This window comes from Hemiscyllium ocellatum, unplaced genomic scaffold, assembly GCF_020745735.1.
Source record: "Hemiscyllium ocellatum isolate sHemOce1 unplaced genomic scaffold, sHemOce1.pat.X.cur. scaffold_1458_pat_ctg1, whole genome shotgun sequence".
Classification (NCBI taxonomy): domain Eukaryota; kingdom Metazoa; phylum Chordata; class Chondrichthyes; order Orectolobiformes; family Hemiscylliidae; genus Hemiscyllium; species Hemiscyllium ocellatum.
The window spans coordinates 15,979-88,067 of NW_026867781.1; the positions used below are offsets into that span (position 1 = coordinate 15,979).

The window sequence follows — 72,089 nt, forward strand, 5'->3', positions numbered from 1 at the left end:
TTTCACCAATCACAGTCTCGATTAGATTACCTTTCCCTTCCGGTGTCTCCGGGACGGAAACGAAGGAAATTGGAGAAATTCAATAACATATGACATCAAAATTCATCGGAACGATTTTCCCATTCGCCAGAAAGCCAAGTAACGATGAATCGACTCACCGCAGGACTTTGTTTCACAACAGCGATGAAATAGCAGTCTCCATTCGGTTCCAGTAAAATCTCAACATGCTTGGAACATAAAGCAACAGTAGAGCTGTTCTGCAATTTTCCACGCGGAGGCAAACACGATCAAGACAGCATAGACAATTTGGCACTTTCCCACTACACATTTAATTCCCCGGGAAGCAAATCAAATTTTTTGTGAACAGAAGTACAGCGGGAATGGAAACGGCATTTTAACAAGCTGTGCCGTTGCAAGTGAACAGGAGAAAGGGCAGGGGTGGGATTCGAACCCACGCCCCTGTCGAGACTGGAGCCTTAATCCAGCGCCTTAGACCGCTCGGCCACACTACCAGCTGCGCTGCCGCCCCATTTTCTTGCATTTCCAATTGAGCTCCTGCATGACAACAGATGGAAAGTCACGTGAAATGGGTTCCATGATTCCTCTCCGACTCGCACGGCTGCTTGGATGTGCCGGCTACAATATCAATTTCGCAACAAATAATGATAGCTCATCAATCCGGATAAAAATCAATGGTAAGCAGAGGCTATCTTCTCAGACTCTTTTCAGCTACAAATGTATCTGTGAGTGCGTGAGCAAACATGTTCGCTTATGATTTGGTCAAATAACCATGAACTGCTTGACATTACTGCAATTTCGATTCTTACTTTGCTAAATGATTTCACCCATTGCTCGAAACAGGACAACTTTCAAGTTTACACGGAACATGAAACACACCGGACTACAGGGAAAATGCACAAAGCTGAGCAGGCCGTGTTCCACATCATACCGTGCAGCATAGTTTCAGTCACTGTGTCTGTTTTGCAGAATAAGAGTCCCAAAGAATGTTCTCCAGCCTAAAAGCGGAGGTAGCATTACAATCCGAGAACGACAGATCACAGTGTGAGGATGCTCTGACCTCGGGGCCAGTTCGAGATGCCACTTTCCTTGCCTTTTACCTAAACCGTGCAATTGGCTGCAGGGATGTTCACACCTGGACATGAGCCACATCGATACAACTGAGTTGGAAACCTGCGTGGGAATCGACGAGAAGCGACTCAATAAATCTTGCTAAATTCCATGGTGCTTATTAGAAATGCAGTTTCTGTTCACCTCAATTTAAAAGGCAGTTTTTGAACATAGTAACTGAAATCAAAAGCTAATTATCTCACCCCACCCCCCACTCCGGGAGAGGTGCTAACTGCACTTGATTGCTTTTTGTTCTCGATGTGAAGAGCTCTCACGCCTGAGTCACCTTCACGCCTCTTGTTGCTGAGTGACTCAAAAGAAGGAGTTTCACCAGAGCTGCAACTGCCTCACTTTCCCAGTCGCTCTCCCCGTTGACATTTTCCTGCTCATCAGTGATTTAAAGAAAAGCAAAAGGATGCGATGTTATTCTGCAGCCTCTTTGTCGATTCCTCCGTTTAAATTCCAACATGGCTTAGATCTCGGGGCGCACCTTAATACTAGCTTTGAAAGCACAGGTCCAGAGCTTCCTCTGAGAGTGCAATTTCTTTCATTGCTGTTGCTGATTGAATGAGCCGCTAACGTGCGAACTGCTCCAAAACATGATTCAGGACCTCTGGTGCCAATTCTCGCACTTTGAATAACGACAGACAGCTTCCAAATGAGGCCTTTCAGATACGACTTTGGGGTACATTTGGCAGACAGAATAGTTCAGGAATCCGTGGTGCACTGTGACACCAGCGCATCACCTTCTTCCCTGTCTTTGAACCGGGCCGCCTCAGCAAGGAATGCAAATGCAGTATTGCTCTTCGTGGAAGGATCGGTAAGTACACTCTCCAACTGAATGGCACATGATCAGAAGCAGTTTGTAGAATATCTTTACAATGCTCTGCACAGTAATCAAATGGAAATGCATTGCATTTCACTACGAGAGCAGATTTGTTCAAGCAAATTCGAAGGCAGGTTTGCAGATGGGAAAGCAAGCAGGAAAGCTCCGTTCTTGTCCATGTAAAAGGCTGCAGATGAAGAACAAAACAGTTTCGACCGCGGGAACCTATCTTGCGGAAGGTGAACGTGCTGATCACTATGCTACAGAAACAAGCCCACAGCCGCCCCGCTGCAGCTCAGTGGTATCCGACACTGAAAGTTGAAGACATTCTACCTTTCACCTTTCTGTTTCCAAATGCTCGTTGTTTCATGGGAGTTGTTTAATTTTGGCTGTGTGGTATGCATGGACGAGATACACCGAAGTATCTGTTTTCACCCGGTGTAGCCCAATAACGTTGTGTTGCTTACACCAGCTTTAAAAGGATAGCTTTTTAGCCGAGATGGCCGTCGCAGTCTGTGGCACAATCTTTAGTCTGTTCGACTGCTCACTGGAAAGGTAGTATTGTGAAACACTGCAGAAACGAAGGACTTCCTTACTTTTGCTCCGACTGACCATACTCTGTGAAATTTTCCCAGATTCTCAGTTGAGGAGTTTTTGCAGCTGGAAATTATCTCAGAAAGCTTGTTAATTCGTAATGTATTGAACGAATCGCAAAACAGAAAACATTTGACACGCAACACAAACAAAACTGGCAAACCAAATGCATTTTCAGATACAGTGAGCATGAATGCTAAATGTGAGACACTCCGAGGGCATGAGCCATGAAGTAATCTCACAACTAACATCAGGGCAATTCCAAACCACTCTTTCAATGATACTTGAGCCTCAGTGCACCACCATATCACAGACAATGCTGAAAAGAGAGAAAGAAAGAACATAATAAGAATAGGCCACAAAAAGTGAATTTCACCAATCACAGTCTCGATTAGATTACCTTTCCCTTCCGGTGTCTCCGGGACGGAAACGAAGGAAATTGGAGAAATTCAATAACATATGACATCAAAATTCATCGGAACGATTTTCCCATTCGCCAGAAAGCCAAGTAACGATGAATCGACTCACCGCAGGACTTTGTTTCACAACAGCGATGAAATAGCAGTCTCCATTCGGTTCCAGTAAAATCTCAACATGCTTGGAACATAAAGCAACAGTAGAGCTGTTCTGCAATTTTCCACGCGGGAGGCGAACACGATCAAGACAGCATAGACAATTTGGCACTTTCCCACTACACATTTAATTCCCCGGGAAGCAAATCAAATTTTTTTGTGAACAGAAGTACAGCGGGAATGGAAACGGCATTTTAACAAGCTGTGCCGTTGCAAGTGAACAGGAGAAAGGGCAGGGGTGGGATTCGAACCCACGCCCCTGTCGAGACTGGAGCCTTAATCCAGCGCCTTAGACCGCTCGGCCACACTACCAGCTGCGCTGCCGCCCCATTTTCTTGCATTTCCAATTGAGCTCCTGCATGACAACAGATGGAAAGTCACGTGAAATGGGTTCCATGATTCCTCTCCGACTCGCACGGCTGCTTGGATGTGCCGGCTACAATATCAATTTCGCAACAAATAATGATAGCTCATCAATCCGGATAAAAATCAATGGTAAGCAGAGGCTATCTTCTCAGACTCTTTTCAGCTACAAATGTATCTGTGAGTGCGTGAGCAAACATGTTCGCTTATGATTTGGTCAAATAACCATGAACTGCTTGACATTACTGCAATTTCGATTCTTACTTTGCTAAATGATTTCACCCATTGCTCGAAACAGGACAACTTTCAAGTTTACACGGAACATGAAACACACCGGACTACAGGGAAAATGCACAAAGCTGAGCAGGCCGTGTTCCACATCATACCGTGCAGCATAGTTTCAGTCACTGTGTCTGTTTTGCAGAATAAGAGTCCCAAAGAATGTTCTCCAGCCTAAAAGCGGAGGTAGCATTACAATCCGAGAACGACAGATCACAGTGTGAGGATGCTCTGACCTCGGGGCCAGTTCGAGATGCCACTTTCCTTGCCTTTTACCTAAACCGTGCAATTGGCTGCAGGGATGTTCACACCTGGACATGAGCCACATCGATACAACTGAGTTGGAAACCTGCGTGGGAATCGACGAGAAGCGACTCAATAAATCTTGCTAAATTCCATGGTGCTTATTAGAAATGCAGTTTCTGTTCACCTCAATTTAAAAGGCAGTTTTTGAACATAGTAACTGAAATCAAAAGCTAATTATCTCACCCCACCCCCACTCCGGGAGAGGTGCTAACTGCACTTGATTGCTTTTTGTTCTCGATGTGAAGAGCTCTCACGCCTGAGTCACCTTCACGCCTCTTGTTGCTGAGTGACTCCAAAAGAAGGAGTTTCACCAGAGCTGCAACTGCCTCACTTTCCCAGTCGCTCTCCCCGTTGACATTTTCCTGCTCATCAGTGATTTAAAGAAAAGCAAAAGGATGCGATGTTATTCTGCAGCCTCTTTGTCGATTCCTCCGTTTAAATTCCAACATGGCTTAGATCTCGGGGCGCACCTTAATACTAGCTTTGAAAGCACAGGTCCAGAGCTTCCTCTGAGAGTGCAATTTCTTTCATTGCTGTTGCTGATTGAATGAGCCGCTAACGTGCGAACTGCTCCAAAACATGATTCAGGACCTCTGGTGCCAATTCTCGCACTTTGAATAACGACAGACAGCTTTCAAATGAGGCCTTTCAGATACGACTTTGGGTACATTTGGCAGACAGAATAGTTCAGGAATCCGTGGTGCACTGTGACACCAGCGCATCACCTTCTTCCCTGTCTTTGAACCGGGCCGCCTCAGCAAGGAATGCAAATGCAGTATTGCTCTTCGTGGAAGGATCGGTAAGTACACTCTCCAACTGAATGGCACATGATCAGAAGCAGTTTGTAGAATATCTTTACAATGCTCTGCACAGTAATCAAATGGAAATGCATTGCATTTCACTACGAGAGCAGATTTGTTCAAGCAAATTCGAAGGCAGGTTTGCAGATGGGAAAGCAAGCAGGAAAGCTCCGTTCTTGTCCATGTAAAAGGCTGCAGATGAAGAACAAAACAGTTTCGACCGCGGGAACCTATCTTGCGGAAGGTGAACGTGCTGATCACTATGCTACAGAAACAAGCCCACAGCCGCCCCGCTGCAGCTCAGTGGTATCCGACACTGAAAGTTGAAGACATTCTACCTTTCACCTTTCTGTTTCCAAATGCTCGTTGTTTCATGGGAGTTGTTTAATTTTGGCTGTGTGGTATGCATGGACGAGATACACCGAAGTATCTGTTTTCACCCGGTGTAGCCCAATAACGTTGTGTTGCTTACACCAGCTTTAAAAGGATAGCTTTTTAGCCGAGATGGCCGTCGCAGTCTGTGGCACAATCTTTAGTCTGTTCGACTGCTCACTGGAAAGGTAGTATTGTGAAACACTGCAGAAACGAAGGACTTCCTTACTTTTGCTCCGACTGACCATACTCTGTGAAATTTTCCCAGATTCTCAGTTGAGGAGTTTTTGCAGCTGGAAATTATCTCAGAAAGCCTGTTAATTCGTAATGTATTGAACGAATCGCAAAACAGAAAACATTTGACACGCAACACAAACAAAACTGGCAAACCAAATGCATTTTCAGATACAGTGAGCATGAATGCTAAATGTGAGACACTCCGAGGGCATGAGCCATGAAGTAATCTCACAACTAACATCAGGGCAATTCCAAACCACTCTTTCAATGATACTTGAGCCTCAGTGCACCACCATATCACAGACAATGCTGAAAAGAGAGAAAGAAAGAACATAATAAGAATAGGCCACAAAAAGTGAATTTCACCAATCACAGTCTCGATTAGATTACCTTTCCCTTCCGGTGTCTCCGGGACGGAAACGAAGGAAATTGGAGAAATTCAATAACATATGACATCAAAATTCATCGGAACGATTTTCCCATTCGCCAGAAAGCCAAGTAACGATGAATCGACTCACCGCAGGACTTTGTTTCACAACAGCGATGAAATAGCAGTCTCCATTCGGTTCCAGTAAAATCTCAACATGCTTGGAACATAAAGCAACAGTAGAGCGGTTCTGCAATTTTCCACGCGGAGGCAAACACGATCAAGACAGCATAGACAATTTGGCACTTTCCCACTACACATTTAATTCCCCGGGAAGCAAATCAAATTTTTTTGTGAACAGAAGTACAGCGGGAATGGAAACGGCATTTTAACAAGCTGTGCCGTTGCAAGTGAACAGGAGAAAGGGCAGGGGTGGGATTCGAACCCACGCCCCTGTCGAGACTGGAGCCTTAATCCAGCGCCTTAGACCGCTCGGCCACACTACCAGCTGCGCTGCCGCCCCATTTTCTTGCATTTCCAATTGAGCTCCTGCATGACAACAGATGGAAAGTCACGTGAAATGGGTTCCATGATTCCTCTCCGACTCGCACGGCTGCTTGGATGTGCCGGCTACAATATCAATTTCGCAACAAATAATGATAGCTCATCAATCCGGATAAAAATCAATGGTAAGCAGAGGCTATCTTCTCAGACTCTTTTCAGCTACAAATGTATCTGTGAGTGCGTGAGCAAACATGTTCGCTTATGATTTGGTCAAATAACCATGAACTGCTTGACATTACTGCAATTTCGATTCTTACTTTGCTAAATGATTTCACCCATTGCTCGAAACAGGACAACTTTCAAGTTTACACGGAACATGAAACACACCGGACTACAGGGAAAATGCACAAAGCTGAGCAGGCCGTGTTCCACATCATACCGTGCAGCATAGTTTCAGTCACTGTGTCTGTTTTGCAGAATAAGAGTCCCAAAGAATGTTCTCCAGCCTAAAAGCGGAGGTAGCATTACAATCCGAGAACGACAGATCACAGTGTGAGGATGCTCTGACCTCGGGGCCAGTTCGAGATGCCACTTTCCTTGCCTTTTACCTAAACCGTGCAATTGGCTGCAGGGATGTTCACACCTGGACATGAGCCACATCGATACAACTGAGTTGGAAACCTGCGTGGGAATCGACGAGAAGCGACTCAATAAATCTTTTTAAATTCCATGGTGCTTATTAGAAATGCAGTTTCTGTTCACCTCAATTTAAAAGGCAGTTTTTGAACATAGTAACTGAAATCAAAAGCTAATTATCTCACCCCACCCCCCACTCCGGGAGAGGTGCTAACTGCACTTGATTGCTTTTTGTTCTCGATGTGAAGAGCTCTCACGCCTGAGTCACCTTCACGCCTCTTGTTGCTGAGTGACTCCAAAAGAAGGAGTTTCACCAGAGCTGCAACTGCCTCACTTTCCCAGTCGCTCTCCCCGTTGACATTTTCCTGCTCATCAGTGATTTAAAGAAAAGCAAAAGGATGCGATGTTATTCTGCAGCCTCTTTGTCGATTCCTCCGTTTAAATTCCAACATGGCTTAGATCTCGGGGCGCACCTTAATACTAGCTTTGAAAGCACAGGTCCAGAGCTTCCTCTGAGAGTGCAATTTCTTTCATTGCTGTTGCTGATTGAATGAGCCGCTAACGTGCGAACTGCTCCAAAACATGATTCAGGACCTCTGGTGCCAATTCTCGCACTTTGAATAACGACAGACAGCTTCCAAATGAGGCCTTTCAGATACGACTTTGGGGTACATTTGGCAGACAGAATAGTTCAGGAATCCGTGGTGCACTGTGACACCAGCGCATCACCTTCTTCCCTGTCTTTGAACCGGGCCGCCTCAGCAAGGAATGCAAATGCAGTATTGCTCTTCGTGGAAGGATCGGTAAGTACACTCTCCAACTGAATGGCACATGATCAGAAGCAGTTTGTAGAATATCTTTACAATGCTCTGCACAGTAATCAAATGGAAATGCATTGCATTTCACTACGAGAGCAGATTTGTTCAAGCAAATTCGAAGGCAGGTTTGCAGATGGGAAAGCAAGCAGGAAAGCTCCGTTCTTGTCCATGTAAAAGGCTGCAGATGAAGAACAAAACAGTTTCGACCGCGGGAACCTATCTTGCGGAAGGTGAACGTGCTGATCACTATGCTACAGAAACAAGCCCACAGCCGCCCCGCTGCAGCTCAGTGGTATCCGACACTGAAAGTTGAAGACATTCTACCTTTCACCTTTCTGTTTCCAAATGCTCGTTGTTTCATGGGAGTTGTTTAATTTTGGCTGTGTGGTATGCATGGACGAGATACACCGAAGTATCTGTTTTCACCCGGTGTAGCCCAATAACGTTGTGTTGCTTACACCAGCTTTAAAAGGATAGCTTTTTAGCCGAGATGGCCGTCGCAGTCTGTGGCACAATCTTTAGTCTGTTCGACTGCTCACTGGAAAGGTAGTATTGTGAAACACTGCAGAAACGAAGGACTTCCTTACTTTTGCTCCGACTGACCATACTCTGTGAAATTTTCCCAGATTCTCAGTTGAGGAGTTTTTGCAGCTGGAAATTATCTCAGAAAGCCTGTTAATTCGTAATGTATTGAACGAATCGCAAAACAGAAAACATTTGACACGCAACACAAACAAAACTGGCAAACCAAATGCATTTTCAGATACAGTGAGCATGAATGCTAAATGTGAGACACTCCGAGGGCATGAGCCATAAAGTAATCTCACAACTAACATCAGGGCAATTCCAAACTACTCTTTCAATGATACTTGAGCCTCAGTGCACCACCATATCACAGACAATGCTGAAAAGAGAGAAAGAAAGAACATAATAAGAATAGGCCACAAAAAGTGAATTTCACCAATCACAGTCTCGATTAGATTACCTTTCCCTTCCGGTGTCTCCGGGACGGAAACGAAGGAAATTGGAGAAATTCAATAACATATGACATCAAAATTCATCGGAACGATTTTCCCATTCGCCAGAAAGCCAAGTAACGATGAATCGACTCACCGCAGGACTTTGTTTCACAACAGCGATGAAATAGCAGTCTCCATTCGGTTCCAGTAAAATCTCAACATGCTTGGAACATAAAGCAACAGTAGAGCGGTTCTGCAATTTTCCACGCGGGAGGCGAACACGATCAAGACAGCATAGACAATTTGGCACTTTCCCACTACACATTTAATTCCCCGGGAAGCAAATCAAATTTTTTTGTGAACAGAAGTACAGCGGGAATGGAAACGGCATTTTAACAAGCTGTGTCGTTGCAACTGAACAGTAGAAATGGCAGTGGTGGGATTCGAACCCACGCCCCTGTCGAGACTGGAGCCTTAATCCAGCGCCTTAGACCGCTCGGCCACACTACCAGCTGCGCTGCAGCCCCATTTTCTTGCATTTCCAATTGAGCTCCTGCATGACAACAGATGGAAAGTCACGTGAAATGGGTTCCATGATTCCTCTCCGACTCGCACGGCTGCTTGGATGTGCCGGCTACAATATCAATTTCGCAACAAATAATGATAGCTCATCAATCCGGATAAAAATCAATGGTAAGCAGAGGCTATCTTCTCAGACTCTTTTCAGCTACAAATGTATCTGTGAGTGCGTGAGCAAACATGTTCGCTTATGATTTGGTCAAATAACCATGAACTGCTTGACATTACTGCAATTTCGATTCTTACTTTGCTAAATGATTTCACCCATTGCTCGAAACAGGACAACTTTCAAGTTTACACGGAACATGAAACACACCGGACTACAGGGAAAATGCACAAAGCTGAGCAGGCCGTGTTCCACATCATACCGTGCAGCATAGTTTCAGTCACTGTGTCTGTTTTGCAGAATAAGAGTCCCAAAGAATGTTCTCCAGCCTAAAAGCGGAGGTAGCATTACAATCCGAGAACGACAGATCACAGTGTGAGGATGCTCTGACCTCGGGGCCAGTTCGAGATGCCACTTTCCTTGCCTTTTACCTAAACCGTGCAATTGGCTGCAGGGATGTTCACACCTGGACATGAGCCACATCGATACAACTGAGTTGGAAACCTGCGTGGGAATCGACGAGAAGCGACTCAATAAATCTTTTTAAATTCCATGGTGCTTATTAGAAATGCAGTTTCTGTTCACCTCAATTTAAAAGGCAGTTTTTGAACATAGTAACTGAAATCAAAAGCTAATTATCTCACCCCACCCCCCACTCCGGGAGAGGTGCTAACTGCACTTGATTGCTTTTTGTTCTCGATGTGAAGAGCTCTCACGCCTGAGTCACCTTCACGCCTCTTGTTGCTGAGTGACTCCAAAAGAAGGAGTTTCACCAGAGCTGCAACTGCCTCACTTTCCCAGTCGCTCTCCCCGTTGACATTTTCCTGCTCATCAGTGATTTAAAGAAAAGCAAAAGGATGCGATGTTATTCTGCAGCCTCTTTGTCGATTCCTCCGTTTAAATTCCAACATGGCTTAGATCTCGGGGCGCACCTTAATACTAGCTTTGAAAGCACAGGTCCAGAGCTTCCTCTGAGAGTGCAATTTCTTTCATTGCTGTTGCTGATTGAATGAGCCGCTAACGTGCGAACTGCTCCAAAACATGATTCAGGACCTCTGGTGCCAATTCTCGCACTTTGAATAACGACAGACAGCTTCCAAATGAGGCCTTTCAGATACGACTTTGGGGTACATTTGGCAGACAGAATAGTTCAGGAATCCGTGGTGCACTGTGACACCAGCGCATCACCTTCTTCCCTGTCTTTGAACCGGGCCGCCTCAGCAAGGAATGCAAATGCAGTATTGCTCTTCGTGGAAGGATCGGTAAGTACACTCTCCAACTGAATGGCACATGATCAGAAGCAGTTTGTAGAATATCTTTACAATGCTCTGCACAGTAATCAAATGGAAATGCATTGCATTTCACTACGAGAGCAGATTTGTTCAAGCAAATTCGAAGGCAGGTTTGCAGATGGGAAAGCAAGCAGGAAAGCTCCGTTCTTGTCCATGTAAAAGGCTGCAGATGAAGAACAAAACAGTTTCGACCGCGGGAACCTATCTTGCGGAAGGTGAACGTGCTGATCACTATGCTACAGAAACAAGCCCACAGCCGCCCCGCTGCAGCTCAGTGGTATCCGACACTGAAAGTTGAAGACATTCTACCTTTCACCTTTCTGTTTCCAAATGCTCGTTGTTTCATGGGAGTTGTTTAATTTTGGCTGTGTGGTATGCATGGACGAGATACACCGAAGTATCTGTTTTCACCCGGTGTAGCCCAATAACGTTGTGTTGCTTACACCAGCTTTAAAAGGATAGCTTTTTAGCCGAGATGGCCGTCGCAGTCTGTGGCACAATCTTTAGTCTGTTCGACTGCTCACTGGAAAGGTAGTATTGTGAAACACTGCAGAAACGAAGGACTTCCTTACTTTTGCTCCGACTGACCATACTCTGTGAAATTTTCCCAGATTCTCAGTTGAGGAGTTTTTGCAGCTGGAAATTATCTCAGAAAGCCTGTTAATTCGTAATGTATTGAACGAATCGCAAAACAGAAAACATTTGACACGCAACACAAACAAAACTGGCAAACCAAATGCATTTTCAGATACAGTGAGCATGAATGCTAAATGTGAGACACTCCGAGGGCATGAGCCATGAAGTAATCTCACAACTAACATCAGGGCAATTCCAAACTACTCTTTCAATGATACTTGAGCCTCAGTGCACCACCATATCACAGACAATGCTGAAAAGAGAGAAAGAAAGAACATAATAAGAATAGGCCACAAAAAGTGAATTTCACCAATCACAGTCTCGATTAGATTACCTTTCCCTTCCGGAGTCTCCGGGACGGAAACGAAGGAAATTGGAGAAATTCAATAACATATGACATCAAAATTCATCGGAACGATTTTCCCATTCGCCAGAAAGCCAAGTAACGATGAATCGACTCACCGCAGGACTTTGTTTCACAACAGCGATGAAATAGCAGTCTCCATTCGGTTCCAGTAAAATCTCAACATGCTTGGAACATAAAGCAACAGTAGAGCTGTTCTGCAATTTTCCACGCGGAGGCAAACACGATCAAGACAGCATAGACAATTTGGCACTTTCCCACTACACATTTAATTCCCCGGGAAGCAAATCAAATTTTTTGTGAACAGAAGTACAGCGGGAATGGAAACGGCATTTTAACAAGCTGTGTCGTTGCAACTGAACAGTTGAAATGGCAGTGGTGGGATTCGAACCCACGCCCCTGTCGAGACAGGAGCCTTAATCCAGCGCCTTAGACCGCTCGGCCACACTACCAGCTGCGCTACAACCGCATTTTCTTGCATTTCCAAATGAGCTCCTGCATGACAACAGATGGAAAGTCACGTGAAATGGGTTCCATGATTCCTCTCCGACTCGCACGGCTGCTTGGATGTGCCGGCTACAATATCAATTTCGCAACAAATAATGATAGCTCATCAATCCGGATAAAAATCAATGGTAAGCTGAGGCTATCTTCTCAGACTCTTTTCAGCTACAAATGTATCTGTGAGTGCGTGAGCAAACATGTTCGCTTATGATTTGGTCAAATAACCATGAACTGCTTGACATTACTGCAATTTCGATTCTTACTTTGCTAAATGATTTCACCCATTGCTCGAAACAGGACAACTTTCACGTTTACACGGAACATGAAACACACCGGACAAGAGATACTTGAGCCTCAGTGCACCACCATATCCAGACAATGCTGAAAAGAGAGAAAGAAAGAACATAACACGTTGTGTTGCTTACACCAGCTTTAAAGGATAGCTTTTTAGCCGAAATGGCCGTCGCAGTCTGTGGCACAATCTTTAGTCTGTTCGACAGCTCACTGGAAAGGTAGTATTGTGAAACACTGCAGAAACGAAGGACTTCCTTACTTTTGCTCCGACTGACCATACTCTGGGAAATTTTCCCAGATTCTCAGTTGAGGAGTTTTTGCAGCTGGAAATTATCTCAGAAAGCTTGTTAATTCGTAATGTATTGAACGAATCGCAAAACAGAAACATTTGACACGCAACACAAACAAAACTGGCAAACCAAATGCATTTTCAGATACAGTGAGCATGAATGCTAAATGTGAGACACTCCGAGGGCATGAGCCATAAAGTAATCTCACAACTAACATCAGGGCAATTCCAAACTACTCTTTCAATGATACTTGAGCCTCAGTGCACCACCATATCACAGACAATGCTGAAAAGAGAGAAAGAAAGAACATAATAAGAATAGGCCACAAAAAGTGAATTTCACCAATCACAGTCTCGATTAGATTACCTTTCCCTTCCGGTGTCTCCGGGACGGAAACGAAGGAAATTGGAGAAATTCAATAACATATGACAACAAAATTCATCGGAACGATTTTCCATTCGCCAGAAAGCCAAGTAACGATGAATCGACTCACCGCAGGACTTTGTTTCACAACAGCGATGAAATAGCAGTCTCCATTCGGTTCCAGTAAAATCTCAACATGCTTGGAACATAAAGCAACAGTAGAGCTGTTCTGCAATTTTCCACGCGGGAAGCGAACACGATCAAGACAGCATAGACAATTTGGCACTTTCCCACTACACATTTAATTCCCCGGGAAGCAACTCAAATTTTTTTGTGAACAGAAGTACAGCGGGAATGGAAACGGCATTTTAACAAGCTGTGTCGTTGCAACTGAACAGTAGAAACGGCAGTGGTGGGATTCGAACCCACGCCCCTGTCGAGACTGGAGCCTTAATCCAGTGCCTTAGACCGCTCGGCCACACTACCAGCTGCGCTGCAGCGCCATTTTCTTGCATTTCCAATTGAGCTCCTGCATGACAACAGATGGAAAGTCACGTGAAATGGGTTCCATGATCCCTCTCCGACTCGCACGGCTGCTTGGATGTGCCGGCTACAATATCAATTTCGCAACAAATAATGATAGCTCATCAATCCGGATAAAAATCAAGGTAAGCTGAGGCTATCTTCTCAGACTCTTTTCAGCTACAAATGTATCTGTGAGTGCGTGAGCAAACATGTTCGCTTATGATTTGGTCAAATAACCATGAACTGCTTGACATTACTGCAATTTCGATTCTTACTTTGCTAAATGATTTCACCCATTGCACGAAACAGGACAACTTTCACGTTTACACGGAACATGAAACACACCGGACAAGAGATATTGAGCCTCAGTGCACCACATATCACAGACAATGCTGAAAAGAGAGAAAGAAAGAACATAACACGTTGTGTTGCTTACACCAGCTTTAAAAGGATAGCTTTTTAGCCGAGATGGCCGTCGCAGTCTGTGGCACAATCTTTAGTCTTTTCGACTGCTCACTGGAAAGGTAGTATTGTGAAACACTGCAGAAACGAAGGACTTCCTTACTTTTGCTCCGACTGACCATACTCTGTGAAATTTTCCCAGATTCTCAGTTGAGGAGTTTTTGCAGCTGGAAATTATCTCAGAAAGCCTGTTAATTCGTAATGTATTGAACGAATCGCAAAACAGAAAACATTTGACACGCAACACAAACAAAACTGGCAAACCAAATGCATTTTCAGATACAGTGAGCATGAATGCTAAATGTGAGACACTCCGAGGGCATGAGCCATAAAGTAATCTCACAACTAACATCAGGGCAATTCCAAACTACTCTTTCAATGATACTTGAGCCTCAGTGCACCACCATATCACAGACAATGCTGAAAAGAGAGAAAGAAAGAACATAATAAGAATAGGCCACAAAAAGTGAATTTCACCAATCACAGTCTCGATTAGATTACCTTTCCCTTCCGGTGTCTCCGGGACGGAAACGAAGGAAATTGGAGAAATTCAATAACATATGACATCAAAATTCATCGGAACGATTTTCCCATTCGCCAGAAAGCCAAGTAACGATGAATCGACTCACCGCAGGACTTTGTTTCACAACAGCGATGAAATAGCAGTCTCCATTCGGTTCCAGTAAAATCTCAACATGCTTGGAACATAAAGCAACAGTAGAGCTGTTCTGCAATTTTCCACGCGGGAGGCGAACACGATCAAGACAGCATAGACAATTTGGCACTTTCCCACTACACATTTAATTCCCCGGGAAGCAAATCAAATTTTTTTGTGAACAGAAGTACAGCGGGAATGGAAACGGCATTTTAACAAGCTGTGTCGTTGCAACTGAACAGTAGAAATGGCAGTGGTGGGATTCGAACCCACGCCCCTGTCGAGACTGGAGCCTTAATCCAGCGCCTTAGACCGCTCGGCCACACTACCAGCTGCGCTGCAGCCCCATTTTCTTGCATTTCCAATTGAGCTCCTGCATGACAACAGATGGAAAGTCACGTGAAATGGGTTCCATGATTCCTCTCCGACTCGCACGGCTGCTTGGATGTGCCGGCTACAATATCAATTTCGCAACAAATAATGATAGCTCATCAATCCGGATAAAAATCAATGGTAAGCTGAGGCTATCTTCTCAGACTCTTTTCAGCTACAAATGTATCTGTGAGTGCGTGAGCAAACATGTTCGCTTATGATTTGGTCAAATAACCATGAACTGCTTGACATTACTGCAATTTCGATTCTTACTTTGCTAAATGATTTCACCCATTGCTCGAAACAGGACAACTTTCACGTTTACACGGAACATGAAACACACCGGACTACAGGGAAAATGCACAAAGCTGAGCAGGCCGTGTTCCACATCATACCGTGCAGCATAGTTTCAGTCACTGTGTCTGTTTTGCAGAATAAGAGTCCCAAAGAATGTTCTCCAGCCTAAAAGCGGAGGTAGCATTACAATCCGAGAACGACAGATCACAGTGTGAGGATGCTCTGACCTCGGGGCCAGTTCGAGATGCCACTTTCCTTGCCTTTTACCTAAACCGTGCAATTGGCTGCAGGGATGTTCACACCTGGACATGAGCCACATCGATACAACTGAGTTGGAAACCTGCGTGGGAATCGACGAGAAGCGACTCAATAAATCTTGCTAAATTCCATGGTGCTTATTAGAAATGCAGTTTCTGTTCACCTCAATTTAAAAGGCAGTTTTTGAACATAGTAACTGAAATCAAAAGCTAATTATCTCACCCCACCCCCCACTCCGGGAGAGGTGCTAACTGCACTTGATTGCTTTTTGTTCTCGATGTGAAGAGCTCTCACGCCTGAGTCACCTTCACGCCTCTTGTTGCTGAGTGACTCCAAAAGAAGGAGTTTCACCAGAGCTGCAACTGCCTCACTTTCCCAGTCGCTCTCCCCGTTGACATTTTCCTGCTCATCAGTGATTTAAAGAAAAGCAAAAGGATGCGATGTTATTCTGCAGCCTCTTTGTCGATTCCTCCGTTTAAATTCCAACATGGCTTAGATCTCGGGGCGCACCTTAATACTAGCTTTGAAAGCACAGGTCCAGAGCTTCCTCTGAGAGTGCAATTTCTTTCATTGCTGTTGCTGATTGAATGAGTCGCTAACGTGCGAACTGCTCCAAAACATGATTCAGGACCTCTGGTGCCAATTCTCGCACTTTGAATAACGACAGACAGCTTCCAAATGAGGCCTTTCAGATACGACTTTGGGGTACATTTGGCAGACAGAATAGTTCAGGAATCCGTGGTGCACTGTGACACCAGCGCATCACCTTCTTCCCTGTCTTTGAACCGGGCCGCCTCAGCAAGGAATGCAAATGCAGTATTGCTCTTCGTGGAAGGATCGGTAAGTACACTCTCCAACTGAATGGCACATGATCAGAAGCAGTTTGTAGAATATCTTTACAATGCTCTGCACAGTAATCAAATGGAAATGCATTGCATTTCACTACGAGAGCAGATTTGTTCAAGCAAATTCGAAGGCAGGTTTGCAGATGGGAAAGCAAGCAGGAAAGCTCCGTTCTTGTCCATGTAAAAGGCTGCAGATGAAGAACAAAACAGTTTCGACCGCGGGAACCTATCTTGCGGAAGGTGAACGTGCTGATCACTATGCTACAGAAACAAGCCCACAGCCGCCCCGCTGCAGCTCAGTGGTATCCGACACTGAAAGTTGAAGACATTCTACCTTTCACCTTTCTGTTTCCAAATGCTCGTTGTTTCATGGGAGTTGTTTAATTTTGGCTGTGTGGTATGCATGGACGAGATACACCGAAGTATCTGTTTTCACCCGGTGTAGCCCAATAACGTTGTGTTGCTTACACCAGCTTTAAAAGGATAACTTTTTAGCCGAGATGGCCGTCGCAGTCTGTGGCACAATCTTTAGTCTGTTCGACTGCTCACTGGAAAGGTAGTATTGTGAAATACTGCAGAAACGAAGGACTTCCTTACTTTTGCTCCGACTGACCATACTCTGTGACATTTTCCCAGATTCTCAGTTGAGGAGTTTTTGCAGCTGGAAATTATCTCAGAAAGCCTGTTAATTCGTAATGTATTGAACGAATCGCAAAACAGAAAACATTTGACACGCAACACAAACAAAACTGGCAAACCAAATGCATTTTCAGATACAGTGAGCATGAATGCTAAATGTGAGACACTCCGAGGGCATGAGCCATAAAGTAATCTCACAACTAACATCAGGGCAATTCCAAACTACTCTTTCAATGATACTTGAGCCTCAGTGCACCACCATATCACAGACAATGCTGAAAAGAGAGAAAGAAAGAACATAATAAGAATAGGCCACAAAAAGTGAATTTCACCAATCACAGTCTCGATTAGATTACCTTTCCCTTCCGGTGTCTCCGGGACGGAAACGAAGGAAATTGGAGAAATTCAATAACATATGACATCAAAATTCATCGGAACGATTTTCCCATTCGCCAGAAAGCCAAGTAACGATGAATCGACTCACCGCAGGACTTTGTTTCACAACAGCGATGAAATAGCAGTCTCCATTCGGTTCCAGTAAAATCTCAACATGCTTGGAACATAAAGCAACAGTAGAGCTGTTCTGAAATTTTCCACGCGGGAGGCGAACACGATCAAGACAGCATAGACAATTTGGCACTTTCCCACTACACGTTTAATTCCCCGGGAAGCAAATCAAATTTTTATGTGAACAGAAGTACAGCGGGAATGGAAACGGCATTTTAACAAGCTGTGTCGTTGCAACTGAACAGTAGAAATGGCAGTGGTGGGATTCGAACCCACGCCCCTGTTGAGACTGGGGCCTTAATCCAGCGCCTTAGACCGCTCGGCCACACTACCAGCTGCGCTGCAGCCCCATTTTCTTGCATTTCCAATTGAGCTCCTGCATGACAACAGATGGAAAGTCACGTGAAATGGGTTCCATGATCCCTCTCCGACTCGCACGGCTGCTTGGATGTGCCGGCTACAATATCAATTTCGCAACAAATAATGATAGCTCATCAATCCGGATAAAAATCAATGGTAAGCTGAGGCTATCTTCTCAGACTCTTTTCAGCTACAAATGTATCTGTGAGTGCGTGAGCAAACATGTTCGCTTATGATTTGGTCAAATAACCATGAACTGCTTGACATTACTGCAATTTCGATTCTTACTTTGCTAAATGATTTCACCCATTGCTCGAAACAGGACAACTTTCAAGTTTACACGGAACATGAAACACACCGGACTACAGGGAAAATGCACAAAGCTGAGCAGGCCGTGTTCCACATCATACCGTACAGCATAGTTTCAGTCACTGTGTCTGTTTTGCAGAATAAGAGTCCCAAAGAATGTTCTCCAGCCTAAAAGCGGAGGTAGCATTACAATCCGAGAACGACAGATCACAGTGTGAGGATGCTCTGACCTCGGGGCCAGTTCGAGATGCCACTTTCCTTGCCTTTTACCTAAACCGTGCAATTGGCTGCAGGGATGTTCACACCTGGACATGAGCCACATCGATACAACTGAGTTGGAAACCTGCGTGGGAATCGACGAGAAGCGACTCAATAAATCTTGCTAAATTCCATGGTGCTTATTAGAAATGCAGTTTCTGTTCACCTCAATTTAAAAGGCAGTTTTTGAACATAGTAACTGAAATCAAAAGCTAATTATCTCACCCCACCCCCCACTCCGGGAGAGGTGCTAACTGCACTTGATTGCTTTTTGTTCTCGATGTGAAGAGCTCTCACGCCTGAGTCACCTTCACGCCTCTTGTTGCTGAGTGACTCCAAAAGAAGGAGTTTCACCAGAGCTGCAACTGCCTCACTTTCCCAGTCGCTCTCCCCGTTGACATTTTCCTGCTCATCAGTGATTTAAAGAAAAGCAAAAGGATGCGATGTTATTCTGCAGCCTCTTTGTCGATTCCTCCGTTTAAATTCCAACATGGCTTAGATCTCGGGGCGCACCTTAATACTAGCTTTGAAAGCACAGGTCCAGAGCTTCCTCTGAGAGTGCAATTTCTTTCATTGCTGTTGCTGATTGAATGAGCCGCTAACGTGCGAACTGCTCCAAAACATGATTCAGGACCTCTGGTGCCAATTCTCGCACTTTGAATAACGACAGACAGCTTTCAAATGAGGCCTTTCAGATACGACTTTGGGGTACATTTGGCAGACAGAATAGTTCAGGAATCCGTGGTGCACTGTGACACCAGCGCATCACCTTCTTCCCTGTCTTTGAACCGGGCCGCCTCAGCAAGGAATGCAAATGCAGTATTGCTCTTCGTGGAAGGATCGGTAAGTACACTCTCCAACTGAATGGCACATGATCAGAAGCAGTTTGTAGAATATCTTTACAATGCTCTGCACAGTAATCAAATGGAAATGCATTGCATTTCACTACGAGAGCAGATTTGTTCAAGCAAATTCGAAGGCAGGTTTGCAGATGGGAAAGCAAGCAGGAAAGCTCCGTTCTTGTCCATGTAAAAGGCTGCAGATGAAGAACAAAACAGTTTCGACCGCGGGAACCTATCTTGCGGAAGGTGAACGTGCTGATCACTATGCTACAGAAACAAGCCCACAGCCGCCCCGCTGCAGCTCAGTGGTATCCGACACTGAAAGTTGAAGACATTCTACCTTTCACCTTTCTGTTTCCAAATGCTCGTTGTTTCATGGGAGTTGTTTAATTTTGGCTGTGTGGTATGCATGGACGAGATACACCGAAGTATCTGTTTTCACCCGGTGTAGCCCAATAACGTTGTGTTGCTTACACCAGCTTTAAAAGGATAGCTTTTTAGCCGAGATGGCCGTCGCAGTCTGTGGCACAATCTTTAGTCTGTTCGACTGCTCACTGGAAAGGTAGTATTGTGAAACACTGCAGAAACGAAGGACTTCCTTACTTTTGCTCCGACTGACCATACTCTGGGAAATTTTCCCAGATTCTCAGTTGAGGAGTTTTTGCAGCTGGAAATTATCTCAGAAAGCTTGTTAATTCGTAATGTATTGAACGAATCGCAAAACAGAAAACATTTGACACGCAACACAAACAAAACTGGCAAACCAAATGCATTTTCAGATACAGTGAGCATGAATGCTAAATGTGAGACACTCCGAGGGCATGAGCCATGAAGTAATCTCACAACTAACATCAGGGCAATTCCAAACTACTCTTTCAATGATACTTGAGCCTCAGTGCACCACCATATCACAGACAATGCTGAAAAGAGAGAAAGAAAGAACATAATAAGAATAGGCCACAAAAAGTGAATTTCACCAATCACAGTCTCGATTAGATTACCTTTCCCTTCCGGTGTCTCCGGGACGGAAACGAAGGAAATTGGAGAAATTCAATAACATATGACATCAAAATTCATCGGAACGATTTTCCCATTCGCCAGAAAGCCAAGTAACGATGAATCGACTCACCGCAGGACTTTGTTTCACAACAGCGATGAAATAGCAGTCTCCATTCGGTTCCAGTAAAATCTCAACATGCTTGGAACATAAAGCAACAGTAGAGCTGTTCTGCAATTTTCCACGCGGAGGCAAACACGATCAAGACAGCATAGACAATTTGGCACTTTCCCACTACACATTTAATTCCCCGGGAAGCAAATCAAATTTTTTAGTGAACAGAAGTACAGCGGGAACGGAAACGGCATTTTAACAAGCTGCGTCGTTGCAACTGAGCAGTTGAAATGGCAGTGGTGGTATTCGAACCCACGCCCCGGTCGAGACAGGAGCCTCAATCCAGCGCCTTAGACCGCTCGGCCACACTACCAGCTGCGCTACAACCGCATTTTCTTGCATTTCCAATTGAGCTCCTGCATGACAACAGATGGAAAGTCACGTGAAATGGGTTCCATGATTCCTCTCCGACTCGCACGGCTGCTTGGATGTGCCGGCTACAATATCAATTTCGCAACAAATAATGATAGCTCATCAATCCGGATAAAAATCAATGGTAAGCTGAGGCTATCTTCTCAGACTCTTTTCAGCTACAAATGTATCTGTGAGTGCGTGAGCAAACATGTTCGCTTATGATTTGGTCAAATAACCATGAACTGCTTGACATTACTGCAATTTCGATTCTTACTTTGCTAAATGATTTCACCCATTGCTCGAAACAGGACAACTTTCACGTTTACACGGAACATGAAACACACCGGACAAGAGATACTTGAGCCTCAGTGCACCACCATATCACAGACAATGCTGAAAAGAGAGAAAGAAAGAACATAACACGTTGTGTTGCTTACACCAGCTTTAAAAGGATAGCTTTTTAGCCGAGATGGCCGTCGCAGTCTGTGGCACAATCTTTAGTCTGTTCGACTGCTCACTGGAAAGGTAGTATTGTGAAACACTGCAGAAACGAAGGACTTCCTTACTTTTGCTCCGACTGACCATACTCTGGGAAATTTTCCCAGATTCTCAGTTGAGGAGTTTTTGCAGCTGGAAATTATCTCAGAAAGCTTGTTAATTCGTAATGTATTGAACGAATCGCAAAACAGAAAACATTTGACACGCAACACAAACAAAACTGGCAAACCAAATGCATTTTCAGATACAGTGAGCATGAATGCTAAATGTGAGACACTCCGAGGGCATGAGCCATAAAGTAATCTCACAACTAACATCAGGGCAATTCCAAACTACTCTTTCAATGATACTTGAGCCTCAGTGCACCACCATATCACAGACAATGCTGAAAAGAGAGAAAGAAAGAACATAATAAGAATAGGCCACAAAAAGTGAATTTCACCAATCACAGTCTCGATTAGATTACCTTTCCCTTCCGGTGTCTCCGGGACGGAAACGAAGGAAATTGGAGAAATTCAATAACATATGACAACAAAATTCATCGGAACGATTTTCCCATTCGCCAGAAAGCCAAGTAACGATGAATCGACTCACCGCAGGACTTTGTTTCACAACAGCGATGAAATAGCAGTCTCCATTCGGTTCCAGTAAAATCTCAACATGCTTGGAACATAAAGCAACAGTAGAGCTGTTCTGCAATTTTCCACGCGGGAAGCGAACACGATCAAGACAGCATAGACAATTTGGCACTTTCCCACTACACATTTAATTCCCCGGGAAGCAAATCAAATTTTTTTGTGAACAGAAGTACAGCGGGAATGGAAACGGCATTTTAACAAGCTGTGTCGTTGCAACTGAACAGTAGAAACGGCAGTGGTGGGATTCGAACCCACGCCCCTGTCGAGACTGGAGCCTTAATCCAGTGCCTTAGACCGCTCGGCCACACTACCAGCTGCGCTGCAGCGCCATTTTCTTGCATTTCCAATTGAGCTCCTGCATGACAACAGATGGAAAGTCACGTGAAATGGGTTCCATGATCCCTCTCCGACTCGCACGGCTGCTTGGATGTGCCGGCTACAATATCAATTTCGCAACAAATAATGATAGCTCATCAATCCGGATAAAAATCAATGGTAAGCTGAGGCTATCTTCTCAGACTCTTTTCAGCTACAAATGTATCTGTGAGTGCGTGAGCAAACATGTTCGCTTATGATTTGGTCAAATAACCATGAACTGCTTGACATTACTGCAATTTCGATTCTTACTTTGCTAAATGATTTCACCCATTGCACGAAACAGGACAACTTTCACGTTTACACGGAACATGAAACACACCGGACAAGAGATATTGAGCCTCAGTGCACCACCATATCACAGACAATGCTGAAAAGAGAGAAAGAAAGAACATAACACGTTGTGTTGCTTACACCAGCTTTAAAAGGATAGCTTTTTAGCCGAAATGGCCGTCGCAGTCTGTGGCACAATCTTTAGTCTTTTCGACTGCTCACTGGAAAGGTAGTATTGTGAAACACTGCAGAAACGAAGGACTTCCTTACTTTTGCTCCGACTGACCATACTCTGTGAAATTTTCCCAGATTCTCAGTTGAGGAGTTTTTGCAGCTGGAAATTATCTCAGAAAGCCTGTTAATTCGTAATGTATTGAACGAATCGCAAAACAGAAAACATTTGACACGCAACACAAACAAAACTGGCAAACCAAATGCATTTTCAGATACAGTGAGCATGAATGCTAAATGTGAGACACTCCGAGGGCATGAGCCATAAAGTAATCTCACAACTAACATCAGGGCAATTCCAAACTACTCTTTCAATGATACTTGAGCCTCAGTGCACCACCATATCACAGACAATGCTGAAAAGAGAGAAAGAAAGAACATAATAAGAATAGGCCACAAAAAGTGAATTTCACCAATCACAGTCTCGATTAGATTACCTTTCCCTTCCGGTATCTCCGGGACGGAAACGAAGGAAATTGGAGAAATTCAATAGCATATGACATCAAAATTCATCGGAACGATTTTCCCATTCGCCAGAAAGCCAAGTAACGATGAATCGACTCACCGCAGGACTTTGTTTCACAACAGCGATGAAATAGCAGTCTCCATTCGGTTCCAGTAAAATCTCAACATGCTTGGAACATAAAGCAACAGTAGAGCTGTTCTGCAATTTTCCACGCGGGAGGCGAACACGATCAAGACAGCATAGACAATTTGGCACTTTCCCACTACACATTTAATTCCCCGGGAAGCAAATCAAATTTTTTTGTGAACAGAAGTACAGCGGGAACGGAAACGGCATTTTAACAAGCTGTGTCGTTGCAACTGAACAGTAGAAATGGCAGTGGTGGGATTCGAACCCACGCCCCTGTTGAGACTGGAGCCTTAATCCAGCGCCTTAGACCGCTCGGCCACACTACCAGCTGCGCTGCAGCGCCATTTTCTTGCATTTCCAATTGAGCTCCTGCATGACAACAGATGGAAAGTCACGTGAAATGGGTTCCATGATCCCTCTCCGACTCGCACGGCTGCTTGGATGTGCCGGCTACAATATCAATTTCGCAACAAATAATGATAGCTCATCAATCCGGATAAAAATCAATGGTAAGCTGAGGCTATCTTCTCAGACTCTTTTCAGCTACAAATGTATCTGTGAGTGCGTGAGCAAACATGTTCGCTTATGATTTGGTCAAATAACCATGAACTGCTTGACATTACTGCAATTTCGATTCTTACTTTGCTAAATGATTTCACCCATTGCTCGAAACAGGACAACTTTCACGTTTACACGGAACATGAAACACACCGGACTACAGGGAAAATGCACAAAGCTGAGCAGGCCGTGTTCCACATCATACCGTGCAGCATAGTTTCAGTCACTGTGTCTGTTTTGCAGAATAAGAGTCCCAAAGAATGTTCTCCAGCCTAAAAGCGGAGGTAGCATTACAATCCGAGAACGACAGATCACAGTGTGAGGATGCTCTGACCTCGGGGCCAGTTCGAGATGCCACTTTCCTTGCCTTTTACCTAAACCGTGCAATTGGCTGCAGGGATGTTCACACCTGGACATGAGCCACATCGATACAACTGAGTTGGAAACCTGCGTGGGAATCGACGAGAAGCGACTCAATAAATCTTGCTAAATTCCATGGTGCTTATTAGAAATGCAGTTTCTGTTCACCTCAATTTAAAAGGCAGTTTTTGAACATAGTAACTGAAATCAAAAGCTAATTATCTCACCCCACCCCCACTCCGGGAGAGGTGCTAACTGCACTTGATTGCTTTTTGTTCTCGATGTGAAGAGCTCTCACGCCTGAGTCACCTTCACGCCTCTTGTTGCTGAGTGACTCCAAAAGAAGGAGTTTCACCAGAGCTGCAACTGCCTCACTTTCCCAGTCGCTCTCCCCGTTGACATTTTCCTGCTCATCAGTGATTTAAAGAAAAGCAAAAGGATGCGATGTTATTCTGCAGCCTCTTTGTCGATTCCTCCGTTTAAATTCCAACATGGCTTAGATCTCGGGGCGCACCTTAATACTAGCTTTGAAAGCACAGGTCCAGAGCTTCCTCTGAGAGTGCAATTTCTTTCATTGCTGTTGCTGATTGAATGAGTCGCTAACGTGCGAACTGCTCCAAAACATGATTCAGGACCTCTGGTGCCAATTCTCGCACTTTGAATAACGACAGACAGCTTCCAAATGAGGCCTTTCAGATACGACTTTGGGGTACATTTGGCAGACAGAATAGTTCAGGAATCCGTGGTGCACTGTGACACCAGCGCATCACCTTCTTCCCTGTCTTTGAACCGGGCCGCCTCAGCAAGGAATGCAAATGCAGTATTGCTCTTCGTGGAAGGATCGGTAAGTACACTCTCCAACTGAATGGCACATGATCAGAAGCAGTTTGTAGAATATCTTTACAATGCTCTGCACAGTAATCAAATGGAAATGCATTGCATTTCACTACGAGAGCAGATTTGTTCAAGCAAATTCGAAGGCAGGTTTGCAGATGGGAAAGCAAGCAGGAAAGCTCCGTTCTTGTCCATGTAAAAGGCTGCAGATGAAGAACAAAACAGTTTCGACCGCGGGAACCTATCTTGCGGAAGGTGAACGTGCTGATCACTATGCTACAGAAACAAGCCCACAGCCGCCCCGCTGCAGCTCAGTGGTATCCGACACTGAAAGTTGAAGACATTCTACCTTTCACCTTTCTGTTTCCAAATGCTCGTTGTTTCATGGGAGTTGTTTAATTTTGGCTGTGTGGTATGCATGGACGAGATACACCGAAGTATCTGTTTTCACCCGGTGTAGCCCAATAACGTTGTGTTGCTTACACCAGCTTTAAAAGGATAACTTTTTAGCCGAGATGGCCGTCGCAGTCTGTGGCACAATCTTTAGTCTGTTCGACTGCTCACTGGAAAGGTAGTATTGTGAAATACTGCAGAAACGAAGGACTTCCTTACTTTTGCTCCGACTGACCATACTCTGTGACATTTTCCCAGATTCTCAGTTGAGGAGTTTTTGCAGCTGGAAATTATCTCAGAAAGCCTGTTAATTCGTAATGTATTGAACGAATCGCAAAACAGAAAACATTTGACACGCAACACAAACAAAACTGGCAAACCAAATGCATTTTCAGATACAGTGAGCATGAATGCTAAATGTGAGACACTCCGAGGGCATGAGCCATAAAGTAATCTCACAACTAACATCAGGGCAATTCCAAACTACTCTTTCAATGATACTTGAGCCTCAGTGCACCACCATATCACAGACAATGCTGAAAAGAGAGAAAGAAAGAACATAATAAGAATAGGCCACAAAAAGTGAATTTCACCAATCACAGTCTCGATTAGATTACCTTTCCCTTCCGGTGTCTCCGGGACGGAAACGAAGGAAATTGGAGAAATTCAATAACATATGACATCAAAATTCATCGGAACGATTTTCCCATTCGCCAGAAAGCCAAGTAACGATGAATCGACTCACCGCAGGACTTTGTTTCACAACAGCGATGAAATAGCAGTCTCCATTCGGTTCCAGTAAAATCTCAACATGCTTGGAACATAAAGCAACAGTAGAGCTGTTCTGAAATTTTCCACGCGGGAGGCGAACACGATCAAGACAGCATAGACAATTTGGCACTTTCCCACTACACGTTTAATTCCCCGGGAAGCAAATCAAATTTTTATGTGAACAGAAGTACAGCGGGAATGGAAACGGCATTTTAACAAGCTGTGTCGTTGCAACTGAACAGTAGAAATGGCAGTGGTGGGATTCGAACCCACGCCCCTGTTGAGACTGGGGCCTTAATCCAGCGCCTTAGACCGCTCGGCCACACTACCAGCTGCGCTGCAGCCCCATTTTCTTGCATTTCCAATTGAGCTCCTGCATGACAACAGATGGAAAGTCACGTGAAATGGGTTCCATGATCCCTCTCCGACTCGCACGGCTGCTTGGATGTGCCGGCTACAATATCAATTTCGCAACAAATAATGATAGCTCATCAATCCGGATAAAAATCAATGGTAAGCTGAGGCTATCTTCTCAGACTCTTTTCAGCTACAAATGTATCTGTGAGTGCGTGAGCAAACATGTTCGCTTATGATTTGGTCAAATAACCATGAACTGCTTGACATTACTGCAATTTCGATTCTTACTTTGCTAAATGATTTCACCCATTGCTCGAAACAGGACAACTTTCAAGTTTACACGGAACATGAAACACACCGGACTACAGGGAAAATGCACAAAGCTGAGCAGGCCGTGTTCCACATCATACCGTACAGCATAGTTTCAGTCACTGTGTCTGTTTTGCAGAATAAGAGTCCCAAAGAATGTTCTCCAGCCTAAAAGCGGAGGTAGCATTACAATCCGAGAACGACAGATCACAGTGTGAGGATGCTCTGACCTCGGGGCCAGTTCGAGATGCCACTTTCCTTGCCTTTTACCTAAACCGTGCAATTGGCTGCAGGGATGTTCACACCTGGACATGAGCCACATCGATACAACTGAGTTGGAAACCTGCGTGGGAATCGACGAGAAGCGACTCAATAAATCTTGCTAAATTCCATGGTGCTTATTAGAAATGCAGTTTCTGTTCACCTCAATTTAAAAGGCAGTTTTTGAACATAGTAACTGAAATCAAAAGCTAATTATCTCACCCCACCCCCCACTCCGGGAGAGGTGCTAACTGCACTTGATTGCTTTTTGTTCTCGATGTGAAGAGCTCTCACGCCTGAGTCACCTTCACGCCTCTTGTTGCTGAGTGACTCCAAAAGAAGGAGTTTCACCAGAGCTGCAACTGCCTCACTTTCCCAGTCGCTCTCCCCGTTGACATTTTCCTGCTCATCAGTGATTTAAAGAAAAGCAAAAGGATGCGATGTTATTCTGCAGCCTCTTTGTCGATTCCTCCGTTTAAATTCCAACATGGCTTAGATCTCGGGGCGCACCTTAATACTAGCTTTGAAAGCACAGGTCCAGAGCTTCCTCTGAGAGTGCAATTTCTTTCATTGCTGTTGCTGATTGAATGAGCCGCTAACGTGCGAACTGCTCCAAAACATGATTCAGGACCTCTGGTGCCAATTCTCGCACTTTGAATAACGACAGACAGCTTTCAAATGAGGCCTTTCAGATACGACTTTGGGGTACATTTGGCAGACAGAATAGTTCAGGAATCCGTGGTGCACTGTGACACCAGCGCATCACCTTCTTCCCTGTCTTTGAACCGGGCCGCCTCAGCAAGGAATGCAAATGCAGTATTGCTCTTCGTGGAAGGATCGGTAAGTACACTCTCCAACTGAATGGCACATGATCAGAAGCAGTTTGTAGAATATCTTTACAATGCTCTGCACAGTAATCAAATGGAAATGCATTGCATTTCACTACGAGAGCAGATTTGTTCAAGCAAATTCGAAGGCAGGTTTGCAGATGGGAAAGCAAGCAGGAAAGCTCCGTTCTTGTCCATGTAAAAGGCTGCAGATGAAGAACAAAACAGTTTCGACCGCGGGAACCTATCTTGCAGAAGGTGAACGTGCTGATCACTATGCTACAGAAACAAGCCCACAGCCGCCCCGCTGCAGCTCAGTGGTATCCGACACTGAAAGTTGAAGACATTCTACCTTTCACCTTTCTGTTTCCAAATGCTCGTTGTTTCATGGGAGTTGTTTAATTTTGGCTGTGTGGTATGCATGGACGAGATACACCGAAGTATCTGTTTTCACCCGGTGTAGCCCAATAACGTTGTGTTGCTTACACCAGCTTTAAAAGGATAGCTTTTTAGCCGAGATGGCCGTCGCAGTCTGTGGCACAATCTTTAGTCTGTTCGACTGCTCACTGGAAAGGTAGTATTGTGAAACACTGCAGAAACGAAGGACTTCCTTACTTTTGCTCCGACTGACCATACTCTGGGAAATTTTCCCAGATTCTCAGTTGAGGAGTTTTTGCAGCTGGAAATTATCTCAGAAAGCTTGTTAATTCGTAATGTATTGAACGAATCGCAAAACAGAAAACATTTGACACGCAACACAAACAAAACTGGCAAACCAAATGCATTTTCAGATACAGTGAGCATGAATGCTAAATGTGAGACACTCCGAGGGCATGAGCCATGAAGTAATCTCACAACTAACATCAGGGCAATTCCAAACTACTCTTTCAATGATACTTGAGCCTCAGTGCACCACCATATCACAGACAATGCTGAAAAGAGAGAAAGAAAGAACATAATAAGAATAGGCCACAAAAAGTGAATTTCACCAATCACAGTCTCGATTAGATTACCTTTCCCTTCCGGTGTCTCCGGGACGGAAACGAAGGAAATTGGAGAAATTCAATAACATATGACATCAAAATTCATCGGAACGATTTTCCCATTCGCCAGAAAGCCAAGTAACGATGAATCGACTCACCGCAGGACTTTGTTTCACAACAGCGATGAAATAGCAGTCTCCATTCGGTTCCAGTAAAATCTCAACATGCTTGGAACATAAAGCAACAGTAGAGCTGTTCTGCAATTTTCCACGCGGAGGCAAACACGATCAAGACAGCATAGACAATTTGGCACTTTCCCACTACACATTTAATTCCCCGGGAAGCAAATCAAATTTTTTAGTGAACAGAAGTACAGCGGGAACGGAAACGGCATTTTAACAAGCTGCGTCGTTGCAACTGAGCAGTTGAAATGGCAGTGGTGGTATTCGAACCCACGCCCCGGTCGAGACAGGAGCCTCAATCCAGCGCCTTAGACCGCTCGGCCACACTACCAGCTGCGCTACAACCGCATTTTCTTGCATTTCCAATTGAGCTCCTGCATGACAACAGATGGAAAGTCACGTGAAATGGGTTCCATGATTCCTCTCCGACTCGCACGGCTGCTTGGATGTGCCGGCTACAATATCAATTTCGCAACAAATAATGATAGCTCATCAATCCGGATAAAAATCAATGGTAAGCTGAGGCTATCTTCTCAGACTCTTTTCAGCTACAAATGTATCTGTGAGTGCGTGAGCAAACATGTTCGCTTATGATTTGGTCAAATAACCATGAACTGCTTGACATTACTGCAATTTCGATTCTTACTTTGCTAAATGATTTCACCCATTGCTCGAAACAGGACAACTTTCACGTTTACACGGAACATGAAACACACCGGACAAGAGATACTTGAGCCTCAGTGCACCACCATATCACAGACAATGCTGAAAAGAGAGAAAGAAAGAACATAACACGTTGTGTTGCTTACACCAGCTTTAAAAGGATAGCTTTTTAGCCGAGATGGCCGTCGCAGTCTGTGGCACAATCTTTAGTCTGTTCGACTGCTCACTGGAAAGGTAGTATTGTGAAACACTGCAGAAACGAAGGACTTCCTTACTTTTGCTCCGACTGACCATACTCTGGGAAATTTTCCCAGATTCTCAGTTGAGGAGTTTTTGCAGCTGGAAATTATCTCAGAAAGCTTGTTAATTCGTAATGTATTGAACGAATCGCAAAACAGAAAACATTTGACACGCAACACAAACAAAACTGGCAAACCAAATGCATTTTCAGATACAGTGAGCATGAATGCTAAATGTGAGACACTCCGAGGGCATGAGCCATAAAGTAATCTCACAACTAACATCAGGGCAATTCCAAACTACTCTTTCAATGATACTTGAGCCTCAGTGCACCACCATATCACAGACAATGCTGAAAAGAGAGAAAGAAAGAACATAATAAGAATAGGCCACAAAAAGTGAATTTCACCAATCACAGTCTCGATTAGATTACCTTTCCCTTCCGGTGTCTCCGGGACGGAAACGAAGGAAATTGGAGAAATTCAATAACATATGACAACAAAATTCATCGGAACGATTTTCCCATTCGCCAGAAAGCCAAGTAACGATGAATCGACTCACCGCAGGACTTTGTTTCACAACAGCGATGAAATAGCAGTCTCCATTCGGTTCCAGTAAAATCTCAACATGCTTGGAACATAAAGCAACAGTAGAGCTGTTCTGCAATTTTCCACGCGGGAAGCGAACACGATCAAGACAGCATAGACAATTTGGCACTTTCCCACTACACATTTAATTCCCCGGGAAGCAAATCAAATTTTTTTGTGAACAGAAGTACAGCGGGAATGGAAACGGCATTTTAACAAGCTGTGTCGTTGCAACTGAACAGTAGAAATGGCAGTGGTGGGATTCGAACCCACGCCCCTGTCGAGACTGGAGCCTTAATCCAGTGCCTTAGACCGCTCGGCCACACTACCAGCTGCGCTGCAGCGCCATTTTCTTGCATTTCCAATTGAGCTCCTGCATGACAACAGATGGAAAGTCACGTGAAATGGGTTCCATGATCCCTCTCCGACTCGCACGGCTGCTTGGATGTGCCGGCTACAATATCAATTTCGCAACAAATAATGATAGCTCATCAATCCGGATAAAAATCAATGGTAAGCTGAGGCTATCTTCTCAGACTCTTTTCAGCTACAAATGTATCTGTGAGTGCGTGAGCAAACATGTTCGCTTATGATTTGGTCAAATAACCATGAACTGCTTGACATTACTGCAATTTCGATTCTTACTTTGCTAAATGATTTCACCCATTGCACGAAACAGGACAACTTTCACGTTTACACGGAACATGAAACACACCGGACAAGAGATATTGAGCCTCAGTGCACCACCATATCACAGACAATGCTGAAAAGAGAGAAAGAAAGAACATAACACGTTGTGTTGCTTACACCAGCTTTAAAAGGATAGCTTTTTAGCCGAAATGGCCGTCGCAGTCTGTGGCACAATCTTTAGTCTGTTCGACTGCTCACTGGAAAGGTAGTATTGTGAAACACTGCAGAAACGAAGGACTTCCTTACTTTGCTCCGACTGACCATACTCTGTGAAATTTTCCCAGATTCTCAGTTGAGGAGTTTTTGCAGCTGGAAATTATCTCAGAAAGCCTGTTAATTCGTAATGTATTGAACGAATCGCAAAACAGAAAACATTTGACACGCAACACAAACAAAACTGGCAAACCAAATGCATTTTCAGATACAGTGAGCATGAATGCTAAATGTGAGACACTCCGAGGGCATGAGCCATAAAGTAATCTCACAACTAACATCAGGGCAATTCCAAACTACTCTTTCAATGATACTTGAGCCTCAGTGCACCACCATATCACAGACAATGCTGAAAAGAGAGAAAGAAAGAACATAATAAGAATAGGCCACAAAAAGTGAATTTCACCAATCACAGTCTCGATTAGATTACCTTTCCCTTCCGGTGTCTCCGGGACGGAAACGAAGGAAATTGGAGAAATTCAATAACATATGACATCAAAATTCATCGGAACGATTTTCCCATTCGCCAGAAAGCCAAGTAACGATGAATCGACTCACCGCAGGACTTTGTTTCACAACAGCGATGAAATAGCAGTCTCCATTCGGTTCCAGTAAAATCTCAACATGCTTGGAACATAAAGCAACAGTAGAGCTGTTCTGCAATTTTCCACGCGGAGGCAAACACGATCAAGACAGCATAGACAATTTGGCACTTTCCCACTACACATTTAATTCCCCGGGAAGCAAATCAAATTTTTATGTGAACAGAAGTACAGCGGGAATGGAAACGTCATTTTAACAAGCTGCGTCGTTGCAACTGAGCAGTTGAAATGGCAGTGGTGGTATTCGAACCCACGCCCCGGTCGAGACAGGAGCCTTAATCCAGCGCCTTAGACCGCTCGGCCACACTACCAGCTGCGCTACAACCGCATTTTCTTGCATTTCCAAATGAGCTCCTGCATGACAACAGATGGAAAGTCACGTGAAATGGGTTCCATGATTCCTCTCCGACTCGCACGGCTGCTTGGATGTGCCGGCTACAATATCAATTTCGCAACAAATAATGATAGCTCATCAATCCGGATAAAAATCAATGGTAAGCTGAGGCTATCTTCTCAGACTCTTTTCAGCTACAAATGTATCTGTGAGTGCGTGAGCAAACATGTTCGCTTATGATTTGGTCAAATAACCATGAACTGCTTGACATTACTGCAATTTCGATTCTTACTTTGCTAAATGATTTCACCCATTGCTCGAAACAGGACAACTTTCACGTTTACACGGAACATGAAACACACCGGACAAGAGATACTTGAGCCTCAGTGCACCACCATATCACAGACAATGCTGAAAAGAGAGAAAGAAAGAACATAACACGTTGTGTTGCTTACACCAGCTTTAAAAGGATAGCTTTTTAGCCGAGATGGCCGTCGCAGTCTGTGGCACAATCTTTAGTCTGTTCGACTGCTCACTGGAAAGGTAGTATTGTGAAACACTGCAGAAACGAAGGACTTCCTTACTTTTGCTCCGACTGACCATACTCTGGGAAATTTTCCCAGATTCTCAGTTGAGGAGTTTTTGCAGCTGGAAATTATCTCAGAAAGCTTGTTAATTCGTAATGTATTGAACGAATCGCAAAACAGAAAACATTTGACACGCAACACAAACAAAACTGGCAAACCAAATGCATTTTCAGATACAGTGAGCATGAATGCTAAATGTGAGACACTCCGAGGGCATGAGCCATAAAGTAATCTCACAACTAACATCAGGGCAATTCCAAACTACTCTTTCAATGATACTTGAGCCTCAGTGCACCACCATATCACAGACAATGCTGAAAAGAGAGAAAGAAAGAACATAATAAGAATAGGCCACAAAAAGTGAATTTCACCAATCACAGTCTCGATTAGATTACCTTTCCCTTCCGGTGTCTCCGGGACGGAAACGAAGGAAATTGGAGAAATTCAATAACATATGACAACAAAATTCATCGGAACGATTTTCCCATTCGCCAGAAAGCCAAGTAACGATGAATCGACTCACCGCAGGACTTTGTTTCACAACAGCGATGAAATAGCAGTCTCCATTCGGTTCCAGTAAAATCTCAACATGCTTGGAACATAAAGCAACAGTAGAGCTGTTCTGCAATTTTCCACGCGGGAAGCGAACACGATCAAGACAGCATAGACAATTTGGCACTTTCCCACTACACATTTAATTCCCCGGGAAGCAAATCAAATTTTTTTGTGAACAGAAGTACAGCGGGAATGGAAACGGCATTTTAACAAGCTGTGTCGTTGCAACTGAACAGTAGAAATGGCAGTGGTGGTATTCGAACCCACGCCCCTGTTGAGACTGGAGCCTTAATCCAGCGCCTTAGACCGCTCGGCCACACTACCAGCTGCGCTGCAGCCCCATTTTCTTGCATTTCCAATTGAGCTCCTGCATGACAACAGATGGAAAGTCACGTGAAATGGGTTCCATGATCCCTCTCCGACTCGCACGGCTGCTTGGATGTGCCGGCTACAATATCAATTTCGCAACAAATAATGATAGCTCATCAATCCGGATAAAAATCAATGGTAAGCTGAGGCTATCTTCTCAGACTCTTTTCAGCTACAAATGTATCTGTGAGTGCGTGAGCAAACATGTTCGCTTATGATTTGGTCAAATAATCATGAACTGCTTGACATTACTGCAATTTCGATTCTTACTTTGCTAAATGATTTCACCCATTGCTCGAAACAGGACAACTTTCACGTTTACACGGAACATGAAACACACCGGACTACAGGGAAAATGCACAAAGCTGAGCAGGCCGTGTTCCACATCATACCGTGCAGCATAGTTTCAGTCACTGTGTCTGTTTTGCAGAATAAGAGTCCCAAAGAATGTTCTCCAGCCTAAAAGCGGAGGTAGCATTACAATCCGAGAACGACAGATCACAGTGTGAGGATGCTCTGACCTCGGGGCCAGTTCGAGATGCCACTTTCCTTGCCTTTTACCTAAACCGTGCAATTGGCTGCAGGGATGTTCACACCTGGACATGAGCCACATCGATACAACTGAGTTGGAAACCTGCGTGGGAATCGACGAGAAGCGACTCAATAAATCTTGCTAAATTCCATGGTGCTTATTAGAAATGCAGTTTCTGTTCACCTCAATTTAAAAGGCAGTTTTTGAACATAGTAACTGAAATCAAAAGCTAATTATCTCACCCCACCCCCCACTCCGGGAGAGGTGCTAACTGCACTTGATTGCTTTTTGTTCTCGATGTGAAGAGCTCTCACGCCTGAGTCACCTTCACGCCTCTTGTTGCTGAGTGACTCCAAAAGAAGGAGTTTCACCAGAGCTGCAACTGCCTCACTTTCCCAGTCGCTCTCCCCGTTGACATTTTCCTGCTCATCAGTGATTTAAAGAAAACCAAAAGGATGCGATGTTATTCTGCAGCCTCTTTGTCGATTCCTCCGTTTAAATTCCAACATGGCTTAGATCTCGGGGCGCACCTTAATACTAGCTTTGAAAGCACAGGTCCAGAGCTTCCTCTGAGAGTGCAATTTCTTTCATTGCTGTTGCTGATTGAATGAGTCGCTAACGTGCGAACTGCTCCAAAACATGATTCAGGACCTCTGGTGCCAATTCTCGCACTTTGAATAACGACAGACAGCTTCCAAATGAGGCCTTTCAGATACGACTTTGGGGTACATTTGGCAGACAGAATAGTTCAGGAATCCGTGGTGCACTGTGACACCAGCGCATCACCTTCTTCCCTGTCTTTGAACCGGGCCGCCTCAGCAAGGAATGCAAATGCAGTATTGCTCTTCGTGGAAGGATCGGTAAGTACACTCTCCAACTGAATGGCACATGATCAGAAGCAGTTTGTAGAATATCTTTACAATGCTCTGCACAGTAATCAAATGGAAATGCATTGCATTTCACTACGAGAGCAGATTTGTTCAAGCAAATTCGAAGGCAGGTTTGCAGATGGGAAAGCAAGCAGGAAAGCTCCGTTCTTGTCCATGCAAAAGGCTGCAGATGAAGAACAAAACAGTTTCGACCGCGGGAACCTATCTTGCGGAAGGTGAACGTGCTGATCAATATGCTACAGAAACAAGCCCACAGCCGCCCCGCTGCAGCTCAGTGGTATCCGACACTGAAAGTTGAAGACATTCTACCTTTCACCTTTCTGTTTCCAAATGCTCGTTGTTTCGTGGGAGTTGTTTAATTTTGGCTGTGTGGTATGCATGGACGAGATACACCGAAGTATCTGTTTTCACCCGGTGTAGCCCAATAACGTTGTGTTGTTTACACCAGCTTTAAAAGGATAACTTTTTAGCCGAGATGGCCGTCGCAGTCTGTGGCACAATCTTTAGTCTGTTCGACTGCTCACTGGAAAGGTAGTATTGTGAAATACTGCAGAAACGAAGGACTTCCTTACTTTTGCTCCGACTGACCATACTCTGTGAAATTTTCCCAGATTCTCAGTTGAGGAGTTTTTGCAGCTGGAAATTATCTCAGAAAGCCTGTTAATTCGTAATGTATTGAACGAATCGCAAAACAGAAAACATTTGACACGCAACACAAACAAAACTGGCAAACCAAATGCATTTTCAGATACAGTGAGCATGAATGCTAAATGTGAGACACTCCGAGGGCATGAGCCATAAAGTAATCTCACAACTAACATCAGGGCAATTCCAAACTACTCTTTCAATGATACTTGAGCCTCAGTGCACCACCATATCACAGACAATGCTGAAAAGAGAGAAAGAAAGAACATAATAAGAATAGGCCACAAAAAGTGAATTTCACCAATCACAGTCTCGATTAGATTACCTTTCCCTTCCGGTGTCTCCGGGACGGAAACGAAGGAAATTGGAGAAATTCAATAACATATGACATCAAAATTCATCGGAACGATTTTCCCATTCGCCAGAAAGCCAAGTAACGATGAATCGACTCACCGCAGGACTTTGTTTCACAACAGCGATGAAATAGCAGTCTCCATTCGGTTCCAGTAAAATCTCAACATGCTTGGAACATAAAGCAACAGTAGAGCGGTTCTGCAATTTTCCACGCGGGAGGCGAACACGATCAAGACAGCATAGACAATTTGGCACTTTCCCACTACACATTTAATTCCCCGGGAAGCAAATCAAATTTTTTTGTGAACAGAAGTACAGCGGGAATGGAAACGGCATTTTAACCAGCGATGTCGTTGCAACTGAACAGTAGAAATGGCAGTGGTGGGATTCGAACCCACGCCCCTGTCGAGACGGGAGCCTTAATCCAGCGCCTTAGACCGCTCGGCCACACTACCAGCTGCGCTGCAGCGCCATTTTCTTGCATTTCCAATTGAGCTCCTGCATGACAACAGATGGAAAGTCACGTGAAATGGGTTCCATGATCCCTCTCCGACTCGCACGGCTGCTTGGATGTGCCGGCTACAATATCAATTTCGCAACAAATAATGATAGCTCATCAATCCGGATAAAAATCAATGGTAATCTGAGGCTATCTTCTCAGACTCTTTTCAGCTACAAATGTATCTGTGAGTGCGTGAGCAAACATGTTCGCTTATGATTTGGTCAAATAACCATGAACTGCTTGACATTACTGCAATTTCGATTCTTACTTTGCTAAATGATTTCACCCATTGCTCGAAACAGTACAACTTTCACGTTTACACGGAACATGAAACACACCGGACAAGAGATATTGAGCCTCAGTGCACCACCATATCACAGACAATGCTGAAAAGAGAGAAAGAAAGAACATAACACGTTGTGTTGCTTACACCAGCTTTAAAAGGATAGCTTTTTAGCAGAAATGGCCGTCGCAGTCTGTGGCACAATCTTTAGTCTGTTCGACTGCTCACTGGAAAGGTAGTATTGTGAAACACTGCAGAAACGAAGGACTTCCTTACTTTTGCTCCGACTGACCATACTCTGTGAAATTTTCCCAGATTCTCAGTTGAGGAGTTTTTGCAGCTGGAAATTATCTCAGAAAGCCTGTTAATTCGTAATGTATTGAACGAATCGCAAAACAGAAAACATTTGACACGCAACACAAACAAAACTGGCAAACCAAATGCATTTTCAGATACAGTGAGCATGAATGCTAAATGTGAGACACTCCGAGGGCATGAGCCATAAAGTAATCTCACAACTAACATCAGGGCAATTCCAAACTACTCTTTCAATGATACTTGAGCCTCAGTGCACCACCATATCACAGACAATGCTGAAAAGAGAGAAAGAAAGAACATAATAAGAATAGGCCACAAAAAGTGAATTTCACCAATCACAGTCTCGATTAGATTACCTTTCCCTTCCGGTGTCTCCGGGACGGAAACGAAGGAAATTGGAGAAATTCAATAACATATGACAACAAAATTCATCGGAACGATTTTCCCATTCGCCAGAAAGCCAAGTAACGATGAATCGACTCACCGCAGGACTTTGTTTCACAACAGCGATGAAATAGCAGTCTCCATTCGGTTCCAGTAAAATCTCAACATGCTTGGAACATAAAGCAACAGTAGAGCTGTTCTGCAATTTTCCACGCGGGAAGCGAACACGATCAAGACAGCATAGACAATTTGGCACTTTCCCACTACACATTTAATTCCCCGGGAAGCAAATCAAATTTTTTTGTGAACAGAAGTACAGCGGGAATGGAAACGGCATTTTAACAAGCTGTGTCGTTGCAACTGAACAGTAGAAATGGCAGTGGTGGGATTCGAACCCACGCCCCTGTCGAGACTGGAGCCTTAATCCAGCGCCTTAGACCGCTCGGCCACACTACCAGCTGCGCTGCAGCGCCATTTTCTTGCATTTCCAATTGAGCTCCTGCATGACAACAGATGGAAAGTCACGTGAAATGGGTTCCATGATCCCTCTCCGACTCGCACGGCTGCTTGGATGTGCCGGCTACAATATCAATTTCGCAACAAATAATGATAGCTCATCAATCCGGATAAAAATCAATGGTAAGCTGAGGCTATCTTCTCAGACTCTTTTCAGCTACAAATGTATCTGTGAGTGCGTGAGCAAACATGTTCGCTTATGATTTGGTCAAATAACCATGAACTGCTTGACATTACTGCAATTTCGATTCTTACTTTGCTAAATGATTTCACCCATTGCACGAAACAGGACAACTTTCACGTTTACACGGAACATGAAACACACCGGACAAGAGATATTGAGCCTCAGTGCACCACCATATCACAGACAATGCTGAAAAGAGAGAAAGAAAGAACATAACACGTTGTGTTGCTTACACCAGCTTTAAAAGGATAGCTTTTTAGCCGAAATGGCCGTCGCAGTCTGTGGCACAATCTTTAGTCTGTTCGACTGCTCACTGGAAAGGTAGTATTGTGAAACACTGCAGAAACGAAGGACTTCCTTACTTTTGCTCCGACTGACCATACTCTGTGAAATTTTCCCAGATTCTCAGTTGAGGAGTTTTTGCAGCTGGAAATTATCTCAGAAAGCCTGTTAATTCGTAATGTATTGAACGAATCGCAAAACAGAAAACATTTGACACGCAACACAAACAAAACTGGCAAACCAAATGCATTTTCAGATACAGTGAGCATGAATGCTAAATGTGAGACACTCCGAGGGCATGAGCCATAAAGTAATCTCACAACTAACATCAGGGCAATTCCAAACTACTCTTTCAATGATACTTGAGCCTCAGTGCACCACCATATCACAGACAATGCTGAAAAGAGAGAAAGAAAGAACATAATAAGAATAGGCCACAAAAAGTGAATTTCACCAATCACAGTCTCGATTAGATTACCTTTCCCTTCCGGTGTCTCCGGGACGGAAACGAAGGAAATTGGAGAAATTCAATAACATATGACATCAAAATTCATCGGAACGATTTTCCCATTCGCCAGAAAGCCAAGTAACGATGAATCGACTCACCGCAGGACTTTGTTTCACAACAGCGATGAAATAGCAGTCTCCATTCGGTTCCAGTAAAATCTCAACATGCTTGGAACATAAAGCAACAGTAGAGCTGTTCTGAAATTTTCCACGCGGGAGGCGAACACGATCAAGACAGCATAGACAATTTGGCACTTTCCCACTACACGTTTAATTCCCCGGGAAGCAAATCAAATTTTTATGTGAACAGAAGTACAGCGGGAATGGAAACGGCATTTTAACAAGCTGTGTCGCTGCAACTGAACAGTAGAAATGGCAGTGGTGGGATTCGAACCCACGCCCCTGTTGAGACTGGGGCCTTAATCCAGCGCCTTAGACCGCTCGGCCACAGTACCAGCTGCGCTGCTGCCCCATTTTCTTGCATTTCCAATTGAGCTCCTGCATGACAACAGATGGAAAGTCACGTGAAATGGGTTCCATGATCCCTCTCCGACTCGCACGGCTGCTTGGATGTGCCGCAACAAATAATGATAGCTCATCAATCCGGATAAAAATCAATGGTAAGCTGAGGCTATCTTCTCAGACTCTTTTCAGCTACAAATGTATCTGTGAGTGCGTGAGCAAACATGTTCGCTTATGATTTGGTCAAATAACCTTGAACTGCTTGACATTACTGCAATTTCGATTCTTACTTTGCTAAATGATTTCACCCATTGCTCGAAACAGGACAACTTTCACGTTTACACGGAACATGAAACACACCGGACTACAGGGAAAATGCACAAAGCTGAGCAGGCCGTGTTCCACATCATACGGTGCAGCATAGTTTCAGTCACTGTGTCTGTTTTGCAGAATAAGAGTCCCAAAGAATGTTCTCCAGCCTAAAATCGGAGGTAGCATTACAATCCGAGAACGACAGATCACAGTGTGAGGATGCTCTGACCTCGGGGCCAGTTCGAGATGCCACTTTCCTTGCCTTTTACCTAAACCGTGCAATTGGCTGCAGGGATGTTCACACCTGGACATGAGCCACATCGATACAACTGAGTTGGAAACCTGCGTGGGAATCGACGAGAAGCGACTCAATAAATCTTGCTAAATTCCATGGTGCTTATTAGAAATGCAGTTTCTGTTCACCTCAATTTAAAAGGCAGTTTTTGAACATAGTAATTGAAATCAAAAGCTAATTATCTCACCCCACACCCCACTCCGGGAGAGGTGCTAACTGCACTTGATTGCTTTTTGTTCTCGATGTGAAGAGCTCTCACGCCTGAGTCACCTTCACGCCTCTTGTTGCTGAGTGACTCCAAAAGAAGGAGTTTCACCAGAGCTGCAACTGCCTCACTTTCCCAGTCGCTCTCCCCGTTGACATTTTCCTGCTCATCAGTGATTTAAAGAAAAGCAAAAGGATGCGATGTTATTCTGCAGCCTCTTTGTCGATTCCTCCGTTTAAATTCCAACATGGCTTAGATCTCGGGGCGCACCTTAATACTAGCTTTGAAAGCACAGGTCCAGAGCTTCCTCTGAGAGTGCAATTTCTTTCATTGCTGTTGCTGATTGAATGAGTCGCTAACGTGCGAACTGCTCCAAAACATGATTCAGGACCTCTGGTGCCAATTCTCGCACTTTGAATAACGACAGACAGCTTCCAAATGAGGCCTTTCAGATACGACTTTGGGGTACATTTGGCAGACAGAATAGTTCAGGAATCCGTGGTGCACTGTGACACCAGCGCATCACCTTCTTCCCTGTCTTTGAACCGGGCCGCCTCAGCAAGGAATGCAAATGCAGTATTGCTCTTCGTGGAAGGATCGGTAACTACACTCTCCAACTGAATGGCACATGATCAGAAGCAGTTTGTAGAATATCTTTACAATGCTCTGCACAGTAATCAAATGGAAATGCATTGCATTTCACTACGAGAGCAGATTTGTTCAAGCAAATTCGAAGGCAGGTTTGCAGATGGGAAAGCAAGCAGGAAAGCTCCGTTCTTGTCCATGTAAAAGGTTGCAGATGAAGAACAAAACAGTTTCGACCGCGGGAACCTATCTTGCGGAAGGTGAACGTGCTGATCACTATGCTACAGAAACAAGCCCACAGCCGCCCCTGCTGCAGCTCAGTGGTATCCGACACTGAAAGTTGAAGACATTCTACCTTTCACCTTTCTGTTTCCAAATGCTCGTTGTTTCATGGGAGTTGTTTAATTTTGGCTGTGTGGTATGCATGGACGAGATACACCGAAGTATCTGTGTTCACCCGGTGTAGCCCAATAACGTTGTGTTGCTTACACCAGCTTTAAAAGGATAGCTTTTTAGCCGAGATGGCCGTCGCAGTCTGTGGCACAATCTTTAGTCTGTTCGACTGCTCACTGGAAAGGTAGTATTGTGAAACACTGCAGAAACGAAGGACTTCCTTACTTTTGCTCCGACTGACCATACTCTGTGAAATTTCCCCAGATTCTCAGTTGAGGAGTTTTTGCAGCTGGAAATTATCTCAGAAAGCCTGTTAATTCGTAATGTATTGAACGAATCGCAAAACAGAAAACATTTGACACGCAACACAAACAAAACTGGCAAACCAAATGCATTTTCAGATACAGTGAGCATGAATGCTAAATGTGAGACACTCCGAGGGCATGAGCCATAAAGTAATCTCACAACTAACATCAGGGCAATTCCAAACTACTCTTTCAATGATACTTGAGCCTCAGTGCACCACCATATCACAGACAATGCTGAAAAGAGAGAAAGAAAGAAAATAATAAGAATAGGCCACAAAAAGTGAATTTCACCAATCACAGTCTCGATTAGATTACCTTTCCCTTCCGGTGTCTCCGGGACGGAAACGAAGGAAATTGGAGAAATTCAATAACATATGACATCAAAATTCATCGGAACGATTTTCCCATTCGCCAGAAAGCCAAGTAACGATGAATCGACTCACCGCAGGACTTTGTTTCACAACAGCGATGAAATAGCAGTCTCCATTCGGTTCCAGTAAAATCTCAACATGCTTGGAACATAAAGCAACAGTAGAGCGGTTCTGCAATTTTCCACGCGGGAGGCGAACACGATCAAGACAGCATAGACAATTTGGCACTTTCCCACTACACATTTAATTCCCCGGGAAGCAAATCAAATTCTTTTGTGAACAGAAGTACAGCGGGAATGGAAACGGCATTTTAATAAGCTGCGTCGTTGCAACTGAACAGTAGAAATGGCAGTGGTGGGATTCGAACCCACGCCCCTCTCGAGACTGGAGCCTAAATCCAGCGCCTTAGACCGCTCGGCCACACTACCAACCGTTCGCGTCCTCCATTTTCTTTCACTTCCAATTGAGCTCTTGCATAACAACAGGTGGAAAGTCAAGTGAAAAGGGTTCCATGATCCCTCTCGGACTCGCACTGCTGCGTGGATGTCCCCGGCTACAATATCAATTTCGCAGCAGATAATGATAGCCCATCAATCCGGATAAAAATCAATGGTAAGCTGAGGCTATCTTCTCAGACTCTTTTCAGCTACAAATGCATCTGTGAGTGCGTGAGCATACATGTTCGCTTATGATTTGGTCAAATAACCATGAACTGCTTGACATTACTGCAATTTCGTTTCTTACTTTGCTAAATGATTTCACCCATTGCTCGAAACAGGACAAGTTTCATGTTTACACAGAACATGAAACACACCGGACTACAGGGAAAATGCACAAAGCTGAGCAGGCCACGTTCCACATCATACCGTGCAGCATAGTTTCAGTCACTGTGTCTGTTTTGCAGAATAAGAGTCCCAAAGAATGTTCTCCACCCTAACACCGGAGGTAGCATTACAATCCGAGAACGACCGATCATATTGTGAGGATGCTCTGACCTCGGGGCCAGTTCGAGATGCCACTTTCCTTGCCTTTTATGCAATTGGCTGCAGGGATGTTCACACCTGGACATGAGCCACATCGACACCAACTGAGTTGGAAACCTGCGTGGGAATCGACGAGAAGCGACTCACAAAATCTTGCTAAATTCCATGGTGCTTATTAGAAATGCAGTTTCTGTTCACCTCAATTTAAAAGGCAGTTTCTGAACAGAGGAACTGAAGTCAAAAGGTAATTATCTCACCCAACCCCCACTCCGGGAGAGGTGCTAACTGCACTTGATTGCTTTTTGTTCTCGATGTGAAGAGCTCTCACGCCTGAGTCAGCTTCACGCCTCTTGTTGCTGAGTGACTCACAAAGAAGGAGTTTCACTAGAGCTGCAACTGCCTCACTTTCCCACTCACTTATCTTTCACCTTTCTGTTTCCAACAGCTCATTGTTGTCCAGGGTAATTGACATTTTGAAAAAGTTAAAACAAATGACAGTTGAAATTGGTGACAAAATAGAGCCAAGGATGTCGTCAATGTTTGGTCTATAGGGTGAGGTGGAAAAGGCTGGACATCTTTCCCGAGAGCGTAACGGCTGCGACATCATTTTATGGAAGATTTGTAAACTGAGTATTTTCCTGTTTTACCCAAGCTGGGGTGAGTTGAAAACTCGAGAGCATAGGTTTACGGTGAGTGGTCTGAAATTGACAAAGGACCTGAGGCACATTTCCCACACACAAGGTTGTGCGTGTATGAAATGAGCTACCAGCGGGAGTGGAGTAGGCTATTGCACTTAAAAAAATTGCAATGGTAATCGAATGAGTTTCTGGATAGGATGGGTTTAGAGGGATTGAGGCCAAATGCTGGGGAACGGGACTTGTTTAATTTTGGTTATATGGCGAGCATGGATGAGATACACTGAAGTATCTGTTTCCACGCGGTGTTCCCCAATAACATTGTGTTGCTTACACCGGTTTTAAAGAATTACCATCATCGCAGCAGGGACACTTGGCAATGTTGGTTGGTTTTTTGATTGAAAGTCTTTGTCCAGCGGGTGTGCCACAGGGATCTGTGCATTATGGGCATTAATTGCTCGGATGTGAATGCAGAAGGTATCATTATTGGTTTGCAAATGACAGGAAAGGTGAGGGTGTTGTCCACAGTGTGAGGATGGTCTCAGGCTACAGTCTGAAGGTTGAGTCTGAGACAGAATTTCAAGAGAGTAATTTCAATTAATAAGCAGGCAAGAGCACAGCAGGCATTAAGGGAAAACTATCAATTAAACTGCATTACCTCAATGTAAAAGACTTGAAAAGTAAGGCAGATGAACACTCGGTTGGATGGGATCATGGGAATGGTAAATCACAGGAGTTACAGAAACACAACTGAGTGAGGGCCTCGACAGGTAGCTCAAAGTTCCACGGCACAGATGCTATAGGAAGGATAGAATGGGAAGCAAGAGAGGAGGGGAATTGGTGATTTTGATCAGTGAAAACATCACTGCAACACTTAGAGAGCATATTCCTCGAGAACTGCCAGCGAAGCTTTATTCATGCAACTGAGAAATATGGCTGGATGATCAGTTTGATATGACGGTAGTACAGGTCCGCAGTAGTCAGCGGGAAATTGAACAGCAAATACGTCGGAGATCTCAGATATCTGTAAGAATGATAGGGTGGTAATGGTCGGGGATTTTAACTTTCTCAACCTCGACTTCCTGCAGCAAGGTAGGGTTGCGCACCTCGATATTTGCTGTGGGGAAAAAGGGGAATCCAGGAGAAAACAGTACAAGGAGCGCACTGTCACAGCAATGCCCCACCCACCCCCTTTCCACGGTCACCTTCTGCCCCAAGTGCAACAGAGTCTGTGGAAGGTCCAATTGGTCTGTACACCCACCAACAGATTCCCCTGAGAATGGGAGAGAATCAGCCTTGTCTGTGACCCATTACCAATGAGATGGTGAGATAGGAAGATTGAATCCATTCACTATTATCCCAGTGCATTTGTTACAAATTCCAATAATTCCCTGTTAATGCAGTGTCTAAAACTGGAATGCTTATAAGGGGCCCTGAACACCTGTCCGTCCAGTCCTATGTTCTGATCCTTATTACCCAGAATTTGGTCTCCGACTGTTTGATAATCTGAAGCCACATATTGTCTTAGCCATCTATTGCAATCTCTAATGGTGAGAGTTCCCCGTTCTGCTTTCCATTCTGCCTGACCTTCCACAATGTTGTGTCCTGTGAATATTAATACCTCACCTTTTTGTTCACCTTGTGACCGTGTCTCCGTGATGGTGATTAGATAGAAATCACAAGTCACACGAGCAAATCCCTTATTGCAAATGCTTCATGCACTCAAATTAAGAAGCATTAATTTACTTTAAAAATCACAATTTCCTGTTACAAACTTATCTGTTGATGTACAATTTTACTTAAACTCAGTGTCTTCCTGTTTCTTTCTGTTTCTCCTCAGTCACATCCCCAAGTTTCAATATTTCAACATTTCTCTATGGAATTGGGAATTTCCTTTCAGCTGAGCCCTGTCCCTCCTTTTCTGTGTCAGTTTAAAGCACTCTACATAATCCCGGTCATATGATTGACCAGGTCCCAGCGCTGTACCATCCCTGTAAAATAGCTGACTCCGCTCTGAGTACTGGTAGCAGTGCTCACTGCAGCAGAACCACTTCTTTTGACACCATGGTTTCATCCTGATACCTTCCTGCGCTCTAATGATATCACTCATTAACTCTCCATGTGGTATGCCTCAATGTCTAACTGCTGCCTCTGTCAATGCCTTTCGCTTTTACAGCTGGTCTAAGATCCTGAGATAACAGAATTCTTCACTCCAGAGAGAGGAGGCAGCAGAAGTCTGGGACGGAGACTGGCTTTCTCTAGATCTCTGTTGGACTCAGTGCTCCTCTACATGAGTAATCCTCACTGCATCATTCTAATTACCCATTCTGTCTGTTTCTCTGTCTCCTGCAGATACTCAGGATATTCCAACTCCTGTCTCATCCATCACCACATTGAAGATGGTTGGTCAGCCAGAGAGAGATCGAGAGGCAGGTCTAAAGCCTTTAGTAAATTCTGCAACCAGTAAAGTCACTCACAGTAAACAGCACAGGGAGAAGTTAGTGGCTTCTAACTTTCGACCCGGAAGACAACACTCAGATATAATGCTGTTCACTACAAATCTTTCTACCTTTCACATCCTCCCCTTATGACTACAATAGTCATTTCCATTACCTTCATGTGCTGCCCTAATTCTGTCTGTGACTCTCACCATGTCCCACCCCCACAGCCCACCATTTTTCTGAATATCCTCCTTCAAACGCTCCCTATCTATGTCACCTGTTCCAGCCTCGACAATTCTCCTTATCATTGGAAAAAACCTTCCATTCAAAGCTGATCAAATATCCTCTAACTCTCCTGATCGATCTAACTACTTTTAGTTGTGAAACTCTCATTATCTCTGCAAAGTACTATCCAATAGGATTTAAAGCCCTCCCTGCCGTTGCATGGTCCTCCCATCCATACAACAGTCCCTGTCTTTGTAACATTGTCCTGCATCTTTCAACCTCCTGTTTGCTGAATCCTCTTCAGCCACTGCAATTTCTCTATTTCTGTCACTTTCCCCTCCTCTTCGAAACCGCCATCTGTCTGATACCATGCAGTCTCTGCAGCCCTCCCTATTTCTAATCACCAACTGCCTCTACAACCCTCCCTACATCCTTTCCCACTTCCTGCCCCTTCAGCACCTTATATAAATGCAAACACCCCATTTGCCAAGGCTACTCCAGGTCCGACAATATCTGTCAGAATCTGAAGTCCACACTCACTCTAACCTGCAATTCTCTCTCTAATCCATTAACATCTGCAGCCACCACTGCTGTGTGTACTTTTCTTCAGTCCTGCAGTCCCATTAAGCTTTACAAGCTTGCATTAACTAAAGCCTGTGTATCTTAGTAATGTCCTAAAAACTTTCATGTCTCTGTAAACTGCTCCAAATTATCCACTATCTCCATAAACATCTACAGTTCATAAAGCTGTCCCCTTCTGTATAACCTCTTCCAGTCCTGTCAACAGCCCCAATCTATGGTGCCCCTTTAATGTTCCCTTGTTGTGTAATCACTTTAAGACCCTGACGAATTCCTGATCTTATCACCAACTGCAATCTTTGTGACTGTCCAGTTCCAATAAGACTCACTTTCAGTGCCAACTCATCCAGTCTCTACATCCATCTATAATCTCCTTATCCTTCTCCAATTCTTTGATGCTAATTAAATTAAATTTCACCATCTTTCCCTCCACCCTCCCGACCACAGGAAACTCTTTCAGCTTGTGCAACACTCCCCATCTGTGTATCTGTCTCCAACCCAGCAACCTGGCATTCTCCCTTGCCTTTCTATCTATGTCGTCTCCAGGACCTAGAGGCCCTCTTGTATCTGTAAGCATCTTCAGTCATTACAACCTGCCATATCTCTGTTAGTATACACGGTTCTCTTCTCCCTGAAACACCCCCTGTCTCTACCTCTCAGTCTGCCTGCCTCTCCCTACATCCATACCTATCCCTATCTCCAGAATGGAATCCAACTCCCTCTATCACTGTAAATTTCTCCAATCACCAAACACCTTTGTCCCATTGACATTCTTGACCAGATGTAACTTTGTTTAACTCTAGCATCCTCGAGCCCCTGTAAGCCTCCCTAAATCTGTAACCTCTTCTCATCTGTTCAGCCCCCCAGTACTGAGGAATGACTCTCTGCATTCGCCATAAGGCAGATGGAATGACAGTGAACAGACGTAACGGAACCGTCATTCCGGAGATGTAGCTGCAGAATGACCATTGCTGGGAAGGGAATATTGAAGGGTTTTTGGGATCTCGGCAGGCTAGGCAAAAAGCCAGCAAGTTGTGAAGAAAGAATGAGATTAATGCATTAATGAGACAGTCATGTGGATCTGAAGATCAAATGTTGGAATCTATTTGAATGGAGCTGAGAATAAACAAGCAGCAGCAGCCCTTATCAGAAATTCTTTTATAGGCACCAGGCACTGATGGTAATATCAATATGGTTACGGTCAGGTTACTGAATATACTTGTAGCAAGGGCAGTACAGTAACTGTGTGACAGTGGTCTCCATCCCGACTAGATATCAGGGCTGTATCGGATAGAATCCAGGATTACACATGAGATGTTTTTCTATAAGATCATATCAAGGAGCCAGCCACAAAATTGTCTATTGTAGATTAAATGCAGTGTAATTATAAATATCTCATAATCTCATTATAAAGGAGTTTTGTGAGCAGTGACCCACGATGTTATAATGTAGATATGGTGTCTGAGTTAAGACCATGAGATGTACGAGTGTGGGCGGTCCTCTAAGCAGAAATGTGTGTGAAGTTTTGAAGTGGCTTTTACACAGAAACATGAACAGGCAGAGAATAGAGGGATATGGATCATGTGCAGGCAGGTGGTATATGTCGAGAACAGCACCATGGACAAACACAGCCATGGTGGGCCGAAGGGTCTATAGCTGTGCAGTACTGTTCTATTTTCTAACTTCCCAGCATCTACCATGTCAACGCCCTTCAGAATCTTGGAAGTTACATTCAATTCCTGTCTCATTTTTCTAAACATCAATGGGTTCACCCTCAATCACCTTCACCTCTTCCCATTTGAAAGTTCATCCATTCTCAGGATTAGCCGAGTTACCCTTCTGTGGCCTGCCTCCATTGGAAGAATATCTTTCCTTCGGGCACTCATGCCGTTCATAATATTGTAGGTGTGGTCTGACTCGTATCTTGTATAGTTTTTGCAAGACAACATTCCCTTTGAAATAAGTGGCAACATTGGATTTGCCTTCTCTAATACCTGCTGAGCCTGGGAACTACCTTTTTCAGATTGACAAACAAGAACTCCGTCAACCCCTTCTGCTGTCAGTCTGAAACCAAATCGTGTTAGCCTGACAGCATGCTGATATACGTTAGAAAGGATGTGTGAATAAACAATAATTGGACCCTTAGAAAAACATTTTGTAAAATAAAATGTGTTTTTGAACCAGTTGGACTTTATTTGTTGGTGTAAATAGAAATGGCAGAATAGATAAGGGTGTAGGTAGCCGTGTTGTTATGAGGGATACGTTCTATGTGAATTTTCAGAAGCCTTGATGTAAGTTTCAGTAAGGGCTGAGGGGTAACTTGTTCAAGGATAGTGCCCATTAAATATAAATAAGATCTTCTATGTGTAGAAACAGAGGATTTGGATGTGATATTAACCAAAATAAATCTTGTGGAGAAAGACATGAAAGCTCAGGAACTTTGGGAAATAATAGTGATGCCTTGGAAAGAATCATCAACAGAGAATATAAAGTGCTGGAATCTTAAAACAAATAAAGGTAGATCCATCCTCAGTAGCTCATTAGGTCGAACCTAGATTTTTTTTGTGGGAGGCGAGGGAAGAGATTGTAGTGTCCTTAAAAGATAGTTATATTTTCAACAGACACAGTGAGGTGTCGGAAGACTGCAGGGCGGCTAATACTGTTTCATCACTTAAAGGTTGCAGAGAAAAGCCAGGAAATTAAAGCACCGTGAGCCCAACGATGGGGAACTTGTTGGAGGAGATTCTGATAGAAAGGAGCGACGCATATTTAGAAGGCAAGGGTTGATTCAAGATGGTCAGCATGGCTTTGTGAGTGGGAAACCGTGTTTCACAAACCGGAGTGGCTCTTTGAGGAGGTGGCCAAAGATGGATCAAGGCAGAGCAGTGAACATTGTCCAAATGGTCTTTAGTGACATATTTAACACTGTTCGAAGGGATGTAGACTATCTAGTCAAGAGGAACAAGGAAGCTTATTTAAGGTTGACGAAGCAAGGACAGACAGGGCTTTGTAGAGTTATGTGGAGAAACATGGTGGCTCATAGGTCCAGAGACCCGATTTTGATTCCAGCCTCAGGTAACTGTCTGTCTGGAGTTTGCACATTCTCCCCATGTCTGTGTGGATTTCCTCCAGGTGCTCCGGTTTCCACCCACAGTGCAAAGATGTGCAGGTTGGGTGACTCAGCCATGGTAAATTACCCATAGTGTTCACGAATGTGTAGGTTTGGTGCATTAGTCAGGGAAAATGGGGAGTAATGGGGTGGGGGAATATTTCTGAGTGGGATACGCTTTAGAGTAAGTGTATAGAATTGTTGGGCCAAATGGCCTGTTTCCACACTGTAGGGATTCTTTGAAGGTAGCTAGAAAGGAACTACGAATTGACTTAGGACAGCTACAAGGGGGCATTACAAAACATTAAGCAAGGATTAAGGAAAACACTAAGGCATTCTCCACTTATGTGAGGAATAAGAGGATGGCCAGATTGAGTGTAGGGCCGGTCAGGGATAGTGGAGGGAACTTGTGTCTGGAGGCAGAGGAGATAGGGAAGGTCCTTAATGAATACTATGCCTCAGTAGCCACGACTGTGAGGGACCTTGTTGTTTGTGAGAACAGCGTGAAAAGAACTAATGTATGTCAACAGGTTGATGTAAAGAATGCGTATTTGCTGAGAATTATGTAAGGATAGATAAATCCTCTGGGCCAGACGGGATGTTTCCAAAGTTACTGCCGCAAGCGAGGGAAGAGATTTTTGTGCCGTTTGTGAGTACCATTCCACTTCCTGTCCACTGGTGTCGTACCAGAAGATTGGAGGATGGCAAATGTTATTACCTTGGTTGAGAAAGGCAATATAATTAATCCTGGGAATTACAGACCATTTAGTCTTATGTCTGTGGTGGGCTGATTATTGGACATGCCTCTGAGAGACAGGAATTATAATTCCTTTGAAAACCATAGTTTGATTAGAGATAGTCAGCATGGTTGTGTAAACTTACAAATCTTATTGAATCCTTTGAGAATGTGACAAAACACGTTAATGGTTCATTCAGAAAGTACGGAAGCATGGGTTACAGGGAAACCTGCCATCCTGGACACTGAATTCCTGGCCCATAAAAAACAGAAGGTGATAACAGATCGAAATCACTCAGATGCAGGTCGGTAACCAGTGGTGTTGTGCAGGGATCTGTTTTAGAACCTCTGCTTTTTGTCATTTTTTTTTAGAAAATGACTTGGAAGTGGGTATGGAAGAGTGGGTTAATAAGTTTGTCAATGCCAAGAGGTTGCTGGAGTGGTGTATAGTGTGGAGGGGTGTTATAGGCTGCAACGGGACATTGACAGGATGCAGAGCTGGGCTGAGAAGTGGCAGATGGAGTTCAACCTCGAAAAATGTGAAGTAATTCATTTTGGAAGGTCGAAAACGAATGCAGAATGCAGGGATAAAGGCAGGACATTTGGCAATGTGGAGGAACAGATAGACCTTGGGGTAGACATCTAGAGATCCCACCAAAGTTGCCACAAAAGTTGATAGGAATGTTAAGAAGGAATATGTTGTGTTGGCTTTCATTAGCTTAGTTTTAAAGCTGTGAGGTTATGCTGCACCTCTGTGTAGCCCTGGTTTTACCCCACTTGGAATATTGTGTTCAGTGCTGGTCCCCTCATAACAGGAAGGATGTGGAAGCTTTATAGATGGTAAAGAGGAGATTTACGAGGATGCTGCCTGGACTGGAGTACATGTCTTATGAAGAAAGGTTGAGGGAACGAAGGCTTTTCTCATTGGAGTGAAAAAGGGTGAGGGGGTCTTGGAGGAGTTGAACAAAACAATGAGAGGTACAGAGAGAGTTAATAGTGAGATGTTTTATTTTTCCCCGTGGCAGAAAATGGCTATCACAAGATGGTAGAATTTTAAGTGAATTGAGGATGGTTAAGGGGATATTTCAGAGGTAGGTTCTTTGCACAGAGGGAGTTGGATGGGTGGAATGCACTGCCAGTGGTGGAAGTAAAATCGAAAATGATATACATTTGGGACATTTATTAGGTTCTTGGATAGTCACAAGGATGGTATTAAATCAGCAGTTTGCAGGTTAGTTTGATCTTGCAGTCGGATTAAAGGTTGACATGACATCATGGCCGAAGGGACATGTACTGCACTCTTCTGTGTTCTACGTTCCATATGGTAAACTGGGTAATAAGCTCAGATCAGTGTAAAAGGATATGGCATTCAGGAGAAGGTAGTGAACTGGATACAAAATTGGCTTGATGGTCGGAGACAGAACGGGGTGGGAAACGTATTGTTTTTCTGACTGGAAGCATGTGACTTGCCGTGTCGTGGTTGCAGAGTTGTTTGTCATTTGGATACATGGTTTGGATAGGAGTATTGGTTCCTGGTAAGTAAGGTTTTTTGGGTGACACTGAAATTGGTGACACAGCGAAGAACCAACAGGATGAACAGGACTGATGGCATAGTGGGCTGAAGAATAGCAGATGGTGTTTAATTAGGTAAATGTGATTTGTTCCATTTTGATGAAACAAACCAGGGTGGGACTTGTTCAGTTAATTTTCGGGCCCTGGGTAGTGTCGTCAATCAGAGACCCAGGCACACAGTTCTTTGAAAGTTGTGTCACAGGTAGACAGGCTGGTGAAGCAGGTGTTTGGGATAGTTACCTTCATTGGTCAGAGCATTGAGAGTAGGAGTTGGGACGTCATGTTGTATCTGTACAAGACATTGGTGAAGCCACCATGAAAGCGTTGTTGATTAGCAGGAAGATTTCATCTGGTTCACGGACCTCTTTTTTAACGTAGAACATCTGACATTCTCACCTGGATTGGCCAACATGTGACTCCAGATCCACATCAATATGGCTGACTCTGAGCTGTCCTCTGGATAATCAGTAGTGAGGCAAAGATTTCTAGCCCAATCAGTGACATCCACATTCCATGAATGAATAAATGCATGTACATATCTTCCCTCCCTACCACTGCAAACCTTTCGAACTGCAGCCATCGTCGCCGGGTGTCTCTCTGGGGCTCTAGTTTGGATCGGTGTTGGCCCTTGGCTCTCTTAATGGCTCTGCGAAGGCCATACTTGGATTACTTATATTCAAGTGGGTCTCCTGATCAGAAGGCCTCACTCCTTGTTTTTTGCAGGTTCTGTATATCCTGATTCATCCAGGGTTTCCTGTTGGGGAACACCTGGGTTGACTGCCTGGGTATGCAGTCCTCCACACACTTGCTGATAAAGCCTGTGACAGTGGTAGCATACTTGTTCAAGGTACCTGCGGTCTGTTTGAAAACGACCCAATCAGCTGATTCCAGACAGCCCCAGAGTTGATCCTCCGCCTCCTACAACCAGCACTGGACCTATATCCGCGAGGAGGTCTCCTCCTTGAGCTTATGCCTGTAAGCTGGGAGAAGAGACATGGCTGAAATGAGGATGGGGGTTGGAGTGGTCAGCATCGTTCCCAGTGGTGTAACAGTGGTTTAAAAATTGCGGGCCCCTGATGGTACCTGGGCAACACCTTCCTCAGATTGACTTGATTGAAGTCACCAGTTACAATACACAGGGAGTCGGGGTATTCTGTCTCCAGGGTGTTAGTGATGGAGTACAGCCCATCCAGAGCTTCCTCCCCCTCTGCTTGTGGTGGTATGTACGCAGCAGTTAGTGTAGTAGCAGTAAAATCCCGTGGTAGAGTGGACATTGGAATATTATTTCACTGGCAGGAGAGATTAAGATCCGAATAGCACCAGAGTTGAGTAATTGGAAGCCTGTTTAGAAATGAGACAAGGAGAAACCTCTTCACCCAGAGAGTGGTTTCTTGAACAAAGGAACCACATTAGCTATCATCCAGTCATTCGGCACTTCGCTGGTGGTCAGCAAAGTATTAAATATATCCACCAGGGCCCCAGCAATCTCCTCCCTTACCTCCATTAGCAGCCTTGGATACATTGCATTGGGCACCGGGGATTTCACCACCTTTATGCCTGTGAAAACATTTAATACCTCATCTTTATTGATCTTACCATGTTCTAGAATCTGATCATCCCGACTGAAATCCGCAGCTACAATGTCTTTCCCCTTTGTGAGTACAGGTGGGAAGTATTCATTGAAGACCTCATATACTTCCTCTGGCTCCATGCAAAGAAGGTCCCTTTATGTGTCTAACAGGTCGTACCCTTTAGCTGGGAACATTTTTACTGTAACAAAACAAATAACATACCTTGTGGCTTTTCCTTACTAGTATCTGCCAAGGATATTTCATGCCCATTGATTGCCCTTTTTTTTTAAGAACCCCCTTGCACTCTCTCTACATTTGAAGGGCTTCACCTGTGTTTTTTTTTTAATTGTACTGTATTTTCTTTATCAAACTCACGATATCGCTTAATCAGTATTCGCCGGACCTGCTGCCTTTTCCATTCACTGTTCCCGGGACACACTGGCCCGGAATTCTCACTGTATCATTTTAAAATACTCCCACTTTCCGATTGTATCCTCAACTGCATATAATTCCTCCCAGTGTTTGGTTGTCTGATCCTGTCTAATGATAGTGATTAAGTTGAATGATAGTGATAATCAAATGACAAGTGGCCTTTCCCAAATTTAGACACTTAACTTCTGCACAATCCTTACCTCTTTACACAATAACATTGAAACTTAGAGTTATGGTCACTATCCCCAAAAATCTATCTAATCCATATCTCTGTCATCATGTCCAGTACCGACAGCCAATCCTGTCTCTGTGACATCCCTCAGACGTTACCAACCTTCCCATCTGTGTACCTTATCCACGCTGCACAGCACATGATATCACTGTAACTTTCTCCAGTCATCAGAGGACTCCTCCATCCTGTCCTATCCACCTCATTGCCTCTAACCTTTTAACATCCCTCTCAACCTCCTCATCTGTATAAAGTCCTCCAGTCCCGACAGCCTTTCCTACCAATCCTCCCTTTGTGTAACATTATCAAACCACCTGACCCTTCTCCGCATCTGTAACCTCACTTAATCTTTACAATCTTGTTGGAGTTGGAGACAAAATTACCTTGGACAAAGAAGTCAACAGGGTTTGGAAGATCTTAATCTCTCCTGCCAGTGAAATAATATTCCAATGTTCACTCTACCACGGGATTTTACTGCTGCTACACTAACTGCTGTGTACGTACCACCACAAGCAGAGGGTGAGGAAGCTCTGGATAGTCTGTTTCAAATGGGGTATTGCAAGGGTAGGTGCTGCACCCCTCATTGTAATTTAGTTGAAAATGTCAATGGTGCGATTAGTATTTTTGCAGATGATAAAAATTTTGGTGGAGTTGTTAAGAACGAGTAAGGATATCAAATGATACACCAATCAATACATCAGCTGGAAAAAGAATGGGCAGAGAAATGATAAATTGAACTAATTGTATAAACTCTTGAATGGGTACACGGATGATAGTAAAATGAGTTAAGTGTAGGTTTGTTTGATCTTAGAGGAGGATAAAAGGTCAGCATGACATAAAGGGCCGAAGAGTCTTGTACTGATCTGCATTCTACGTTCCTTGTGGTAGACTGGGTAATAACATCAGGTCAATGTGAAAGGATGCGATATCCATTAGGTGCAGAATTGTCTTGATAGTAGGAGAGTGAGTGTGGTAGGAGATGTTTTGATTTTCCAACTGGAGGCATGTGATCAGCGGTGTAGTGGGTCCATTGTTGTTTGTCATGTGGATAAATGGTTTGGATGGGAATATTGGTTTCCTGGTATTTAAGTTTGTGGGTGACGCTAACATTGGTGATATAGTAGGCAGTGAAGAAGGTTATCTGTGATACAACAGGATTAGCTGAAGAATAGCAGATGGAGTTTAATTAGATAAATGCGAAGTGTTCCACTTTGGTAAAATAATCCAGGGTGGGACTTATTCAGTTAATGTTCAAGCCCTGGGTAGTGTTGTCAGTCAGTGATGCAGGGATGCAGGTACACAGTTCTTTGAAAGAGGTGTCATAGGTAGACAGGCTGGTGAAGCAGGCATTTGAGATGGTTACCTTCATTGGGCAGAGCATTGAGAGTAGGAGTTGGGATGTCATGTTGAATCTATACAAGACATTGGTGAGGTCACCATAAAAGCATTGTCAATCAGTAGGAAGAGCTCATCAGGTTCACTTACCTCCTTAAGGGAAGGACATCTAACACTCTTACCTGGTCTAGCCTACACGTGACTCCAGACCCACAGCAATATGACTGACTCTGAGCTAACCTCTGTGTAATTAGCTATGGGGTAAAGAATGCTGGTACAATCAGTGACACCCACATCCACTGAATAAATTAAAATACATATGTCCCTCCCATCTCTGCAAACCCCTCCAGCTGCAGTAATCCATACTGACTTTGTAACACCATTCAGGCCCTGATCACTCTCTGTAACACTCTCACCACCTCCAGTACCTTCACCTCTCCCTGTTCCTATCGTATCATTAAACACTGACAACAATTCCCCTTGCCAGTGCCCTCCTCCTGCTAGCAGACCCATCGCAATCTCCCTTTAATACTTAAGGCTTAAACCCTCGCTATCACCACAGAATTTTAAGTACTTTTTTGTGATCTTCTCAGCCTGATAATCTAATATGATCCATTTTGTTTTGAGTGAGTGACGGGTATGAGTTTCTTGCTGAGGTTTTGTCTGTTGAATGTTTTACACTATCCCTTCAAATGTTTTCCACTGTTTGTTTACAGACACACATTTCAGTCTGTTTAGCCTGTTTCCCTTGATCAGTTCTTCTCTCAAACTCATGTAATTGGCTACTTTTGTTTCTAGCTGAAAATGTGTTGCTGGAAAAGCGCAGCAGGTCAGGCAGCATCCAAGGAGCAGGAGAGTCGATGTTTCGGGCATGAGCCCTTCTTAATTCCTGAAGAAGGGCTCATGCACGAAACGTAGACTCTCCTGCTCCTTGGATGCTGCCTGATCTGCTGCGCTTTTCCAGCAACGCATTTCCAGCTCTGATCTCAAGCATCTGCAGTCCTCACTTTCTCCTATTTTTGTTTCTAGTTGTGGCATGCCCTTTCCGTGAGTCACTAAAAAAATTTATATCCTTTTAAACTGTACTTTATCACAATTTCCCGGAGGACCTCTCAGTGTGACATTACTCATTCCCTCAACTTCATGACGCAGTGGTCAACTTAAGATTGTTACGTCCCGAGCCAGTTGCCCAATGTATTAATTAAAGAAACAGTCACAGAAACATTCTCTGAACTCTTTTTCTAATATCACTTTTTTTGGTGTGATTGTTACAGATTATACCAATATTGAAGTTTCCAAAAATTATCACTATGCCTCTAATAAAAATTACAATGGAATTTGTGTTTAATGCAGTGATGAGCAATGAAATGCTGTTCGGTGGCTAAAATTGTTCTGCTACTTGTGTCCTTGGCAAGTCGTAGCCAGAATTTACATTCGGACTGACTCTACTTCATGATCTGAGGCCAAAAGCTTTCTCTGTAATGCCTTTGTTGCCAATTACTGTCAGCGTTACCCAACCCTCCTTTCCCATTCTGCTTAAGACCCCGCACGACTAAACCATCGACTTAATACATTCCACCTCTTATTCGCCCGGTAACCACGTCTCCCTGGTGTCTAAATCTCATTTATCTGTCTGTCAAAAATCCATCCAACTGATTGTGGAGACTTTGTCCATTCCAAAGAAAAACATAATTTCCTCTTTCCCACAATCTCCTGTCACATCCATATTCACTGATGTACAGTTTTAGTTAAACTTTGTCCAATCCTGTTCCTTTCTGAATGTCTTCAGCCACATTCCCATGCTGTTCCAATGCTTCTCTTTGGATTTGGAAAGCTCCTTTCACCTGAACCCTGTCCCTGCATCCTCTCTGTCAGTTTAAACCCCTGTCCATAAACCTACCGACATGATTGGCCAGGACACTGGTCCCAGTGCAGTTCCAGTAGGAGCATCCTAATGGATTGTTTTTTAAGTCAGGTATGGGATGTCAGTGTCTCTGCCTGACCAGCCTTTCTTATCCATCCCTAGCTGTCCTTGAGCTTGCTTGGCCGTCTCAGAGGGTCATTTAGAGGCAAACACTCTGCCGTGCAGATCACATGAGGATAGGCAAATGTCCTTCTCTAAAGGACAAGGGTTTGGGTTTTGGTACATCAGCAATGGTCTCATATTCCTTTATGGATTGTTAATTATTATTTTTTAGTTATTGAATTGAAATTCCTTCATTTCTGATGGTGGGATTCAAACCTGTCTCTCCTGAACATTAGTTGAGGTTTTGGATACTTGCTCAAGCAATAATAACATGAGGCCATCACTTCGTCTGCTCACAGGTTGCTCATCCTTGAGCGCTGATACCAGTGCACCACAAAGCAGAACCCGTTCTTTCTACACAATTGTTTGCTTCTGACACCTTCCTGCACTCTGGTGATATCACTCAGTATCTCTCCATGTGGTATCCTTCACTGTGTGGGTCTAATTGCTGCCTCTGTCAGCGAGTCTCGCTCTTGCAGCTACTCCAGATCCTGAGGCAACAAAATGGTCCACTCCACAGAGACGCAGCAGCACAGGCCAGGGATGGAGACTGGGATTTTCCATATATCTATGGGACTCAGTGCCCTTCTCCATATGTAACCCTCATTGTATCAGCCTAATTTCCCATTCTCTCTCTCTCTCTCTCTCTCTCTGTCCCGTGTAGGTTCTCAGAAAGTTCCTGACTCAATTGACTTCCCAAATGCTGGGTGTCTCCTACATCACCACATTGAAGATGGTTGGTCAACCAGAGAGACAAAGGGCAGGGAGATCTGGAGCCTTCAATAAATCCTGCAGAGAGGTAAGATCACTCACAGTGCACAGAGCAGGGAGCAATGAGAGGGCTCCTAACATCGCTAACAAGACATGACACAGATACAGTGCTGGAGGGGGAGCACAGTACAGAGACACACCTGAGGCTCAATCACTGCCCCCACTGTAAGTTTTGTTGTTTTGAGACAGCATATAGAGTTCACAATTATCCATCCAGGTCTGTGCTGTCTTAGTGAACATCAGTACAACAGAGGGAAAAGCAGGCCTCCCACAAGAGGGAGGGAATGCTGCCTGGGATCTTTCTGTTCTGTATTCCCTCTCCAACACTGTATCTACAGCATGTCAGTGTCTTCAATAATTTTTAACTCCTATAACAGCTCCTGTCCCTGTAACCTCCTCCCTTCCCCTACATTCCCTCCACATATTTGAAATATGCTGCACTCCGGACTACCATCCCTATTGCTGCAACTTGGTTCAGTCTCTGCAACATGCCTTATCTCGATACTCTCCCCCTCCAATGATAAAGTCATGCAGCATGAAAACAGAACCTTCAATGCAACAGTCCATGTTGACCATGGTTCCTGAACGAGTGACATTTCCCTGCATTTGATCCATATCCCTTCAAACCTTCTCCTCTCCATGTTCCTACCCAAATATATTTTCCATGGTGTAATTGCACTTTTCTCTCCCATTTCTCTGACAGCTCATTCAATACGTGCACCATCCTCTGTGTGGGAAATGTTCTCCTCAGGTCCATTTTAAGTATTTCCTCTCTCACCTCATATTTATGCCCTCTAGTATGGGATCGCCTACCCGGGGATAGAGACCTTCACTATTCACCCTACGTATACACCCTGTGGTGCTATAATCCTTTATAAGCTCACCCCTCAGCCACCTACGCCCAAGGGAAATATGAAGGACGGCACAAATATCTCTGCCACTGTCTCTGCTGCAACTTTGCCACAATGTTCTGGGATACACTTGTTCAGGACCTGGGGCTTTCTCTACCTTTGTGTTCTAAGATCTCCAGCACCACGTCTTCTGTAATGGGGATTCTTTATAAGGCATCACTGTTTATTTCCCTTTGTTTCCAAGTCTTTGTCCATAGTACGTTCTGACATGAAATGTTCATTTAGGCTCTCGCCCACCTCCTGTGGTTCCACGCATGGATGGCCTCGTTGATCTGTTGTCTCTCCAGTTGCTCTTTTGTACGTGTATGCTGTAGGATCTCTTTGCATACTCTTAACCTTATCTGTCAAATATATCTCATCCCAACGTTTTGTTTTCCAACTTATCCAGCCTCTCGTTTCAAGTCAAACCCCCCAGGATCAGTAACATCTTTGTCAATCTTTCCTCCATTTTCAGTTTGAGAATATGCTTCCCAAAGCAGAAGGATCAGAATTCTACACAGTACTCCATCTGGAGACCCACCAATGTCTGAAACTGCCATATCATGATATATCAACTCATGTACTCAATGCTTTGTTCCATGAGGGGAAATGTGTCACATACTGCTTTCCCTGGCCTGTCCACCTGCGATGCCACTTCCAAGGAACAATGTAACTGAAGCTCTTGGACTTTCTCCCTCTCTCTCTCTGTTCGACAACACGGCCCAGAGCTATTCCATTAATTGTTTTAGTTGTCTCTGGTTTGTTATAACAAAATCCAGCTCCTGAATTCAACTCCACCTTTCATTTCTTGACCAACTGGGTTAGTGGGTTAAGATCACCTTTGATAACTGTATTCACTGCCCACTATAACACTTATTTTACTATCCACAAACTTACTAAAATTAATTCCTATATTCTCGCTTATGTCAATAATGCACATGCGTGGCCCCAGCACCAATCCTTATGGCACACCGCTGTTCAGAGGCACCCAGTCTGCACAACAACCCTCTGCCACCATCCTCTGTCTCCTACTATCAAGCCCATTTTGTGTCTGTTTGTCTCGGTCTCCCTGATCCCATGTGATCTAACCTTACTAACCAGTGCACCATGATAAACCCTGTCAAAGGCCTTGCTGAAGTTAGGATAGACAACGTCTACTGCTCTGCCTTCATCCACCTCCTTGGTCACCTCTTAAACAACCTCTATCAGGTTTTAGAGACACTTCTTTATACGCACAAAGCTATGCTGACTATCTCTAATCAATCATTGCCTTTCCAAATGCATGTTACGCCTGTCCCACAGAATCACTTCCAACATCAGTCACACCACTGACATCAAGCGAATTTGTGTTTATGTCCCGGCTTCTCCAGTGTTTTTTCCACAGTCAGTTCTGACATGAAATTTTTGTTTCTGATCTCGCCATTTTCTGTTGTTCCAGACATGGATGGCTTCACTGAACTTTAAGGAGTCACATTATGTCTCGAGGTAATCTTCTGTTGTTATTATACTTGTACAATCTCTCTGGATTTTTCTGAACCTTCTCTGCCAAAGCTCTGTCAGGTCCCCTTTGGGCCCTCATGGTTTCCCCCTTAAGAGTATTACTACACCCACAATGTTGTTCAAGGGATTGAGTTAATACAGCTGGCTGTATATGACATGTATCCCCTTTTGTCTTGACCAGCGCCTCAATATCCCCAGTCATCCTGTGTTTCCCACTTATGTCTGCATTGTCCTTCACACTAACAGGAATATGCTGGCCCTGAAATCTTAATTTATCTCTCTTTTGAAAGAATCCCACTTTACTTGCAAATAGCCTCCACGAATCAACTTTTGGAGGTCTTGTCTAATACCTTCTGGATTGGGGCAAGGTTAGTTTTGACCTTTGACTTGTGGACCAGGCTGTCCTTTTCCATCTCTATTTCCAAACTAATGGAATTATGGTGACTTTGCAAATGTGCTCCCCCACAAACACTTCAGCCCCTTTCACTACCTTGTTTCCAAAAGGGAGGTCAGATTTTATCCCTATCTCCAGTCAGACCAGTTCCATAGATAGAGACAGTTTTCTTGAACACACTGAACAAATTCCTTCAATCCAAGCTCTGAACACTCTTGCAGTCCGAGTCTAGCTTTGGAAAGTTAAAATCCCCGACCATTACAACCCTATCATTCTTACAGATATCTGAGATCTCCGACATATTTGCTGCTCAATTTCCCACTGACTACTGCGGGCCTGTCGTACAGTCATATCAAATTGATTATTCATTCTTATTTCTCAGTTCCACTAACATAGCTTCACTGGGCGATCCCCAGGAATATCCTCTCTCAGTGCTGCAGTGATGTTTTCACTGATCAAAAACTCCATTCCCCCATTCTCTTGCCTCCCCTTCTATCCCTCCTGTTGAAACTGTCCCCTGGAACAGTGATCTGCGAGTCCTGTCCCCCCCCAGCTATGTTTCTGTAACTCCTGTGATTTCCCAGTCCCAGGTTCCCATCCATGCCTTGCTTTAATCAGCATTACCTATCAGGCATTTTACATCAAAGTAAAAGCAGTTTAATTGATCAGTTTTCCCTCATTGCCTGCTGTGCTCTTACCTGGTTATCAATTGAAATTACTCTGTTGAAATCCCGTCCCAGCCTCAACCTTCAGACTGTAGCCGGAGACCATCCTCCTCACTGTGGAGAACACCCTCACCTTTCAAGTCTTTGCAAACCTACTAATGATTCCTTCTGCTTTCATATCCAAGTGATTAATGCCCATTAGTAGCAGCAATGACTCCGGCACAGGCCCGTGTGGTACACCCGCCGGGCAAAGGCTTTCAAACAAAAAGATAACCCTCCACCAATTTCGGATCCAATTTGCCAACTTGCTTTGGATCCCATGGGCTCTTCCCTTTTGGACCAGCCTCCCATGTGGGACCTTGTCAAAGACCTTAATGAACTCCATGGAACTCACATCATTTGCACTGCACTCATCAATATTTTCAGACACCAATTAAAAAACTGAACTGATTTATTCAGACAAGATTTTTCAGTTCTTAGGTCAATGGGATCTCTTCTGGGGTAGAGGTGACCTGTACCAGGGTGATGGTTTGCACTTGAAGCAGGGGTACCAGTATCCCTGAGTGGAGATTTGCTCGTGTTACCGGGCAGGAATTAAACGAGTCTGGCAGGGAGTTGAGGGCGCCTAAGCGCAACATATGAACAACTCCGGTTCCTCCACGAATGCAGAAAAAATCAAATCCTGCCACAATGTGTCAAGTACAGACCTCCAGTAAATAATCCACAAGCCAGGGAAACAGCCAAGAAGAACGGATTCAGGATGGTCCAGGTAATGATCACAGACGCTCACAACCGACTGCACAAATACAAGCAAGAAATTGCGCGCCGAAAGTCGTTAATTTTAAAAAGCACTAATCAGGAATGGACCCGGACCATAGAACAGGCTGTCACTATAGGACAGAACAGGACTACACTTCGCAAAAAAACGGCACTAAAAGAAAAAATGGACAAACTAACCCACAAACAGGAGGACACTACAACACACACCTGGGTTAAAAACCTCTCCCACAGACAGCTCACAGACATGGAAAGAACTATACTGGCCAAGGGACTCAAATACAACTACAGGGATGCCAACACAGCAGACTTCCTAGCAGCACTAGAATGCACACTCAGGAACAATGGACTGACAGAAGAGACACAACAAACAGTGAGACAAACGGTCGTACCTATGATGATAAGAAAACGACATACACATAACCTCAACACCAAGGAGAGGGAAGCACTGAAAGCACTGAAAAATGACAAGAACATAATCATACTACCGGCAGATAAAGGCAGAATGACGGTCATCTTAGATAAATCAGACTACATCAATAAAGCACAACAACTATTCGCAGACACCAACACCTACCAAATGAAGGATTCCGACCCCACACCAAAACTCACCAATAGAATAATCAACACACTAAGGAATCTACAAAAAAAACGGGCAGACAACCAAAGCGGACCAGCAAAGAATGAAACCTGAAAGCAACTACACCCCCAGATTCTACGGACTACCCAAAGTACACAAACCAGACATCCCACTCAGACCCATAGTATCACTACCAGGGACACCAGCATACAAACTGGCCAAAGAACTACAACAAAAACTGAAACACCTAGTCAGCGGATCCAAACACTCCATACAATCAACACAGGAATTCTTGGACATCATCAGGAAAACACACATAGACAAAGAAGAAACCATGGTATCATTCGACGTGACGGCACTGTTCACATCGATTGACAAAACCCTAGCCAGAGAAACAATAGCCAACCTACTGGACATACATAACAGAACATAGGAGGCCGAACCTATCAACAAGGATGGCATACTTAAACTACTAGACCTGTGCCTCACCACACACTTTACATTCAACAATCAGATATACGAACAAATCAACGGAACACCCATGGGATCACCAATCTCGGGACTCATAGCAGAGGCAGTTATGCAAAGGTTAGAACATACAGCCCTACCACAAATCCAACCCAAACTCTGGATCAGATACGTCGATGACACCTTCGTAATCGTCAAAAACACAGAAATAGAAAAAACACACCAAATCATCAACGCCACACTCACAGGAATACGATTCACGAGAGAAGAGGAAAAGGATAGCCAAATCCCATTCCTAGACGTGTTAGTAGAGAGAACACCCAACGGAGAATTCACCACAAGGGTACACAGGAAACCAACACACACAGACCAAGTCCTAAACTATGAAAGTAACCACCCCAACACACACAAACGAAGCTGCATCAGGACACTATTCAAAAGAGCCACAACACACTGCAGTACACCAGAACTGCGAAAAGAGGAAGAGGAACACCTATACAAGGTATTCGCCAAAAACGGATACCCACGCAACTTTATCACCGGATGCCTAAGAGATAGACCACGGAACGAGGACATGCCACAACCAAAAGGACTAGCCACACTACCATACGTCAGGAGCATCTCAGAACTGACAGCCAGACTACTGCGACCCTTAGGACTCATAACAGCACACAAGCCAACTTCCACACTCAGACAACAACTCACTAGAACAAAGGACCCAATAGCCAGCACGAGCCAAACTAACGTAGTTTACAAAATACCATGCAAGGACTGCACAAAACACTATATAGGACAAACAGGAAGACAGCTAACAATCCGCATCCATGAACATCAGCTAGCCACAAAACGATACGACCAGCTATCCCTAGTAGTCATACACTCAGACAACCAGGAACATGAATTTGACTGGGAAAACACTACCATCATAGGACAAGCCAGACAGAGAACAGCCAGGGAATTCCTAGAGTCATGGCATTCATCCACAAACTTCATCAACAGCCACATCGACCTGGACCCAATATACAAACCACTACAGCTGAAACTGACACCCGGAAGCGGCAAGAACATCCATCAACAGACACATCGACCGGGACCCCACATACAAACTACTACAGCTGAAACTGACACCCGGAAGCGGCAAGAACAAACCACTATAAATACCGGAACAAACATCAAAGCAGCGCTTCACAGGAGGCTCCAATAGCACTGATGATGTTCCCTAGCCTGGGAACGAAACGTTTGCAGCAAAAACTTCCAGCTCGGCGAACAGAACCACAACAAGGGAGTTGAGACTCTGAATAAGAGAGGGGCCATCAACTCGTCAGGAGAAAATACATCAGCCATCGAGAGCTAGTTTCCTATTCAGGATATCCAGGACACAGTAAAGGGAGGGAAGAGACTTCTGGTTTAAAGGGTATTTATTACAACGCACGAGGCCTGACTGGTAAGGCAGACGGGCTCAGAGCATGGATTGACTCTGGGAACTGGGATATTATAGTCATAACAGAAACATGACTGAGAGAAGGGCAGGACTGGCAGACCAGTGTTCCAGGATGCAGAAGCTACAGGCTGGACAGAAGGACAAGTAAGTGAGTAGGGGAAGTTGTCCCTTTCATTAGGGAGGACCTAGCAACAGTGCTTAGGGACAATATTGTTAAGTGGTATTTGAATGAGGTCATATTTTTACAAGTTAGAAACAAAAAGGGGATGGTGAGTCTGCTGGGATGGTGTTCTAGATCCCCACATAGCCAGAGGATACGAGAGGAGCAATTGCATTGTGAGATTGCAGGTACCTATAAAAATAATAGAGTAGTATTGGATGGAGATTTTAACTTCCCCTGGATTGACTGGGTCACCCAGAGTATAAAAGGTCCATACGGGGTGGAATTTGTCAAATATGTCTAAGAACGTTTCCTAAACCAAGATGTAGAGTGCTCTACGCTACTCAGGCGGATGCAACACGAGACCTCCCCTCAGAAACCGAGGTCGGCCATTTGACTGAAATTTCATTCGGAGAGCACATTGCATCCAGTGACCACAACTGTCTTCGTTTTAACATCGCCAGGGGAAAATGATCAGTCAGGTCCACAAATTAAGGTCTTAAACTGGAAGAGGGCCAATGCTGGGGCCATTCAGAAGGATCGAGCAGGGGTTAATTGGGTGCAGTTAAAAATCACACAACACCAGGCTATCATCCAGCTGGTTTACACAGGAACCTCCATTATCTGAATGAAATGGGCGGGCAAAAGTTCATTCAGATAATTGATTATTCAATTAATCAATTCAATGCCTTTCCTCTGGAGCTCGGAATTTTTGGTAATAGCTAGACCCTGTTGAGGTGACTCGGCAGCAGCAAACCATGTGTGAGCCCTCACACCCCGCCAGCCCCCCAAAACCCATCCAACACCACCCTCCACTCGCCTCCAAACCCGTCAAACACTGCACCCACCCAGTCCCAAACCCATCCAACACTGCCCCCCACCATTCGCGCCCATTCTCCCAGCTGCCCTGCCATCTGTGCGCCCCTGCCCCCATCATCTCCTCCCCCGCCTGGGCAGCCGGAGTGGACACCAACAGTAAGAGAGCTGCTGCCTTTGGTGGTTATCTCCAAATAGCGCACACGCACATGTACACATACATGCGCACACAGCCACACGTACACACGTACACACTTTATACTGCAACATTTCGAAAAGTTCCACCTGTGCACTGTGCAGGAAAATGTTCGAGAGAATATCTGGGGAAGGGGGGTTTAGGCTTTACCCCCGTGTAGAACTTCAGGCTAAGTGTGGGGAGAGGGTGGGAGGTCAGTCAATTGGAGATGGTATCTGGGCTCGATGTCCAGGACTATTCATGGCAGAATTTCAGTCAGCTGAGATCGGTTTTAATCAGTGTGAACAAAAAAAAACACAATCAGGGTTAAAACATCTTGTTGCTATAATGTTTCTCTCAGGACCTCGAGATCTCCTTTGGATAATCAGATATTTGGATAATTGGTATTTGGATAATCGAGGACCCTCTGTGTTTAGAAGTGCTAGATTTAGAAGCGCTGGGGATCATTCTAAAAGATGAAAGACTTAATCAAAACTTGTTTAATATTTCATTCCATGACACTGACATCCTGTTGCTATAAATTCTGTGACTGTGCTCCACAACTACCTGATGAAGATGCAGCACTTGGAAAGCTCGTGCGTCCAAATGAACCTAGTGCACCTGTAAGCTGGTGTTGTCATTTTTAACTTTGCCCATCCCAGTCCAACACTGGCACGTCCAAATCATGGGTCAGTCTGTTTGAAGGAAAAGGAATAACAAGCAAATGGGAGACTTTTAAAAGTGTGACCTCAAGAATCCAGTATGTCCCTGTTAGTGTGAAGGGAAAATCCCATACAACCCTTCCCACTTTGACCATTCTGGAGGAGGTTACTAATGCTCCCTTATCTGAAAAACTGTCTCCAACCAAAAATACTACCGATCTGGAAAATCTGTCAGACTCCACCCTCCATATCTAAATAATCTGCAGAGTCTAAACCTTCCTGTATCTATAAACATCTTCAGCCATGACTACCCTCCATATCTCTGTTTCTTCCTCCAGTCAATACAACCCACTTTATTGCTGTAATCTGCTCGATTCGCCTAAAACATTCCTGCCTGTGTACACCGCTCCATCCAACCAATATCCTTATCCCTGTCAACTGGCCCATCCCTCCCAAACTCCCCATCTCCATGAACTCCTGCAGGCCATACAGCTCTCCACATCTCTGTTCCCTCCTGTGGCTGTTTGGTCCTCCCTCCCTGTTAAAACACCTCCAATCCCCACACCCATCCCAGGCTGTGTCATCTGCTTCAGATCAGGTGTTTCTGTTATCTCTGGCACTCCGAGCAAACCTTCCTAATTATGTCTATTCATTCAGATCCCATCCTCTCCAGCCTCCTGAAACCTCTTCCTGCCATTGTAATCCTCCTTGTCTGGAACACAGAACAGTACAGCACAGTTTCTCCTGTAACCACATCTTACTAGTGACCAAATCTTTTCGATACTTTGACAATTCCAAAAAAACCTGTAATTGACGTTTTCCCAGAATTTCCTGTCAAAGCCTAATTCACTGTCCATTCCTGTTCCTTTCTGCTTGTCTTCAGTCACATTCCCATGCTGTTCTGATGTGACACTTTTCTCTTTGGATTTGGAAAGCTCCTTTCACCTGAACCCTGTCCCTGCATCCACTCTGTCAGTTTAAAGCCCTGTCCATAAACCTAACGACATGATTGGCCAGGACACTGCTCCCAGCAGTGTTGTTTTTAATTCACTCGTTGCATATTGGTGTCTCTAGCTGGCCAGCATTTCATGCCCACCCCCTGAGCTGCCCATGAGCTGAGTGGCTTGCCAGATCATTTCAGGGGACAGTTGAGAGTCAACCTCCTTGTTCTGGGTCTGGATTCATATGTAGGCCAGACCGGCAGCCTACAAAAGATTTCGTTACTTAAAGGGTATTAAGCAGTCAGATGGGTATCCCTGCTACCGGCATTAAATTCTGGATGAACAGTCGAGTGAGAGTAACATGAGATCATTGCCTGGCCCACTGATTGCTCCCTCATCTCTGAGTACTGCTCCTAGTGCACCTTCTTCCTGACCGTGATTTGATTGTTATACCTTCCTGCACTCTGGTGATATCACGCGGTATCTCTCCATGTGGTATCCCTCACTGGAAGGGTCTAATTGCTGCCGGTGACTGCACCTTTTGCAGCTACTCCAGATCCTGAGCCAACAGAGTTCTCCATTCCTGGGAGATGGGCAGCACAGACCAGGGATGGAGACTGGGATTTTCCAGATCTCTGTGGGACTCATTGCCATTCTCCATGTGTAAACCTAACTGCATCAGTCTAGTTTCCCATTCTGTCTGTTTCTCTGTCTCCTGTTCGTACTCGGGATGCTCCTGACTCAGCAGAATTCCCAACTCCTGTTTTGTTCATCACCACATTGAAGACAGTTGGTCAGCCAGAGAGATGGAGAGTGAGATCTGGAGCCTTCAGTAAATCCTGCAGTGATCACTCACAGTGCACAGAACAGAGTGTATTTAATACGTCGAACTTTGGTCCAGCAGACATGACATAGATACAGTGTTGGAGAACGAACACAGAGCATGGTGGTCCCAGGCTCAAACCCCACCCTCTTGTTAATTTTCATCTCTGCTGTACTGAACTGTGTCAATATAGGAAGTTCTGTACTGTGTCAATATAGGAAGTTCACAGTTATCAATCCAAGCCTGTGCAGTCTCAGTGAGGATCAGTACAACAGAGGGGAAAGCAGGTCTCCACCAAGGAGATGGCAATGAAACCTGGAATCTTTCTGTTCTATATTCCCCCCTCACGCTGTCTCTTGTCATGGGATAGAGTCATTCAGCAAGGAATCATTCCTTTCGATCCAACTTGTTTGTGCCAGTGTCTTGAATGCTGGTAATTCCCAGAAAATTTCCTGTTACTATAATCTCCTCCCTTCTCATATTCCGTCTGTGTATTTGAAACCTACTCCAATGCTGACGACTCTCCCTGTGTGTAAATTGCTCCAGTGTCGATAACATGCCCAATCTCAATAATCCCATCCTGCACTCAGTCCAATACTCCCTACTTCGGTAGGCTTGCACAATACTTACAGTGCCCCCGTCTCTGTAAAATCCTCCAGCCCGGACCAAAACACCCACCTGTGTACCTTCCTCAAGCCCCAGGAGAACATGTTATCACTGAAACCTTCTGCAGTCCCTATAACACTCCTGCCTCCTGGCCTATAGCACCACACGACCACAGTAACCTTCTCCAATCCCTACCGAGCTCCTTATCTGTTTTCAAGCCACAACAGCACTCCACATCTCTGTTTGTTCCTCCACTCCCTACATCCCTCCCAACACCTCAAACATTCTCTCGTTGTATAAGTCTGCAATTTGGGGCAGCACGGTGGCTCAGTGGTGAGCAATGGTGCCTCACAGCGCTAGGGAACGAGGTTCGATTCCAGCGTTTGGTGACTCGCTGTGTGGAGTTTGCACATTCTCCCTGTGTCTGCATGAGTTTCCTTCGGGTGTTCTGGTTTCTTCCCACAGTCCAAAGATGTACAGGTCAGGTGAATTGGCCATGCTAAATTGTTCAAAGTGTTAGTTGTCAGAGAGAAGTGGATCTGGGTGGGTTACTCTTTGGAGAGTTGGTGTGGACTTGCTGGGCCGAAGTACCTGTTCCCATGCTGTAGGGAATCTAATCTAAACTCTCCCTCGGCGCTCCATATTACTGTCCCTAATTATATCCCTTTATCCATAAATAGCCCCAAACTCTTCAAACCTCCGAGTCTCTGTGAACTCCCACAGCTCCAACATCCCTCCTTAACTGTGTAACCTTTCCTAATCCTGGAACACTCTGAAAATGTGGACATCCTACAATCGTCCCTATCTGCATAATCCTCTCAGGTCCCTGCAACACCGCCGATCTGTGGAACCAACTCCAATGCTTGTGACTCTCCCGATCAGTTTCTACAAGACTTACTCTCTACGTAACATCCTCCCGTCGCTAACACCAGCCTGTCAATGTAAGCTCCTCCAGTCTCCCCACCAATCTAATCATCTCTATAACCTTCTCCAGCTCTTACACCCCTATCTGTGTAAACGTTACATTCCCCTACAACCATCCCTAACACAGAAACCTCCTCCAGTGTCTGCAATGCTCCCTCTCTGTGTTAGTGTTTCCAGGCTCTATTGCTGTTCCTGTCTCTGTAAGCTCTGATAGATTGCCCAGCTTTCCTGACCATATAATTTCCAGAACCTCAGCATCCGACATCAACAAATGTCTTCATTAACTACAGCCTCCCATATCTGTTTTCGTCCTCAATTCTATACAACTTCATAATCTCAGTAAATAACACCATTCCATAAAATACTCCCTGTCTGTGTAAACTGCCCCGATCCTACAATGAGAAGACTCACTCTCCTTTTGATCATCTCTGTTCCCTTCAGATCTCCCTGCATCTTTCCTGACTCCATTGAACACAACTCATCTCATTTCATAACTCTTCTAAATCATATGTTACTCCCCATTTCTGTAATATTCTTCAGTTCCTGCAATTCTCATTTTTTATCTCCAGAACTTCCAATCCCACTGATCGATGTAAGGTTATTGATCCCTTGCAGCATGTTTAACACCTGTAGCAGTCTCCAACTCCTCAATGCATCCTGTCTCTGTAACCTCCTCAAATACTACAGCTCACTATCTTTGTAATATCTTCCAGTAACTGCAACCCTGTTGATATCTGTAACCTCCACCAGAACAATACTCCACATCTCTGTGTAACTGATGGGAATGCTGCAAACCTACTTTCACAGTCCTCACTAACTCTCTGAACTCCTGCAGCTCTCCAACCCTCAGTATCTCTGGCTGGTCCAATCCCTACACTTCTCCCTGGCTGTGTGAACTGATCTAGCCCCTTCAACCCTCCCTATCTCACTCACTCATGCAGCTCCATTATTGTCTGTGTTAATGTAA

General features: G+C 44.4%; 16 non-coding genes across 16 annotated transcripts; all 16 read right to left on the bottom strand.

Moving 5' to 3' along the window:
• Window positions 1-430: 430 nt before the first annotated feature.
• On the bottom strand, window positions 431-512 carry trnal-aag (transfer RNA leucine (anticodon AAG)). The gene has a single exon. It is a non-coding gene; the product is annotated as a tRNA-Leu (tRNA).
• Window positions 513-3,350: 2,838 nt separating this feature from the next.
• Window positions 3,351-3,432, bottom strand: trnal-aag (transfer RNA leucine (anticodon AAG)). Its single transcript has one exon. It is a non-coding gene; the product is annotated as a tRNA-Leu (tRNA).
• A 2,836-nt stretch (window positions 3,433-6,268) lies between these two features.
• Window positions 6,269-6,350, bottom strand: trnal-aag (transfer RNA leucine (anticodon AAG)). Its single transcript has one exon. It is a non-coding gene; the product is annotated as a tRNA-Leu (tRNA).
• Window positions 6,351-9,189: 2,839 nt separating this feature from the next.
• Window positions 9,190-9,271, bottom strand: trnal-aag (transfer RNA leucine (anticodon AAG)). The gene has a single exon. It is a non-coding gene; the product is annotated as a tRNA-Leu (tRNA).
• A 2,837-nt stretch (window positions 9,272-12,108) lies between these two features.
• trnal-aag (transfer RNA leucine (anticodon AAG)) lies at window positions 12,109-12,190 on the bottom strand. Its single transcript has one exon. It is a non-coding gene; the product is annotated as a tRNA-Leu (tRNA).
• Window positions 12,191-13,593: 1,403 nt separating this feature from the next.
• trnal-aag (transfer RNA leucine (anticodon AAG)) lies at window positions 13,594-13,675 on the bottom strand. Its single transcript has one exon. It is a non-coding gene; the product is annotated as a tRNA-Leu (tRNA).
• Window positions 13,676-15,079: 1,404 nt separating this feature from the next.
• trnal-aag (transfer RNA leucine (anticodon AAG)) lies at window positions 15,080-15,161 on the bottom strand. Its single transcript has one exon. It is a non-coding gene; the product is annotated as a tRNA-Leu (tRNA).
• A 2,839-nt stretch (window positions 15,162-18,000) lies between these two features.
• Window positions 18,001-18,082, bottom strand: trnal-aag (transfer RNA leucine (anticodon AAG)). The gene has a single exon. It is a non-coding gene; the product is annotated as a tRNA-Leu (tRNA).
• Window positions 18,083-22,409: 4,327 nt separating this feature from the next.
• trnal-aag (transfer RNA leucine (anticodon AAG)) lies at window positions 22,410-22,491 on the bottom strand. Its single transcript has one exon. It is a non-coding gene; the product is annotated as a tRNA-Leu (tRNA).
• A 1,406-nt stretch (window positions 22,492-23,897) lies between these two features.
• trnal-aag (transfer RNA leucine (anticodon AAG)) lies at window positions 23,898-23,979 on the bottom strand. The gene has a single exon. It is a non-coding gene; the product is annotated as a tRNA-Leu (tRNA).
• A 2,838-nt stretch (window positions 23,980-26,817) lies between these two features.
• trnal-aag (transfer RNA leucine (anticodon AAG)) lies at window positions 26,818-26,899 on the bottom strand. Its single transcript has one exon. It is a non-coding gene; the product is annotated as a tRNA-Leu (tRNA).
• A 4,327-nt stretch (window positions 26,900-31,226) lies between these two features.
• On the bottom strand, window positions 31,227-31,308 carry trnal-aag (transfer RNA leucine (anticodon AAG)). Its single transcript has one exon. It is a non-coding gene; the product is annotated as a tRNA-Leu (tRNA).
• Window positions 31,309-34,201: 2,893 nt separating this feature from the next.
• trnal-aag (transfer RNA leucine (anticodon AAG)) lies at window positions 34,202-34,283 on the bottom strand. The gene has a single exon. It is a non-coding gene; the product is annotated as a tRNA-Leu (tRNA).
• Window positions 34,284-37,122: 2,839 nt separating this feature from the next.
• On the bottom strand, window positions 37,123-37,204 carry trnal-aag (transfer RNA leucine (anticodon AAG)). Its single transcript has one exon. It is a non-coding gene; the product is annotated as a tRNA-Leu (tRNA).
• A 1,406-nt stretch (window positions 37,205-38,610) lies between these two features.
• trnal-aag (transfer RNA leucine (anticodon AAG)) lies at window positions 38,611-38,692 on the bottom strand. Its single transcript has one exon. It is a non-coding gene; the product is annotated as a tRNA-Leu (tRNA).
• Window positions 38,693-43,002: 4,310 nt separating this feature from the next.
• trnal-uag (transfer RNA leucine (anticodon UAG)) lies at window positions 43,003-43,084 on the bottom strand. The gene has a single exon. It is a non-coding gene; the product is annotated as a tRNA-Leu (tRNA).
• Window positions 43,085-72,089: the final 29,005 nt, after the last annotated feature.